The following is a 68,520-nucleotide window of genomic DNA, read 5'->3' on the forward strand; positions in this document are numbered from 1 at the left end:
AAACAAAATGCTTTGATTTAATTAAAGGAAGTAAAAATGAATAATCAAATTCATTTTAGTTTGCAAAGAGAAGAAATGAAATAAAATACTTTCAAAAAGAAATCATCAAAAATAGAGTTAAAACTTAGATGTCCTAGTAACTTGGTAAGCAAGAGTATGGTTATTGGCGGTTTCTAGCTTTCGCCTTCTGCATGATCGACTTGATGCAGTCCTCCATTTGATCTCTATATGGATCTCGAGCATCCTCAACATAATGTGAATCGGTACTCCATGTAATGCAATGAAGAATATCATCACCTATAATTTTACTATAAGGATTAGGAGCTCGTCCACTAAAGCAAAACACACTAGAACTAATAAGACAAACCTACCTCATCAGGTTTGGAGAAACTCTGCAGTTCTTCCTCAGTCAAGTTTTAAAAAAAAAAAAAAAAAAAAGGTCAAATCAGAAAATGTAACTGGGACTAGGGCTTATACTCACCTAGCTATAAGTTTAACACTAGTTTCTACCACTAGAAAATGAAGATTGGACTACTCACCTATAAGTTTAGTTTTTACCCGAACTATTTTACCGACATAAACATGGGGAAAGAAATCAAAAACCAAAAGTCCACAAAGCACACACAACATGGGAACCACCAAAACACCTAATAGTCTAAATTAAATGTTGAGGCAAGTTCTAAGACTAGCCAAAAAGAAGATCTAGAGTAGTCTTTGGCTTTGGATGTGTTAGCATTTAAAATGAAGCAAGCATCATTTGTGTGTGTTTAAAACATTCTAGGTTACAACTCTTTTGGACATACATAGAACTTTAGTATAAAAGCAACCTACCCAATGTCAAGTATAAACTAACCTCACGCAATTGAACTTTAACACCAATCCAACCACTACATCCACGTAACAAAATGAACTACCGATAAGGCAATGTAACTATCAACCCAAACATTTACCCAAGAGAATATCTCATAATGTAACTATCAACCCGAACTTATAGTACAACCACACAAAATTTAAGGAACAACGAGACTGAATTTTATCTATTCTAAAGATTAACAAGTACACTCAAAGGTCCGGACACAATCTAGTGATATTTTTCCTATTCTAAAGATTAACAAGTACACACTCAAAGGTCCGGACCTGATCTAGTGATATTTTTCATAGTTCATAGAAGTGAGGGAACACTTGATTACAACTACAACAAGGTGAAACAAATTCCACCAAACAAATGGCACAAACATTCCATTATAATGTATTTATTAACTTAAAGGTTTGTATACAATACATGGTAAAGAAAAAAAGTTCAAATCCCACTTTTGTGCAAAAATGGTAAAGAAAAAAGGTTGAGCTGTATAAGTCGGTAGCAGATTTAGTAGCAACTATGGAACATAGAACTTTGGAAGTAATATCTAATTACTTTAATTGACAACACTTAATCAAGGAAAATTTTCCACTAAAATGGCGCATAACAACAAATTTTCCACTAACAAAAGCTATGTTTTACTAAAGGGGGGAAACAAAGGAACATCGTAACAAAGGGGAAAAACAAAGGAACATCAAAACAACACCATTTGGGAAAGAATCAAAACCATCTATAATCAAACAATTACAAATTAGAAGAATACGAACCTGAAAAATTAAAGCATCAAACTTTTTCCTCTAGTAGAAATTTCAAGATCTAACCTAATAAATTAATTAAGAGCCAAAAGATAATTAAGCCAACCCGAATTTTTGAAGCTCAACCCAAAAGTTGGAAGCTTTTGAAGGAAACATAAAACCAAAATTAGGCTTTGCAATACACCCAAAATTTGAAGCTTCTCAAGCCAAAAAGAGATAGAAAAAACTTACTCACTCAAAAAAGAGAAAAAAAAGCCGTTCAATTTTGTTGCTTTGGTGGTTGGAGGAAAAGTTTGAGAAAAAAAAGTGTTTAGGGTTTTCAATTTTTAGTTTTGTTTGAGCAAAAATGAAAATACCCAGCTCTTTAAGAATGCCAAAGCAACAACACCATTCTCGCCACAATAAAGGGCCTGATATACCAAATACCTCTTTTTAGATTGGTACAACCTTATAACAACTGAGGTGCGGTAAATTATAAGTTAGCAACATTAGTAGCCCGAAAGTGGCGTCCCTAATTGATAAAGTCCCAATAAAAATTGCATTTATTTTTTTCTAAAAATTTAATTACATTAGTTGCCACGCATGAGGTGGCCGCGAATTGATAAATTCAAACTCATAACATGGTGTAATTTTGACATATAAGAACCGTTACAATTCATTTCCAACGTTTATTAATTTCTTTAGCGTTTGTTTGGTAAGCCATAAAATGTTGGTATTTTCCGCTTTCTAACATTTACTAACGTTACTAATTTTCCATTACTAACGGTTACGATGCTTACTAATTATTTACATTCCTAACGATTTAGTATCCGTTACTAATTATTTCTCATTTATTAAAAAAAATGGTTTTTCTTGCCCTTTTATATATTGCACCCGCACCCTTTTCAGTCTACAATGTATCAATTAAATTCTTCCATTCATCAATAACTTCGATCTAACAATTAAATTCTTTCTATTCATCCACAACGAAAAGTAATGAAGAACAACATAGATATTTCTAAACACCCCCAAACCAAGTAAAATAGCAAAGTTTACACTGAGGGGCATTTTATGCCAAGTTAGTTCCCTATTTGTTGATATTATTGCACTGGATTTGAAAGTGGTGGCACACTTCAAAGTATATACTTCTCCATTACTATATCCAACAAATGACTTTTACTTCCAAAGGGGCATGCCCAACATGAAGAAGTAACTTTCTTTGTTTCATTCGATTATGAAAAAGATGTTTCCACCCATAAGAAGAATTCCTTACTTTCTTCAAGTCCCCATAATAAATAAGACCATCTCAAAAAAATTATAAGTACCCTACATAGAAACAAGAGTCACAAAACAATATAGAGATCATAGATTTAACCAAACTTTGGGCGTTGACCACTAACTAACTAGTGCTTACGAGAAAACCTTATGCATCTCAAATAAAGAAGTCTATCTTCTAACCGTTTATGTAAATCCCCGAGATTACCTCTCGACTCTCACCATTGGTTGTGGATTATGGACAAGACTGCATTGTCACCAAATGACTTCCGGGCCAGCATTCCCTAGAGAAACACAAGAAATTTAATATATTTGCACATAAGAAAGAAAACTCCTTAAACTTAAAAAATCAAGTGTCACACTAGATTCATAGATATTCATGTAGCTCCAGTCAATCTCCTCCTTTGTGTACACCTCCCCGCTCCATTTTAAAATTGAGAACCCCGCAATTAAAAACAATAATCACAAGAATTTACTTTGGGCAATGCCAATCGAGAACAATATCATGTGCTAGTAAACATCTCCATGCTTTGAGTAACACTATTTTCCGATTGGTATACGCTTTGGGTGGTAAATTATTTAATTCTAAAAGCATTTGAAGGTGCATTTTGTGTTCGCATGCGACTAAAGGATAAAATATGAACAACAGAGAGCAAACTCGAAAGCACCATAAAACATGAAAAGCATGCTCCTTAGACTTTAATAGTTATGAAAGATCTGAAATAAATGGTACAACAAGACTTTTGATCCAGTTGAGATAAGTAAGCCAACATCACTAGAACATCTCGACAAGAAATTGATCCGGTTGTGATGATGCTTGCCGATAGACGTGTTTTTAAAAAGAAATTGATGGCTCTAACTTACGATTGTCAATAAAGTTTGAACCCGACTATACCCTCCAATTACATAAATTGATTCACCCAATCACAACTGCTCCAAGCCAGATACCCTTGGTTTATGCATCAATCACCATCCGTCCAAGAGCCAAAGCGAGGATCCAATACCTCGACCTCTCAAACATTTCTAGTTCCATCTAAAACCCCAAAGGCAATATCTGCAAGGTGCAAATTGTTCATCATATAATTGTCGATTCTCGTATATATTATATGGTCCCTAGACAAAAGCCTATGAAAATATTGTAAATGTGTGCATTTATATACTTGTAAACATAACAAGCACACACGTCATAGCCATGTTCCCCACTTTCACATTTGAACTTTAATCAATACAATCTGCCAAAGATACACTATCTTTGAATTACAATTGTCCAGGCAATTTGAAATTACGCCATTGTGCATAACGCAAACCAAGGTCATAATATAGCTATAACAAAAAGGACATGCAAACCAATACTTAACATATTGATCTAATTAAGGAACTTACATCTTTTCATTAAAAGCAGCCACGGAATGGCCTCCCCTGCTTGTCTTCATACTAGGAACACTTTCCCAAGAAATTGTCCGGGGATCAAACCTTTCAATTTGGTACCGCGACATGTTGTAGGCGTAAGAATAAAGCTCTATGTCTTTGTACTAAGATTGCATACTCTTTTCTATCTTTTGCACCACGAATAACTGCAAGAATAAAGGAAGGAAATTTATGGTGTCAATAGCAAATGAGAAATGGAATGTCCCATTCGGCAATTACAAAACATTTGAACAGTGTAGTGTTATTATAATATATAAAATCCTGACAACCACTGAAATTGAACGATGCAAACTACAGGAATGCTTATAGAAAAGAGTGTAAAAAGCTATGATCAAGTAAGGTACATAAAATGTCTCACTTGATTGATCTAGCTTGATTTACTGAAAACTCTCGATCCATTGGATTAGGTCCAACTAGCAATGGCCCAGAAGCAGGGGTTGTAGAATTGGCATAATGTAGCACTCCTAAGCCAATGATACTACTATTTGATTGTGTTGGATTTGCTACCATAAAGTAGTCCATAGTGTTGAGTTGATTGGCTGCGACAAGAATGGAATAAGACTTGCCAATATGTACATCTAAGGAGTCCAAAGTGATATGATTAGTGTAAGATCCCTCAGTTTCAACCAACACCATATGATGGTCCTGAATTCTGAAATTGAAACTCATCGAGGTACCCACATTCGATATTCTCAATCGGTACATTTTTCCTATGTGACAAAATCAAATCCATCAAAATGAGCAAATTGATCAAGTCATAGGAATTCATATTCTCAATCGGGTACATTTTGCTTAACACTCTTGAAGTTAGAATAACAAGAAGATTAAAAAGAAGAAAGAGTAAAAGTGTAAGAAATTACCTTGTAGTCATAGGAATACCAATCACCAATGAGAAGATCAAATTTGGCTTCTGGCTTGTTGAAGGGTACTAGGATGACGTTTCGGTTGTTGACCCTTAAAGGCCCAAAACCTCCAGCAGCCTTCTGGAAATTCAGTGTGAGAAAGTAGAAGAAGCAACCTATCTGGTCCTTGGTTTGGACGTTCAAACACTGTGACATGATTCACCTTAGGCTTTCTGTTATACTCCTTCAATTATATATAAATAATCTTTTAAGTGGGATTTCATTTTGAAAACAAGATACGCATTCAAACTCAAACCAACTAAGTCCTACCTCTGTAGCTTGACTGCGAAGAATGACGGGCAAGCTAGATGTCTCGTAAGCATATACTAGAGTCTCGTCTAAGTCCAGAACGAGCTGCAGGGCAAGGAGCACTCATAAGTATCTATACACTTTAAAAATTGGGTAGCTGTGAAGAACAAGGTGAACAAAAAAAATGTATTTGCACTCAATAATGTCTAAGGTGCATGAGCTCATTTAGACAGAGACAAAAACTACATGCCATACAGTAAAAACAAGTCCTGAGCAATTTAAACAAGATCGTACATTATGTAAGAAGCCCTTTGTCGAAACACACAAAACACTAGCGAAAGAGAGAGAGAGTAGTTTCCTGAAAAATATACTCTCATTAATCATCGTTCGCAGTCATCACATCTCTCTAGATCGATCTAAAAAATGGCGTTGGCATTCGATGAGTACGGTCGTCCGTTTATTATAGTAAGAGATCAAGAATGAACAAGACTAGATTCACGAGGAATCGATGCTCGAAAATCACACATCTCTCTTTGGTAAAGCTGTTGCTAGGATTCTACGTGCTTATCTTAGTCCTAAAGGCATGGATAAAAAAACGCTTCAAGAGAAGGAATGTCATGCAATTAAAGTTTCAAACTTTACCTAAAACTCAGACGTCTACAAGATAAACCTGTAAAAAGTTTTACATTGTCATGCAATTAAAACTGAAACAAATTAGAACTTGGGTTAAAAAAAAAAAAAAAGAGAAGGAATATATGTCACCTGCTAGCATTGTACTGAGAGACGAGAATACGACCACTACCCTTCAATGCCTACACTCAAGTTCATCAAATACATCTCGATATAGCAATTAAAAGCCGATATGCTGAATAAAACCAATAAAATCAGACAAGGCATGTTTACCTTTGCAAAGTGACCACACCGAAAGCTTTCTTGAAATGGATCGCTAGCCCAACATATTGTATACCGTCGCCTACCTTTGTACAGAAAGAGACTTCCAAGAGACCCCCTTCTTCCTCCTCCTTTATTCGGTTGAACCGCAATGCAAAGACTTTCACAAGTTTGCATTATGCGGAGTTAAAAAAGGGTTAGAATACTCACAAACCTGCAAAACAAACAAGCATATATATAATACATTCAACAATAGCAAAAAGCTTACACATATATATCCAAAATAGTTCAACAAGTTACAACCATAACCTTTATACAATATGCCCAAAAAGATTACCAAATTACAAGAACATTAACCATACTTAATGCTTATGTGAGCACATATGTCCAAAAAGATTACAAAATTACAACTAGAACATTAACCATACTTACTGTTTTACGTATATGTCCATATGTCCAAAAAAATTTGCTAAACAATATGTCCAAAAAGATTAGCACTAATCAACCATTCTTAATCATATTTCAACCGTCCATCAGCCCAAATCAACCACCCTCCAGCAACAAAACCATGAAGGGTTTTATTTCCATATTGGGGACCATCATAGACTAACGCATCACCCATAAGCACTTCATCAATATTAATCTTTTTCTCACCTCTAAGCACTTTTCTGCCATGACAAATATCTTTGTGAATAGGATCGGTCACCACAAACCCCTTGGCTACTTCATTACCTTCTCTGTCCAATAAGGTAACTCTAGGCTTGTCAGACAATCCTACATGAGCACTTGTTGCCTCAAACGGAGAAGCCAAGTTTTGACGAGAACTTGGAGATAGATGATGAGGTGAGTTTGAACCATTAGGTGCATTCATCGCAGACTGTGGGGGGACAATTCCCGGTGCAATGTGAGTCTGTGATAATAGAAAACACATGTATAAAGCAAAATACAAGTTATACGTATGCCTAATTATAGAAGTTACAAACTCACCATCAACAAGTTAGTTAAACTGGCTAGGGAAGCTTTAACCTCAGCCAACTCTTTCTCGATGCTGGGACTAGCACTAGCAGATGACGCCAATGCTTTGTCAAGTAAGTATTCACCAACCGCAGCATGTTCAACTTGTTTCGGTGAGATTTGAGAGCCAACAAAGACGAAAGTACGCCCTTTATTGTCCTTCCCAAAGATTTCAACTAATACATCACCGTCAAGGTCTATGATCTCGTCAATATCATTCTCTCCCCCTACTTGCTTGCCCAAGAGTTAGCTCTCTCCTTTCTTTAACAGCCTTCACTTGTTCCTGAAACAACAAGCACAACCAAATAAAGACACTCATGTATATATACATTTTGGGAGTAAAGATTCACCAAGCGATACATGATTAAATCCAAGAATTTTTACTATGGTCCTCAACACATTTAAATGTAACAAGTATAAATACTTACATATGCTACACGAGCACTCTCCAAAATAGATCCATCACGACGCTCGTGACCTGTTAGCCAATCGTCCTCTCTACGGACTTTGACATTAGGATTCTTTTGTTTCTACACAAAAGAATATCAAATGTTACTACAAACCACTTCCAATAATAAAGATATTGAGATAGGACGGTACCTTCTTGTAACGCATTTGGGCATATTTTTGTCGCCCAAGAGTATGACCAATGGTGTTCTTTTTCCTATTTGCTGCATTTATTGCATTCCTTCATCTGACTTCAGGTCTAAATTCACGGGTCACAAACTTCGCCCAAAATGTTGGATTCATACCATCGGGACATGCGCGGCAATAGCACTTCCTTGCTTAAGGCTTTCTTTATGATATACGTTTTTCGGTAGTTGCATTTTGCAGTCCTCCGAATTTACTGAAAAACTCCCTCGAAGATTTTTATAAGCCAAAGCCATGGGCACATCATATTCAAACTCACCCTATCAAGAATTATAATGGTTAGAAATTTATTTTTGGTAAAGTTTAAATGATAACATTATCAACAAGAATAGAATGTTACCGCCAAAGCGTCCCACACTGCATCCTTAAAGGTTTGTTTCACAAGCCTCCAATCCTTGTAATTCAGAGGGATGGTTACTCGAATAAAATGCCCCAAGCGAGTTGCCCATTTCGCCCCATAAGGACCAACAGCAGTGCCCTTACTAGACACCAAGACAAGCATTTTAGCCTTAACTGATGAAGGTGCACCAGATGATTCAGATGTTACCGGGGGTGTTGCTTCACCAGATTCGGGTGTTGCTTGACCTGATGGGGGTGGCTGCAAGGCACTAGGGCCTGAAGATTGACCACTTGATGCCATTAAACTATCCTGCAAATAGTGACAACTGAATGCATATAGTAGGTACTGCATATGTTAATCTTTAAGTGAAATGACTACACTTCAAAACGTAAAACAAATCGCATTCAACTTTGAGGCACAACCATCAAATTACAGCGTACAATTATCAAACTTGTAGCACAAAATCATATAATTCACGCAATATAAAACTAAACACAAATAGATGCATCCATGGCAAAAAGTTATATTAGACATTAAGTTAACGTCGTCTTTCTAGCAAGGGTTTCAAATTGGGTTGGTCTTCAAGAGTAGATTGGAAGTCAGTTGGTACATCTAGCTCATCCACTCGACAAGTCAATCGCCTTGGAGAATGTATAACCACCGACCAATCAGGATGTTTCAAATCTTGTGAATAAAACACTTGATATGCCTCTCGAGCAAGAATAGCTGGCTCATCCAAAAAGTTACTTGAACTTTTCAGTTTGTTGAGGTTGACCATCACCAAGCCCGAGTCTGGACAGATTTTACAGCCATTAGTCTTGTCCTCCACCCTCACCCAATCGCAATAAAAGACCACCTCTTGAAAGTCGATATAGTCTACCTCAATTATCTGTTTAATGACCCCGTACCACATCGTTGTCGCATCAATAGGATTCTTATCTTTCCTACTTGCGATTAAAAAGTAAGTAATCCCTCATAAAAACACCAATTGTCTTGGGTGGTAACAAAGATCATCATGAGACTTGGGAGAGAAAACAAAGCCATTGACGCTGTACTTCTTATATGTCTTAGCTTTAGTTGGCCCTTTGACTAAATGCCATAACATAGAATTCGTGGCATCGTCCCTCCAACAACTATAACAAAGACACAAGAAAAACAATTTAAAAACATCACTAGTAAGTGAACTATCTTAGTATTTCTAAATTATATTGTTTTTGTAAGAATTAATACCTTTTATATAACCAATCAATGAAATTTGTTTGTATCTCTACCTCTGTTTTTTGCAATCCCTTTTCCTTTAGCATCGTGAACCCAGTTACAACGAGTCACAATACTCAACGCATTTTATTCATTCAAGCTTTAATATAAGTATCTACATAATAACATAACATGTTCCATGCCTACATAGTCAAGAATTCAGACCTGTAAAAAATGTATCTCGTTCTTCTCGACTTCAAAGTCGAAAAAAGCACCCATCGGCGATATCTGTACAAATTGATGAGGGGATAATGACACATCCTTACCATCTAGCATAGGCCCTTCATCACTATACTCGCCATTTTCATCTAAAAAGACTTCTTGACTGTATTTGTGATTACCGGCTCGTGGATTGGACATGTACTCCATGGCATACCTAACGGATTCAGCAACAAGATAGGATTCTGCAATAGAGCCTTCAACATATCGTTTGTTGCTAGGAATGTCTTTACACTCTTTCATCGACCTAATGGAATGAAATATTCCAAACTTGCATATGTAAATTTTAAGTTCAAATACCGTCAAATAAAGTCAAAGACAATTGAAATAAAAGTGATTTACCGTTCGAATGGATACATCCACCTATCTTGGGTAGGTCCACAAAATAACGCCATCTCGCTAGATGCACCATAAGGTGGATGCTTATATCAAAAATGATGGTGGAAAGTGTTTCTCTAACACACACAATGCCCTCGGCAACCATGTACTTAGCTTCTTGAATATCTTTTTCTGATCAAGACCTTCGAGCAGAGTAAATTAAAGAATAAGCTTATCCGGTATATAGCTTTCTTTAAATCGCGGTGTTTTGGGAAGGCATGTTGAAGCAATACAGGTAACAAGTACTCTATGATGACATGATAGTCATGTGACTTCATTGTTAGCAAACCGGGTGGATTGAGACTAACAATGTTGCTCAAGTTAGAAGAAAAACCGAAGGAGCTTTAAAATACTTCAAAGTTTTTAAGAAATTCATTTTCTCATCATATATCAAAACAAAAAGAAGCATGTGGCTTAACCTTTTTTTCCGGTGTTCAAATCGGTTTGCATCCATCCCCGCCCAATCGTGTGTATGCCGAGAAGCTTCATATCCTCCCCGCAGCATTTACGGTATCTTTTGTTTTACTCAAGCAAAGGATCGTGTTTAGTAAATGTTCAGCAACATTCTTCTCGGTATGCATCACATCAATAACATGGCGGACTTAGGGTCTATCCAATTACCCCATACCAAAAAGATAGACTTCTTATACCATGCCGCGGTAACTTCATCACCATCACCAAAGATCATCGACATTCACATCAGCTCTTTTTAAGCTTGCCATCACTTTGTCTTTCCAAGTTACAAAGTTGATACGATCTAAATGTTGTAGAAGTTTTTCCCCTTTTAGCGGTTCTGGAGGAAGATTATCTTCTACTGTCTTGAGCCCCAAGTACTTCCCATCTCTAAACGGGTGATCACTTCTAAGAAACTGCCGATAGTTAGTATAAACAATTTTCTTGCTGACAGGTAGATGAAGAGATGGAGTGTTGTCACCACATCGTGGACAAGCTTTGTATCCATGGGTTACACAACCGATAAGTTCCCAAAAGCGAAGTCGTGAATCCCCACATCAACATAGCTCTCCGATTGTGAAATGTTCCTTTTTATACATGTCATAAGCGGGCACTCCATGATCCCACAACCGCTTCAACTCATCATACAAATTGGCTCGAGAAAACATCAATGTCTTGACTTCGGTGCCTTCGCCCGAGAATTAACAGAGACAACATTTGGAATTCTGCTTTCATACATAATGATGGTGGGAGATTATAAGGCACCGTGATAACGGGGCCAACAACTATAACCGATGGATTGAACTCCACGTGGATTAAATCCATCCGTTGCAATAGCAAGCCAAACATTGCGCTCCTCATCTGCAAACTCTTTATAATTCTCTATACATACTTTCCATTGCCCAGAATCAGCTGGATGCCTCATATAATCCCACGAAGATTCTGATCTAGCATGCCAAGTCATATCACGTGCTATCCATGGTATTGTATACAACCTCTGGAGTCTCGGAATGAGAGGAAAGTGTCTCAACACTTTGTTAGGCTCTTTTGAAACCTTCCCTCCTTTGCCCGCTATGACTTTATATCTAGGTTTTTTACAATGACGACACTGCTCCAATTCTTCATCAAGTTTCCAGTATAACATACAATTATTTTCGCACACATGAATGCACTTGGCCTTCATCCCTAAGTCTTTTAACATTTGCTTCATTACAGGATACTTCACTGGCAATGTGTTTTCTTTGGGTAACCATCTCCTCAACACGGACAACAATGCTGTCACACTATTTCCAGACCACCCAAATTGTTTTTTCAGATTATGAAGTTCAACAACTGCTGAAAGTGTCGTCTCGGGTCCCTCACAAGAAGGGTACAATTTTTCTATCGCTTTTCTTTTGTAGTCAAGATACCTTTTACCCAAGTCTGGTTCAGGAACAAATGGTGGTTCAATATCTCCTGTTTCAATACCATGGCCCATATAAGCATCAACAAAGTTCTCTATTCCAAGCCCTTCTTCCTCGATGTTTTTTTTTCTTCCATGTTTCCCACCAATCGATGCTCCATCGAAGTCTCCGGCGTCTTTCACCATGTAAAACCCATACACGGTATGAGAGATCTATACCGTTTAGGTTCAAATGATCTTCGACCACATCATATTCTAGTCGAAACCTATTCCTACAGTTTTACATGGGCAAGGACAAGCGCAGACCATGACTTTGTTTTGGCAAATGAAACAAAATCCCTAGCCCCATCTTCATAAAGTGTGGACCTCTTGTCTTTTTTAGTCCATCCAAGCTTTCTGATTTGCTCACTCATTCTACAATAAAACAAAACACTTTCTAACATGTTTATAGTTAAGAAATTTAAGACAAAATAAGCAAATAAGTTCCAATCATCCGACTATCAAACAGACACAAGTATTTTCATATGAAGAACACTACTAAGATAACTTTGATGTTCTCAAACAATCCCGAACTCAACAACTCAAGTTCCAATTATCTAGATTGGTCCACGAAATGGTCATACTAGTCAATGACCTGATTATACGATACCTACAATTTATGTCATATCATTGAAGAATAATCGGCAAAAAAAAAAAGAATAAAAAGATCAAGCAATACAATCAACAATCAACAATTTATGTCTATTCCAACCAGCCGGTTTAGTTGTCTTCTTTATAGCTGAATATTGTGTGCACCTCAATCAACAATACAAGTATGAACTGATGACGAATAGTATTATATTGTTTTATGTATAGCTATGTAGCCAGCTTACACTGGTGATATTAACGGAAATTGGTGATCGATAACAAAGTCTACTAAACATCTATCGTTAAACTCCTTTTGTGTACATGGTCCATTTTGTCTGTGTAGGTGTTGCTCGTGCTTGCACTATTGTTTGGCGGTTTGAGTAAATGACCTGAAAGGTATTCTCCAGATTTGAAATTGTGTGTTTGTGTGTGACTCTTGCTTTCACAAGCAAGTTTGTTTTTCTTGATGTTTACTTTCCTATATTGTCTTGCTTTATAGTGGTTAGTACACAATGGTTTGGTCTAACTTATTGATGGTGGTTAAGTACATTTGTGCTCTTTCTTTTTTCCTACCAAGAGTTTGAGTCCAACTGTATTACTGGAAATTAACAACAAAAATGGTGATACTTATTATACTGTTATCGTAAGACTCACTTTCTTTTATTTGTTTCTCATCATGTAGCTTCAATTCCCCATATTAAGTTCCTTTAAACTGTTTTAGAAGTAATTACTGAATGTTTCAAGGTAATTATTTGTCATTCCTTAAGTAAATTTTTTGCTGACTGTTTTGAAATTTATATACATATCCTTTCCTGCTGCATTTTGACCATTTTGAGCACCCATCCTTATAGAAGCATTTGATTCCACTCTGGGCAGATTTATTAATCAAAGTTTCATTCATAGGGCATTGAATCGGGAAACAATAATTGTAATATAATAAACAATAGGGCCACTCAACCTGGCCCTGGAGCCAATCTAGCTTCTCCCACTGCCTATGCGACCAACACTGACCTTATGATATCTGAAATGGATATCAAGCTGGAGAGGACGGGCCAATTCTCACTTCTTATAATTGCTCCTCTCCTTCTGGTTCCAGATGGACAGCGAGATCAGTGCCTAGGCCTCAGGGAAAAGATAGGCAATGGGACTCAGCAAGGATGGCCATAATAGGATCTTAATAACACTACTGTTGGCCATGCGTGAAATGGGCCGGGCGATTTCGTGTGCTATATGGAATTCCCCAAAAAACAATGTGGACCGAGACTACACTAAGGCACAAGGAAGAGAAAGTTAATGAGCAAGGAACGAAGGCCACCAGCCACTTATTCTTTTTTTCTGGAATTGCACCTCAATATCGATCTACCTCATGGGAAGCGCTGCATTAAGGCGATTCCCCATGCGCTAGGCCCATGCTTAGTTTTCAATTTCAGCAGAACAATGTCATTGTGACACCTCTTTGAGCAATGTGTCACTATCTTTGATTCAATTCGAGAGAGGGAGCCACTTTTGATATCATATCAATCTACCAACAATTTGCTCAACCTCGGCGAGTATGATCCATTCGTTACCACCCCAGCCCTAAGGCTTCGATTCTAAAAAGACTTGCAAAAGCAAGGTAAAAACGGATTTCAATACAAAAGGTTCTCCTTTTTGGTTGCGATGATTTATTTTGTTTTTGTTCAAAGCGAAGCGGCGGTGTTATTGTCCCTTCCTTCTCCTAAGCTTAGACATCGTTATGCGGATCATCGGGATCGATAATATCATATAATAAATTATTTGATCCGTGAACGCAACCGCTTACCCAATATTGGCGGGGAATGGACCAATTCCTTCAAAAAGGCATATTGATTGAGAATCTATGCAGAGATCGGGTCGTGAACCTTCTCTTCTATCAGTCCGAGGGAACTTAGTTAGGTCCCTCGGGATGCCTATCCGTAACAGGAAGTCGGGATTCGAGCCATGTATGTGGCATACAACTGGTTCTATCGATCTGAATAAAAATATCTTTGATTTGTTTGGTCTTCGAATCAAGCGGAAAATAATGGAGTGGGGAGCTCGGCGTGCAATTTATTAGAACTCATGAGATATGGTCAACAAAGGCCAAATTCTGAAGTCTTAAGCTAGAGCTAAGGCTGTAGTTCAAAATCTTAATCTTATTAAGCTTAAAAAGAAGAAAGGGCATCTGTCTGGTAGGCGATATTCGATGGCAAGGCTAGCGATGTAAGCACATCATTTCTCAAAGCGAGTGAGACAACTTAGCACCCATCCCTAAAAAGAAGAAAATGACTTCTATGTTGGTAGTAAATATACCTATAATATTAATGATATCATTATCATGGGAATATGCCTTAATTAAAAGCCTTTCCCTTACATAGGAAGGATGACGGAATACAAAGTAAGGGCTAGGTCGAAGCAAGGGCAAGATCTAAGATTCGTACTATAAGTCTTTCGAAAGTATTTGAAATAAAAAAGATGTCGAAGTGCAATTCTCTTCCGGTGGATTTCCCTAGCGAGTATAAACTTTTTAAGCTCTTACTTCTCTCCCCTAAGTAACCGCTTCAACAATTCCGAGAGGTAGTCTCGGAAGTAGATTCCTATAGTACCTTATATCTATTTTTCTTGGTCAAGTAGTTCAGGTCTATTGGGAGAGATCCCAGACTCGGCTCAAACCTTCTTATTGGATTGGATCTAGACCCCCGCCCTTTATGTTCGAATTAGTCAATCTCTTTTCCCCACTGCTTACTTTTTCATTTTGCAAGGTGAGCTACCCATTGTTCCCACGCCTATTAGTTTATGGTCATTTATGGCCTAGAACACGGTTTCTTCCTTCAATGCTAACATCTCAAGTGAGAGTCCTCAAACAACAGAAAAGTCAAAATGGCAAATAAATCTTTGTAGCATCTCTAGCCAACGGATTCAGAAGACAGAGCTACTACGGAGGGGCCCAGAGAATCATTAGATTCATGATTTCGTACAAATAGGTAGTTATTAAGTGCATCTTCTGTAGTGCCTGGGAATGACTAAGACAGCTTGAGTCCTTGAAATGAGCTCTGCCCACTGCCATTAATTATAACCGGGTTAGGTATGCCAGGTATTATCTTCTACTCTTATGCTCTTACCTAAGAAGGTGTTCTGTAAGATTTTCTTCTATCTTGCCTTCCTTCCCTAACTTGTAGTTGAATAAGGAATTCTTTCTTTTCTTATGATATAATGAGTATGGGTTTACTAAAAAGGAGAAGCCACTTAGACGAAAGAAAGAAGAAGCATACTTAAAAGGCAAGCGTCGGGTTATGCGTTCTTCTTAGAAGACTTAAATAGGCTATTCACTCTCCAAGACAAGGCAATTTACTCTGTCTAATGTCTTACGCCTTTATTATCACACCGGAAGTTTTTTCCAGCTTCACCTGGTTCCCATTAGAGAATCTTTGCCTTGGAAAGGCAACACTAGTAGCTTTTGTATTGGTGGTAGCCAACGAATGCCCCCGCCGATGGTCACTATTTCATATAGTTTCCATAGCAGCCGAACTTTATGATCTCATCGCTCCGGTTAAGACGCTTCCGGTAAGTTTATACGGTAGGACCATAAAGGAGGTCTTGGAGACGAAAAAAAGCCACGGTATGAAAACCATGGACAGATTTGAGCTCTTGTTGAATCCAACGGCCGATCAAGGTCGCGCTCCGGAGGATCTATACCTCTCCATCTAACGTCAACTCTAACGGTACTAACCTTTAGTTTAAAAGCGGATTTATCGTAATAGACCACTAAGCCATAGAGAAAGGGTTTAACGGGGCACCAAGCCCCAACCAAGACTCTAAAGGATAATCTGCCCGGGCAAAGATGGAGAATTTCTTATCACAATCTTGATCTTGCACCGCCATGAGGCCGGGCCGAAGACGTCTTGCAACAATCTCAACTAGATTGGAGACAGATCACATGACCCCGCCTTGACACAAAGTCTCAAACAGCAAACTAGACCCGGGAAATTCAAGAGTTTTGGGGAAAGAAAGACTCCCAACGATTCCAAGAGGGACTTAGACTCGCCAGCCACTCTACTATCGGCAATGACTACGGCATCACCAAGAAGAGCATAGGCCGGGAATCGACTTCGCCGGGAGAAAGCCGCTCCCAAGAGCCAAGCAAACCATGAAATGGTGGGATAGTGAGAAAAGAGGCCCCGAGGACTAGTACCCTAATAGCTTACCTGTAGTGAAGCAAACGAAGTTTCTTTATTGACAATACATTGACAAGAAAAGTACTCCCCTGTGCATTGCTCTCAAAGTAGTAAGTCATGGGTCGAGGCAAAAAGGAGATATGATCCTTGGTTACCGGTAAATAGTCCCACCACAGTGCTTCCAAAATCTACTTAGTTTTTTAAGTAAGGTCTCTCGAGCCTAACAAGTTGCTGAGTTTAGACTAGCCAAATCAACTCACAAGATCGGACATACAAGAATAGATTTACAGTTTAGACTCTAGGTAAGTAACAACATCAAAAAATATTGAATCACACTCAGTATAGTTTCAAAGCTATATTAGAGCAGTCGCATGGACAAGTTAGATCCTATTTGAGAGTCAAATATTTGTAAGCATGAAAGACAATTAACTTAAGGTGGTTCAAATTGTTAAACAAAGTATTTACCAAGCACCAAAAGGCATCTATGTAAATACGAAGGTGTACTTCTAGATAGACTTCGTTCCGTCGACTTGCATTACCGGGCACCGCCCGGTGAAGCCCGGAAACACGAAAGAGAACTACAAGACCGTTGCAAATTCAGAGGATGACTAGATTCGAGCATCACTGACCATGAACAAAGTGCAAAGGAGGGCCAACAAGTAAAAAATAAAAACAAAAAGATCAAAATCGAATGAGTCATTTTTTTAATCAATAGAATCAATGCTTATTCTAGTATGGGCAAACATAAAGAATACCAATGCTTACAATTCTAAATAATACTTCCTTAGGAAACATGTAGAATTCACTGAATACACAATTGACAAAAAAAATCATAAAAAAATATAACAATCTTAAAAAACTACCTGAGTGGGGCTCAATATGGAGCTCATGTGCACTAAATTAATTAGTATATTAAGAATGCCTTGGTATGTTGATATGGAGCAACCTAGCTGCTTATGGCGTTTGTTTGTTTGTGGTCCTTTCTTTGATTCTCAACTGTTGGCAGACACTTGGGAAACACCATATGACCATTTTTTAACACCAAACAGGGAAGGCAAGGTCTTTTAGTTCTGGTGTGACCTAGGCACGCTTTTTGTTATGAGTATAATTTTGAAAGGCTGACGCAACCACATTTAATTTACAGATTTCATGTTCTTTCTCGTTTCTTTTACAGATTTCATGTTCAATTGATCAAGATGAATATACTGGATAATCTATTAGCTTTCTAAAACAAGACAAAATATCTAAACATCGATCTAACACTAATTAAGTAAATCAAGTCACAACACATAAGCAAGAACACCACTTTTTTAAAAACAATTGATGAGTAAATTAGTTACCTTGAGCAGATCGAATGACAAAAGCAACGACAACTTGTTTAATCTCTGAGATACACTGAGAACATAGATTAATTTTTAATTAAAACTCCAAATCAATTATTGAAAGGGGAGGATAGAAGAGAGAGAAAGAGAGGACGACTTACCTGAATCGAAACCTTGGCCGGCGCAGCAACACCACTCCAATGTTTTCTCTTTTTTTCCTGTTGATTTCCTTTTCATTCACTTGTTATTGATTTCTCCTTTTTAGGGCATCATGAAAAAATCCCGCTTAAGTTTTCGTTATTTCCCGCTTAAGTTTTCGTTATATTTTTAGGGCAAAGTGATTTTTGTTTCTGACAATTTAATTATTTTCCCTTTTTGTTTATCTTCAGTAACGTATAACGAAGCGTGAGAAAATATACAAGAAACGTGACATGGTATTTACCAACGGATAATTTTATTTCTAACGGTTAATAAATGTTGGTCTATTAACTAACGGATGTATATGTGTTGGTAATGAAAATTCCCAATGGTTGCAAAATAGCCCAAATGGTGTAGTGAGTTGATGTTCCTGCCTGCAACTTCCACCCAAATTTTTTCTAGAATCTTTTGAGTTAAATCCATATCCACAAGCACACTAGCATATAGTAACCGAGGGTTCTTTTTGCAGTATTTTCATCGACATGTAGTGGTATTCCAAGCACACGTCCCATAGATAACAAAGTTTTGATCTCCCAATATTCAAGGCTGAGACCAAGAAAACGCACCCCAAACAAGAGCATTTGATTGAGTTTCCTTGTCAGTTGAGAAATTCAGAGTCCATTTACTTAGTCTTAAGCATTGTTCCTCGAACATCCAAGACCGTTGACCCCGTACCTTATTATAATCATCAAGATTTGTGAATCGAAACATCAATAACCTCTACCTAAATGGGTTACTTGCCATTCACCTTTAGGCCTCCATGAAGCTAGAGTCATCTCTCTAACTTTGTTGATGTTCATTGTAGTAAGATCGAGTCGTCCAACCGAGGAGAGTTTGCAAAACTCTAGACCTTTGTCGACCTCATCAGCTTGAATAGTAATAGTAGGGTACTCACCTTGTATACTGGGAACAGGCAGCGTCGATATGATGTGTCAATTTCCCTTCCATGCATAACTGAAGTTATATTAGCGTAAGATCACCTCGCCTTTGATGCAGCTGGAGCTGCAACTATTGCTATTCAAGATAGCATACGTGTTGTTATCCTAACAAGAAAATATAAATGAAAATTTGAAATATAAAGCAACACTAAATGAAATCGATAAAATTTTGAAAAATAGCAACTCGGAGATAAAGAGGTGGAGCGGGGGGGGGGGCATATTTATAGATTTTTGTTAAAATCTACAAATTAACAATTAATTTGTAGATTTTAACAAAAATCTATAAATATGCCCCCCCTCCCAGTACACAAAAAAAACACGGTCAACTGTGTACTTGGGGGGGGGGGGGGATCCTAATTGGCTCATCTAGTGGGGGGTAACACCAACTAACCCTAATAATAAAAGTTCGATAAAGAAACAAAAACACTAAACATACAATTCATCTATTTATATGGTTATATCTTTTAGCATATATAATATTAATTATTCACTAATACTCCTTGACTTTATGGACTTCCTGGATTTATTGACACTTTGCAGTGAAGGGTAAGGATTGGATATGATAATTTGGATTGTAAAACCATAGCAATATTAGTTTGTTTTTTATTTGTACTTAATACTTATGCTTCTTTAAGACTAAAGAGTTAATCAATAACCATTGGGCTTATGGATTTCCAAGAGGCCAAAAAAAAAAAAAAAAAAAAAAAAAATTTGTGATGGACTTGGATGGTTTTGAAGAAGATGCTAAGTTTTAAAAAACACTTGGTATAGCACTGGACCGTGTTTCCTGGAATTATTCCAAAGGGCAAAAAAAATTGTAATCGACTTGGATGGTTTTGAAGAAGATGCTAAGTTTTAAAAAACACTTGGTATAGCACTGGACTGTGTTTCGTGAAATTATCCGAACTTCACTTTATATATTGATTCTCAAAGTGTACTTGCATTCCTATATATGATTGCGATATAAATGTTATTGGTGGCGATTTCGAGGGGTTAGACATTCGCACAGTGTTTTGCTTTATATGCGAAACATTTACATCCATGGTGGCAAACATACAAGGGTAATAGAGAATATATAGATTTGCTACTGTGGGTTTGTTTTATATATGTATTTAACAAGTCTAATTTCTTCATCGTACTACAAAATAGTTGGTGTAGAGAATGAGCTAGTAATTGAGAGGTTCTCTTAGAGATAAAGTTACCTCTTAATTCCTCGTGCTAGTAGTGTTTAGTAGGAAGATGCGGGTTTGAGAGATCTACGCACAATAAACGCTGACGAAACAGAATGAAAGCATTTGGTGAAGCCACTTCTTTTTAAGATGTGGCCACCATGAAAAACACAAGGAACTTTTATAGGAGCAGGAGCTTCATATACTTATTTTTCTTTTTGAATTTGCAAGTCCTTGCGAGGTCCCTGTCTGACATAATACTCCTAAAATGGGTACAAAATCTTTGATAAATATGAAACATTATATAGAAATTAGAAAGGAGGCAAATACAAATGAACAAACAATATCATTTCGTCTTTTTTCTGTTGGTGTTGTGGTTCATCCTCTTGTCGTCCTCATTTTCTTTAACGACTACACAATTAAACACTAATATACAGCAGGTGCCAACTAGCAAAGTCGGTAAAATCTTTAGGTGATGATACCAGAAGTCTGGGCTCGAACCCCGCTAGTCTTTAAAATCATGAAATCGAAATGTTTTTATTGAATTTTTGTAAGAGGTAGTGGATGCTGAAATTACAAATTATTGTATATAGAACCATTTTGGGCTGGACCGTCGGATTCTGTGTGTTATCTAGACTCGGGTACGCAACAAACAAACCCCTGTGCTGACCGGCCGAGCTAGTTAGTTGCGTATATATAAGTAGCAGAAAAACATTTCGATAAATAAAAAAAAAACCGAACCCTAAAATCACTCTCTCTCTCTCTCTCTCTCTCTTATTAGTGACTGGAATGGCGATAAATAAAGGACGAGAAATGATAGAAACAATTCTAGCTCTATTTATAATATTAATTGCATGTGTTGAATTATGTGATGCAGCAACAGTTGTTGATGTATACAGATTAATTCAATACGATCTTTCTGGTGTTCCTTTCGGATCTCGTTTTTCTAGATTGAATCATCATGCTTCTTATTCTTATCCTTTATTATCTTCAACTGATCTTTCTCGTTCTGTTCTTATTATTCCTCTCCGTGAATTGAACATCACTTTTCTTAGAGGTATTTTTGTTTTTTTTTTTTGAGAATGAGTGAAGAGAGAATATATTTGTCTTTAAAAGTATAAAGATTCATTTTGTTTGCTAGATGTTAACTATATTATCCACTCTTAAGTGGCATTTATGAGCTTGAAATTAGAATATTTTGTGGTGATTTAGAATTGAGAGTAATTGAAGAGAATATACTTGTCTTGAAAGTGTAAATATTCAATTCTGATAGGAAGAATCTTGCGCTAAATGCCATTTTTTTTAATGTTTAAGTATTTAATCCAGCATGTTAGGAGAGAGAGATTATGAGAGTATTTTGTAATTTAAGATGAAGATTATTGTTCCAAGTGTCATGTAAAACTGAGGTTACTTTGTGATAGGGAACGGTTATATTTTTGCGATAAGTTTTAGTGTGATGGATTATGATAGAAACATTATTACATGGATTTCACGTGTTTCCCGATGTATGGTTTCCTTAATCAACGACCAAAGACGTTATGCTTTAATTGTTTAAACAGAAAGGAAAAAAAAACTGAAAACAAAAGAGTGAAATAGTTTGACATTACCTACCAAATTGGAGCAAGGCCAGTTTGAAAACTGTATTAAGTTTAAAGTAGATTGTAGAATAGTGTCATACTTTTGGAAGGAATCTGGGAAGAATCCTCCAATTCAAAATCTTGCCAAGGGAAATGGTATTGAATCTTGGGCCTAGCTATCAGATTGATCGTAAATGGTTTGAAACATATAATCAGCAGTCGGTTTTGGGAAGAAAAATTGAATTGAATTTTTACCTAGATTGGGGTTTGGATGAAATGCACATATTGTTTATTGATTGACAAGGCTTTTCTCAGTTAAATTTTGGTATGTACTTCTGCTATTGGTGTCTGTTTCTCACCATCTCTCTCCCACGTAACTTTCCTAAAATATCTATCTTTAGGGTTGAGGTTCCTCCCATAGTTCTCTTTTCATTAATGACAGTTCGGTGCAATTTTTTTTTTTTTTGCCATGGATAACCATTAACCATCGGAAAAGAAAGATCAATGCCAACCTTTGTCCATTCTGCTATTCATTAGACAATCAGCTTAGTGTACTTTTACTTCTTTCCAGATTTTTTTTTCCATCTGGTGCTGTTGTTTAAAATTGGTAATTTGGTCTTTTGGATTGGGCATGCCTCCGCTTCTATGCAGTTTCTTTTATTCATTTTCCATCACTTGGGTATCTGGCTAAGCAAAAAAGCCGAGGCATTTTGAGGATCAATCAAGTGCATGATATTCCTCACAAGTTTCTTGACTATTATGTTTTCTTTTAATGTCTTTACCCAAAGTAATTGTGTTACATTGAAGGCATCCCTTTGTGAGTTCTATGCGTTTTTTTTTTCTAGATTTGGTCATTTTTAGATGTTGATTCATTTATGGTTACTTGTTTGCCTCGTATTGGTCTTTCCTTGATACATCTTCCTACCTACATTCCTCGATTTGTTAAGTTTTTTTGTTTTTTAGCTCTACCTGTAGTTAGAGTCCCTTGCCAAAACCACATGTGTTTTCTTAACATGGTTTTAAGGCATATATGCATGCATCTTGTTTGAACTTTCTTACCGTTTTTGTCTGCATGACACCAGTTCTAACTTCTATAATATCGAATTGCAGAATGTATTACACAAAAGCGGGCATTTGGAGGCATATTACTTCTGCTCCCACAAGAGTTTAGTTCTGAGAGCAAAGACGACAGCAAAGAAGATGGTCAAATGTATGGAAATGATAGGATCTGAAAGTATACTGGCTGAGTTGGAACAATTACTTATTCACGCTAATCTACCTGTAAGTGTTATACCTCCTACACTTTTGCTCACAACACCTTATGTCCTTATCACTGTTTGTTATCTGATTACTTGTTTATGACCGTTTTATTACAATTCTACTGCAAATTATTATGTGTACTAATGTACTATTGTATTTAATAGTAACACTAATATAGATTCGAACGGGAAAAAACAACTAAATATAACACACACCATTAAGGCACATACTATGTTTGACACCAAACAACTGTCTAGTGTCTACTTCCAAAATACATGAGATTTTTCTCAACTTCTCTATTTTTTTTTGTTAGGCACATACTTAACACACACCGTTTAAGTATCTTTGTTAGGCACATACTTATTTATTTATTTTTTTGTTAGGTTTACTTTTAATTATCAAACCGAACCTTTTGACAGAATTGGCCCGCTTGTTTTTTTTTAACACAGTGAAATTAACTATCTGTTCTTAAATCAACAAAACGAGTTGTTCTTTCGTTTCTGCCTCTTACTTGTTATCATTTTTTGTTCTTTCTGTCCACAGTATCCTGTGTACTTTGCTTTTGAGGATGAGAAGATTGATGCTATATTAACTGATGTCAAGAGGAAGGATGCTGTTGGCCAGTCTCCTACTGCAACCACCGGCGGGTTAGTTGTCTTGTTAATATTTTACTTTGAAAAAAAAAAATCCTTAAATTAATTATGCTTGCCCTAAGTTATCAAAAATTAAGAAACTTGCTCGAATAAGTTTAATGGCTGGACCATGTTTGGTCTCTTCATAAGTATAACTTGAATATGTAGCTCCAAAGATAGGCTTAAAGTTTACGATATTTGAGGTCTACAAGTGATCGAGACGTGTGTGTGTTTGTGTTTCAGTGTTTACAGTTGCTATTTAAGGGTGGTAAAAGGTTCCCTTGTATGCTCTTATTTTATGAAATTTTATTCAAAAAGTGGGTTAGAGAGGGAAAAGTTTTGTTGTGTATGCGTCAATGGTTATTATCATTTATCAGGATAACCTAAGGGAATTTTCCGTACCCTATGTTTTCTCCATGTAGATCTTGAACCTGATAATTTTGCAACTTAATGGCTTTATTAATGAAAGAGCTATGAAAGCCTTAACAGATGGTCAGTAGTTTTGGATGATAGTCTTGGGAAATGTTTTCCTAAACTAACACAGGAAGTATTGTAGTCCAAAATCTTTAATGTTAAGATTAGTATGCATTGGCATGCTCAGGTTTTTTACAAAGGAGAGCTGCTAAAGTCTAAGAACTATAAAAGAGTCCAGTACAGAAAATATTAATTGGAATGCACCTGGAGATGTTGAGGTGGATCAGTGGATGCATACCACTTGTAAGAGGGATTTAGAAATGCATTCTAACGCTGCCCTCTTTACAAAAGTATTATGTTCTCGAGGAAGGGCACAACAGAGGTGGAGGCATGTACATTTTTTTTTTATTGGCAAAAAGAGATAGGCAACAAGAAGTGGAAGACCAATATAATAATCACCTCTAGGGATGTTGGACAGACCTTTGGTATTGTGCACTCCATGCTTTGATATAAATTGCCAACTTGTGGTATTTGATGCATTCCGTCCACTCATTCAGTCATTTGGGGTTCTGCGCAGCTTTTAGTTTACTCTATCTCCGCTTTTTATTTTGTGTTTTGTTTGTGTGTAACATAACAATATTGTTTTCATTTGCATCTTTGCTTGTGTAGGTATAAGCTTGTTGCAGCCGTTCCAGAGCCCAAGAAAATTGCGTCTGCCGCAATCACAAATATTCAGGTTAGTATTTCCTAACTCTAATTGGTTATTAATAGTATTCTGTAATTTGAAGTCCAAAGTTTTATTAGGATTAGTTGTATTCTATTTGTGCACCACCCAAAAGACGACTAATAAGGTTTTTAAATGTCTAAATGTTTTACTACGATGCTGTATTTAGTGTAAAACGATTGGCATTCAGCATGAGGATCACAATATTCGTAGTGCAAGATGACTAGTTTGGTAGTGAAGTGATGTGTAAGGCTGTTTTTTAATCAATGAATGGATTCAAATAGCCTACTTCTAAATGAAATATCCAAGGTTTCATTTGGTCTCTAGTTTTGGATTTAGGTAGTGTGAAAGATGCATTACTTTCGAATTTATAGTAGAAAATCATAAATTTCATGCTACTGGGGTAAGGGGTATGAGTGTAATGATGATGTCCTGGACATTCTTACCTTTGAAGGTCTTTAATTCTTTCTAAGCAGTTTTCCCGTATGATGGCTGATAGCATATTGGATGTCATGATTTTCTAAAGGTGTGTACCACTTGAAGATATGGGGGTGGGGATGGGTCAGGATGATCTTGGAAAGACTTTGAATAAGAAAAACCATGCCCTATTTGAATAAGAAAAACCATGCAAATGAGGGGAGAAGTTTCATCGTATATGTTCCAACCATAAGGAGGTTATCAATTGTTAATGTGGGATTCAGAAAAGCCTAGATGGGAGAAGTTAGGTTCTTAGGGGCACCATTAACTATATATGTCTTAATCCAACCATAAGGAAATTACAATTCTTACCAATGCCAAACTCGCCTATCAGTTTGCTCCTGCTCTGAGTCTGATCACTTCAATTCTGCCAAACTCACCTGTTTATTGCAGTTCTTTTGAATGCCAAAGTCCTAACTCCTAAGCTTCCTAACATATAGTTTGGATAAAGGTAATCATCCTGATAATTATTTAGTCTCCACCATATTACGCAATGGACACCACAGGATGTTGGAGCGTTGAATTTTGCAGGACAATAAGTTATATGTCGTTTATTCGAAAGTGTAATTACCTGTGTAGCAGATTTTAATTAACACACTAAACTGTTGTATTTTTGGGTTTCTAAGTTAATGACAACAAATTAACCCTTTCAAAATTGATAAACAAATGAAAATCTAGAATTTAGCCTCAAGAATGTCCTGTAGGCAAATAACTACCAAGTTTTTAGGTACTAATCCAATGTACCAAATTTAAAATAGAAGGTAGTGATTGCCAAAGTCTTGTTGATAGACAAGGGATACAGTCCATAGCTTGATTGAGAAGGAAGTACTAACTTTGCAATTGCCAAAATAGTAGAGTCACTTTTGTAGTAGTACATGTCAACAGGTCAAGATTTGGGAGGTTGGTCTCATGGTCTTGGGTTCGATTCCCATCTTCATGGTCTTAAAAAATTAATTAGGATATAAAAGTTCCAACTATAAAAAAAAGGTAGCTCCTCTATGTTCCAACTATAAAAACAAGGGTAGTTTCTCTATTTTTATTTTTATTTTTGATTGGCAAGCCTGTTGAGATCAGTAACTCGTTGATGCTGGCGTGATTCGAGCCCCAGACCTCTGGTATCATCACCTAAAGGTTTTACCGACTTTGCTAGTTGGCACCTACGGGTAGTTCCTCTATTAATCAGTGCATTAAGGAAAATAAAGATATGCTAAAGAAATTATTAAGATTTAATTTTTTAGTTTTCTTTTCTGTCTGCATCGGTGGTGGTGAAGGTGACAGAGTGGTCAAGTGCTGGCGGTGTTACTTGTGATGGGTAATTTGTTTAGGTTCTCATCTTTTACCAAAGGAGAGAAACACTTGTCTTCTTAAGAAAAGGAACAAAAACATTCCGCTTTTTACCAAAACTACAAACATGTGCTTGAGTGAAAGCCAGGGGCGGACCCAAGATGTGAGTTGAGGGGGGTCAAATCTGACATGAAACAAACAATCAATGGACAATATCAAGAATTTGTTTTCTCCTAACAACTTTTGTAATAAATCTTTTACAATGCTACTGTCTTTTAAAATTTGTAACTGAAACATTTCATGAGATATCGATGATCATTAACTTAACCAACAGTCTTTAGTAGTGAGAATTGGTTTTAATGGTTTAAAAGGTAAGAAAAGAAAGAAAAAGAAAATCTGAGCATTTGAACCAGTGAAAAGTTGAAGTTAAACATAATAAGTCAACCCCTAACTTTCACATGGGATGCTTATTGTTATTACAATCTTTGATTTGAATAACAGATGTTTAAAGAGATATAGAAGTAACGAACATCCCCTAGGACTAGATGATTACTGAATTACTTGGCTGTGATCACATTTTTTTAATGTCCTATAGGTTATCAAATATTAGAAGTCAGATCGGTCAATCTTCTATTTTGCCTCCAGATTTTAAACACCCACACCATGTGTAATATATACTTTAAAATGTTGAGGGTGGGATGCTTCGCATCCTGGGCCCAATGTAGGTCCACCCCTGGTGAGAGCGGTTTCTGGACAATAGTATATTACTCAAAACCTCATTTTAAGAATTCAGAGTAGCAAAATCAGATTTGGCCCATACAGGATTTTATGAAGTGCTTTCCACTTCAATGCTATTTGGTTCATGGGGGATATGTCTTTGCAAATATATCATACCATTTTTAATTTATTATTATTATTATTATTTGCATTATTTGCATTATAATTTTCACAACGAAAAAGTGAGAAACTGATGTTGTTTGTTTCATTAATATTGTATATTTGTTTGTTTCACTTTGATAAATAGATCTGTCATAAAGAGCTGTCTATTATGTCAGGGATGGTTGCCGGGACTGAGAACAGATGGTGATGCTAATCAGCTCCCTACCATCGCTATAGTTGCATCATATGACACATTTGGTGCTGCACCGGTAGGGAAATGATATCTCGTGGTTATACTCTTTTTCTTTGGGCTGTATGAACGTTTGGATGGCCTTGCTTTTTGTAGGCATTATCAGTGGGAAGCGATAGTAACGGAAGTGGAGTTGTGGCACTTCTAGAAATAGCAAGACTATTTTCTCGCCTCTATTCAAATCCAAAGACAAGAGGAAGATACAATTTACTGTTTGGTTTGACATCTGGTGGACCTTACAACTACAATGGAACAATGAAGGTTCTTAGCTCCTTGTAGTGGCTATTATGCTCACTCCAACCTTTGGTCGCTTGTCTTTTTTAGTTTTATTTTTATTTTTAATTTGTTTTTGTTTTTTCTTTTTTATACCATGACTTACTTGCATTTGTCATTTTCGACAGTGGCTTCGGAGTTTAGACCAACGTGTACGTGAGAGTATTGACTATGCTGTTTGCTTGAATAGCGTTGGATCTTGGAACGATGAGCTATGGATTCATGTATCTAAGCCCCCAGAAAATGCTTATATAAAACAAGTGTTTGAAGTAAGTTTAAGTACTGTATTCCTAAGAAAATTGTTACATTCATGTCAATATATGACTTGACAATTTTCTTCTTCTGCCAGAGTTTTTCAAGTGTAGCAGAGGAGTTGGGGGTCAAAGTCAGTTTGAAGCATAAAAAGATCAATATTTCAAATCCACGAGTGAGTCCATTTGCGTCAACATTTTCTTCATTTATGAAACAAAAACAAATAAGTGGCAACCATTCTTTCACTGAGCCGAAAAAAGTCATAATAATAGTCTCAGATTGTATTTTCTGCCACTGTTCTTAACTCTTAAGTTAGCACAATAAATGTCAAAACTATTTTTGGAAGACTGATTTATAATCAATGGAGAGGCAAGGGGTACAAACAGGTATTTCTGAAATTGAATGTGACAAAATTTGAATCCAAATCCCATAACAGTGCTTAAGGTCCAAGTCTGAATTCAAAACCTAGTTGATTCTTTGCAGATATCCGAGTTGACAATACAGTGGTTACAAGGTTAAAAATGCATTTAGGCTTAAGCCTCAAGGCGTGCCCTAAGCCTTTTATGGGTTTAGCGCTTTGAGGCTTAAGCCTCACATGTTTATACACTTATTTTTTACTTTTTCTCCACTGTTTTACAATGTTTTCCCTACTTAACCCCTCATAACTTCATTAAAGAGTAAAGACTCCCTAGTATGTTATGTTTTGATCATCAAAACACCTCATTCTTTTAGAAATCACAAACATCCATCATCAAATCTTATTTTTCCTCGTTCACTTTCTCTTTATTATTATTATTATTGAGGCTTAAGCTGTAAGCCTCACAGAGACAGAGTGCCTTGAGCCTCTGGTGTGTGTGTTTTTTTGAAACACTGGTTGGTTAATAACTTAATATCCGATCCCCCTGATAGCTTCAACAAAGGTGATAATATCCTTTTTCTGATATGAGTGTGCAACAAAAAAAATAATCTAAATCTTGATATGAGTGTTTGATGATAATTTATTATCTATTTGCGTTTTCAGATTCAAAATAGTATTTAATTCTATAGTAATTAGCACGTAATATATCCAAATAATTATATATTTATCATAGTTAATTAAATAATTAGTTATACGACGTATCAAACCAGATGTTTTTGAAGGGCAAAATACCAGTATTGGAGTTCCCTTTGGTATCTAAATAAACTTATGTCTGCTTGCCACTGGCACACATCTCCCAAATATCTCTCATATACTCCAGAATAATTTGAGGAGGGAGAATCCAGTATTCAATAAGAATATAAATATAGGAATGATATCTGAACTCGTATCAACATTCCGGAATGCCAGAATTCTGTCTTATCCAATTTTGAGAATCCATGTCGAATTTGGATATCCAGTAACACCCCCAGAAAGAATACATGTTAGTTTCGGGAAAATCCACTCTGTAAATTTGATTTCACTTTCTTGCATTGATATTAAAATTTATTAGCTGAAATTGTAATTATAAAGTCGCCAGGGTGCAACAAATAAACTAAAAATTGAACAAATATCTAGCAAAATCTTAGACCCCAGTATGGCAGTATGTTTGCATCACCCCTGGGGAACCTTCGCTACGCCTTTGACAGCAGCTTTCACTAATATTGGCACTTTGAGTGCCTTGGTGGGACTGGTACCTTTTAGTTCCAAGGCTACACTTTTACGTGCCTTTGCTTTGACAACATACTATATATATATATACATTTTTTGAAAGTGGTATACTATATATATACATTTTTTTTTCCCTTTCTTTCTAAACTGTCACGAAGTACTCCTAGATATGCATGTGGTGCTTCACTTGACCTCTAGCATTAGCTCAACTGTATGGAAAATGTTTTAAGCTGTTGTTCCTGCTGTAGGTAGCTTGGGAACATGAGCAGTTTTCAAGGGTGAGAGTTACAGCCCTCACTCTCTCCGGATTATCTGTTGCACCTGGATTACTAGAGAGCACGGGAGGTCTGCTTGACAGCAGGTACTACTTGTTTAAAGGTTTAATAAATTTGAACATTTCGCTGAACTTTCTTTTCTATTTATTGGCTGTTCATTAAGGGCTTGGGTTTTCTAGGAAATTCGTGGATCAAAAAGCAATTCACCGAAGTGTCAAGTTGGTTGCTGAGAGTCTTGGGGTAATACTTTACTCAAACCCTGACATGTTGCCTAACATAGAATTAATTGCAGACTCTATTTGATTTGTTTATTTCTGTTTTCTGTTTGGTTATATATTGGCATTGTGGCAAGTGTAGTACAACGAGATACCAAGAGTGGGTAGGAAGGCTTCTGTGGAAAACAAAAACATTCCAACTATGTTGACACCTCTTAGCCCTCTTATTAACTTTTTATTCTACCACATACAATACATTGCTCCATTAGCAAGACACTAGGTAAGCAAGCATGTTGCAATGCATTTCCCTAAAAAAACAAACTCGTGAAACTTAACTCGTGTAGAAATGAGCTACCCCTGGCCCAGATCAAAAGAACTCCTTGGCATTGAGTTTTATTAACTATTGGTGGCATATCGTTCTCCTCCGTTTGATTGTTATTAGAAATTATGTATAAATCATGGTAGCGCCTATCATCGACCCTAGAGGATCACATGCCAACTAGATGTAAAACCTTTGGATGAGTATACCAGAGGTCTGGGCTTTGATGCCCGCCAGTATTACTGAGTCACTGATCTCATTAAGGTTTGCCAAAAAACAAAAACTAGAGTTTGGACTGATTAACATTTTTTGGCTAATCAAATTTGAGTGTATGGATAGCTCTTTATACGAATAGAATGGTTGTTTCTATGCGATCAAAATGAAATCTTGCTTGAGCATATTACAGCACTTGCTTGGGAATTGAGGTTTCTAATTTCTTTGACTGACAGGAACTTTTAAGTACAGACTTGTATAAACACATGCTTCTTGAAGAGACTAGTAGTTTGGGGGTTATCAGTATTGAGCTAGGTTACATTGACACGGGCACACGTGTCGGTGTCCGACACGGATACGGGGTGTCGGATACGGCGAGCTCTAAGAGATTGACACGGGGACACGGCAAATAATTAATTATTTTTTCAGTTTTCTAGCTTTACCCCTCCAGAACTTAGGCCAATTAGCTTTACCCCCCAGTTCTTTCATCTAGAGGTTTACCCCCCTAAGATCACACCACATCCAAGTCAACTGTTATCTTTTTGGTCAATGTATGTAAAAAGACTTCATTGCCCTTTGCCCTTTTAATAGTTTTCTAGTTTTACCCCCCCAGAACTTAGGCCGATTAGCTTTATCCCCCCAGTTCTTTCATCTAGAGGTTTACCCCCCAGAACTTGGGTCAATTAGTTTTACCCCCCTAGTTCTTTCATTTAGAGGTTTACCCCCCCCCCCCCCCAAGACCACAACATAATATCCAAGTCAATTGAGTTTGACCGTAATGTTTTTCTAGGTATAATTACATAAATACCCTGTGACTTTGACAAATACAGAATTGGAATTCAAATCGTCTATGACACATGTCATGATCTTGTGAACTCTATCCGACAGCCATACACCACTCTAAGGGTGTGGATGTCATTTGATAAGGATTGGTATATAACAAAATATATAATTTATTTATTTATTTTTTATTGTATAAAATATTATATAAAATCATAAACTAATAATATAAAATTGTAATAACAAAATAATAATAATAAATGATAAATATATATATTTATACTAGTTTTTATAGTGGTAAAATGAATTATTCAAAGCAAATAAAATTTTAATTTTCGGATCAGATATTATCCAATATCCGATTTGGATATCCGAAATCGGATTTGGATAATTTTTTTAATATTTGTCGGATTCGGATATGGATTCGGATATCGGTATAAATTTTCGGATTCAGATTCGGATGCAACCATATCCAAATCCAACCTATCCGTTTTGCACCCCTAGATAGTAGTGATGGTGTATAGTCGTCGGATATAGTTCACAAGACCGTGACGACATGTGTTCTAGATGATTTGAATTCCAATTTTGTATTTGCCAAAATCACAGGGTATTTATGTAATTATACCTAGAAAAGGGTATTAAAGTCTTTTCATTTGTCTTGACCAAAAACATTACAGTCAAACTCAATTGACTTGGATGTGTTGTGGTCTTGAGGGGGGGGTAAACCTCTAAATGAAAGAACTAGGGGGGTAAAACTAATTGGCCTAAGTTATGGGGGTAAACCTCTAGATAAAAGAACTGGGGGGGGATAAAGCTAATTGGCCCAAGTTTTGGAGGGGTAAAGCTATAAAACTATTAAAAGGGCAAAAGGCAATGAAGTCTTTTTACATGCATTGACCAAAAAAATAACAGTTGACTTGGATGTGGTGTGATCTTGGGGGGGGGGTTAAGCTACAAAACTGTTATTTTTTTAATAATTATAATTTAGAAGTTTTTTTTTTTTTCAGAAAAACAAGAATAAATTGGGGAGAAAAGTCTTACATACAAAACAAATATTAAAAATATTAAATTGCTTAATGTGATATAGAAATACAAAATGAGCTTACAAAGTTCAGGAATACACAATGTTAGAAACTGGACTGTTTTTTTGGCCTAATTTGGTTTTAAAAGGTCTGCCCATAATATAAGAAAGACTTAAGTCAAACAATTTAAGTTACAAGCCCAAGTAAAAAGCCCACTAGGGCTTAGAAAAAACCAATCGTGCTTGTTTCTCTTTCCCCATCTCCTCCTGCGATTGGTGGCTGCTCTCTCCTGGTCTCTCTCTCCCATCTGCTGCTCGGTAACCATCAGGTACGTTATTAGACAACCATCTCTTGCTCTCTCTCCCATCTCCTTTCCCGCTCTTTCTCTCTCCCCATCTATTGTCGTATCTCGATGTTTTAAGCCGTGTAGACACACATATCCGTGTCGACACACATTTTTTTCGGAATATGCCGTGTCCATGTAACCTAGGTATTGAGGAGTTTTTTATTTTTCGATATTGGTGGATCATATTCAGTTGAAGTTTCTCAGAACAATACATTTTAATAGGAAGACAGCCTATGATGCACGGCATTTTTGTCATAATACCGGGTTGACACCGGTACGATACCGATGCGGGTACGGAATACATCACCGATACGGCTAAGTTAACCAAAATCTTAAAAAAAAAAGGCAGACGGAGGAAAGAAGAAGAGGAAGAAGATTAGAAGATGTTGTTCTCAAGAAGAAGAGATCTTGATCTGTTGCTTTTCCTTACCTTTTCTGTTTTTTTCAATGGTGGAGAGATCTAGACTGAGCTGATAATGGTGGAGAGAGACTATTTTACCTTTCATGTGGTCTACCAAAAAGACAGCCTGTACATACGTGCTTCACACATCAATCTTCTTAATAAACACGTGACCACATAATGGTATATGAGCCACTTGTTTTAGTCAACCCGTTGAAGCCCATTACAAAGAACTAAAGCCTGTACAACAAAATTGGCCCATTACAATAGCGATTTTCAGGCCCCTTTTAAATGTCTTTCTATAAAAACAGATGGTCCGTTATTAAAAAAGAACATCTAATTGCTTTATTTTTTATTGTAAAATAATATTAATAACATAAAATAGCCGTACCCACTGCCGTACACATATCCTAAAATTTAAAAAATCCCGTATCGATATTTGTACCCGTATCCGTGCATCATAGAAGACAGCTCGTCTCGGAAGTGGGGTATTGAAGTGAAACTCTAGTTAGGAAGATAATAAGGACAACTGAGGTTTTGGAGTTGGATTTTAGGCTGCTAACGACAATCTCACAAACTCAATACAGACAAGAAAAATGTTTAAAATTGAATGTAGTGGCTCTAACAAGTAACAAATTAGAGTAAATATATTTGAGTTGGTTCGATAATGGGCAAAGTTGAAAGGGGCATAGAATGGTGGCTTTAGATCAGATTTCATATATAGAAGGGTGACACTCAAATTACATGATATTACTCCATGTCTTTATATATAATAAAAGTATATAACTATATCTGAGAAAATATTGAAAAGGCCAGGGGACACAAATGTGTTCCATGTGACATTTTTACTCTTCCAGGGTTTGCTGATTAGCATTCCTCTTTCTATTAATTTTACAATTCATAGATGTAACATGTTTGTCATCTTATTTGTATATTGATAGACAGTGAAATTCACAGTTTAGCTACATATGTATTGTCCTCTGTATCTTGTAACCGCTTTACCTCAGTGTGTGAAATAATATTAGTTGGCCCAATACTTACTTTCCATTCTGGTTGCAGAGGCATATTTATGGTCACTCAGGAAAGAACATTGAGATCTTTGCAGATGATAGTAGTTTGGCTGTCAATCCTTCTTACATTAGCTCATGGTTGAACCTATTGTCCCAAACACCAAGAGTGGCACCATTTCTGACAAACAATGACCCTTTTATCTTGGCTTTGAAAAAGGTTTGTCTCATTTTGTACACTTTTCTAAATTAATTTAAGAATGTGTATTTTGGTTCCTTGTTCGGGTGTTTGATTGTTGCATGCTGAACACATACCCAAAAACATTGAGACTTTACATAAATTGAGCCTGAATTTTGAGAATGTAATCTAAATTTTCACTTGGCAACTTAATATTCATGAAACTTCAGGTCCCTGCCTTGCTAATAATTTTGGTGACCTCAAGCAAAAAACCGAAGTTGATAATTGTGGCACAATTTTTTTATCGGAATATTCACACTAGAATTACAGAAAAAACATGTCAATGGGTGTCAAACACAGATATTTTCGTGTCCAATTCATTGTTTAATTTTATTCTCTGCTACAAGAAAAAGACAATAGCCTTTTGATTGATTATAATATTTTTGTCTCTGGCAGGAATTAGGGGATCATACTGCTGAGGTGAATGTTCAGCAAGATGTGCTTGACGGGATTTTCACTTTCTACGATTCTACAACAGCCAAACTTACGATATATCAGGTTACTTTCTTACACATGCTATACTAGTTAGTCATTAACTTGTAATCTGCATTTACCCATCAAAGTGATTTAGGACATCGGCATAATCCTGGTGGTTGGGTACTTTTGTCTGGTACCAACTGTGGTGGTCCTTAGGCTCTTAGCTGAACCCACATGATTGGGCAAAATAAAGTACAAGTAAATATGGTGCTGACATAACGTGAAGGAACCGGGAATTATATGTTTGTGGGTGCAGTAGTTAAATTCAAATCCTTGTCATTCTTCATATATACGTAGCTGTTTACTAGTACAACAATGGAATTCCAAAAACTTTTGTATGCTGTCTCCTCTTCCAGCACCACTCCTGGTTCTGTCACTTAACTAGGAATTGAAAATATCATTGCTGTCACTTCACATCACTAGGAATATTAAAATATTCTGTCCAGTAACCATTGTCTTCTCATTACCATTAAAGTTGAAGGACCTTAACCATTCTCGCAACAAAGGGAGAAGGTTTTCATTTTTGAACCACATCATCTCAAATTTAAACAGCCTAGGACCCCCGCCTCCTTTACTTCACAATCCAAGAAAATTGGAGAATAATCTGAGAAGGGTCTAGAGATCATGTGCAAGGTTTCCTTTTGATGCAACTTCTCCCATTCCGGTGCCACCAACATTCTATCAAGCCTACTCGCGGCCAGATTTATCAAACCTCGAGTTTGTGTAAACCTGTCGCCGTTCATAGGAATATCAATTAGGCAGTTCCTAAAGTGTGAGAACTCTCATACATCTACCTTCTTCCGTATTACCCTTTCTTTCCCATGCGAATCGTATCACATTGAAATTGCCTCCAACACACCATGCTTTGCCATTCCACCACCTAGTGTATCACACCTCTTTTTTCTGCATCAAAAGAGAAGGCCTTGAATTTGTAAAGAGTGAACATGTCAAGAGGTGGAGATGCCATGTGACATTTCTTTCCTGCCCAAAACCTTTCTCGCTGCCCAAAACCATTTCTCACCGCCCATGTTTCAATCTTTCCCTGGTGAAAAAAGGGATGGAGTGGCACAGGGAGGATTGAAGTAGATAAGAAACAACAAAGTCATTACCCTGGCCTCTCTTGAGAGAGAGAGCTTGTCGCTGTTCCATAGGTTTGAGTATCTGGGTGTATTGTGCAGTGTGCATACAGGACTCTAGGGTTAAATTAACGTAAGGAATTAGTGTAGCGGCTCTCTAAACATATAGATAGAGCTGTTTAAAGAACGCTGCTCTAATCCTATATTCTTTTGTTATTGCAGGTTGTCAGTGTGGCCTTCGATCTGCTATTGCTTCTAGTTGTTGGATCTTATCTGATCATACTCTTTAGTGGTCTTGTCATCACAACAAGGGTAACTATCCCATCCATATATAGTAAATATAGATTAAGAAAGTTGTGATTAAAACAAATGTATAACCAGAGAATGTATTGCTTGGTTTTGCACAGGGTGTTGATGATCTCATCGGCATATTCCGACGACCTCCCTCACGGAAACAGAAAACTGCTTAAGAAAGCAGATGATTTTGCAGAATATTTCTGTAGGCAGAAAACTTAATGTTGTACAAGCTTTACTTTTCTAGGTCGCCTGCACAGATCAGTTGGCACATCAATGTTAAACCAAGTTGAGTTATTTAGGGGAGAGAAAACTAAATGTACGAGCCTTACTTTTGTAGGTCGCCTGCACAGATCAGTTTTGACTTTTGACTATAATTTGATTTTTGAATCAAAACTTACGTTCCTAATCTTCGTACAAGCTGAAAGACCCTTGGTAATAACAAAAGGAAATTCAGTGTCAACCATCGTTTGAACTTTGAACTAGCCCCAGCAAAGCCGATATGATGTTTTCTAGGGATAAATACTTCAGTTGTTGACCAAATGACGTCAAGGTTGTCTGAACTCTGAAGGCGCCCTAAATATGTTCAAGGTTTAGGTCATATTGCAATGCGAGCAAATAAATTTGTTGATTTGAGCAGAAAACAAGCTGAACTCTTTAGAAAAGAGAACACACTAATAAAATATCACACCTAAGAATATTGAAATTGTCACAGTATTTCCAAAAATATTACGAGTTTTCTCTATTTCAAGGTTTATGAACTATTTTTTGGGTAAAGAAGGTTTATGAACTGTGGAAGGAAAAGAAAGTAGCAACATGCTTTCATATTTGGAACAAGGATCACAGGATCCAATGTCTTTCAGAACCTTTTGGCATACCTGATACCGCACATCTAGTGTATTTTTTTTTTTGTAAAATGCATTCTATTTATTCACTTACCTAAACGTACGAAAAGTACAAGTAGCAGCCGAGTCATTTAACAAAAGACTATTTACAGAATTAGGTGGCCTATCACACCAAATAGAGGTAACACCCACTTGCATATTTGAAAGTGTATCGGGCAAGTTTTCTCAGTAACCATGGGATTCGACCACCAAGTTTGATCTGATGCCTGATTAGATCCCAATTTTGCGAAAAAATCAGCCACAAAATTTCCTTCCCGATATGTCCAGTAGAGTTTAGAAGTGGAATTTTCTGCAAGCAAGTCTTGTATATCCAAAACAATGGCTTTGATGTCCATAGGAATTTGTTGTGCTTCATTCTTCACAAGATTGTAGATAACCTGAGAATCAGTTTCAAATTCAACATTGCCCAATTCCATCTGCTTAGCCAACTGCAAACTAGTCCTCAATGCAAGAGCTTCAGCTCTTAAAGTAGAAGCTTGCCTTAGTGGAGTAGCAAAACCCATAATGAATTGCCCAAATACATCTCTAAGAACACCTCCAGCGCCTGCGGGTCCCGGGTATTCAAGTGAAGAGCCATCAATGTTGAATTTAAAGTAATTAGGACTTGGTGATTTCCAACACATAGGAACTGAAGATAACTGTATTGGAGCCACTGATCTCAACTTCTTAGTAGTATACACTTCTAACAACTCAGTAGTATTGTGAATCAAAGAAAGACCATTTAATTATATTAGACGGCTAAATACCCTAACACTTGCCTACCAAAAAAAAAGTTGTGACCCTTGTTCTTGTTATTAAAAATCATATTATTTATAGAAATCAGCCAAATGACATAAGTTGGTTGGACTGTTGGACACTAATGCTCAGTTAACAAAACTAAAGCACCACCACCAGAGACCAACAATGAACAATGAGCCGAAACTGCACAATATTGTTGTATCTCACTTACTTCTCCCACTCTTTTCACCCTCTCCTCTCTCTAGGTCTAGTCCTCCCTTTATTATAAAAAAAACCTTCCTCTTCTCTCTTCTCTCTCCTTCTCTTTTCTCTTTATACCACCCTCCCCTTTCATTTCAGTCATCCATCTGTCCCTTTATCTCTCGGCCTTATTTTCTCCACGTATAGGTTCCCGTATAGTACTTATGAGTCCGCGATCCGATCCTGTACACCGCACCTCCGCGGCGTATGTTACTTCGGGTTCATCCCACCACTGATCTCCTATACCCTGGATCCTACCACCACAAATGCCCCCTCTCGAGTCCGCGATCACCGTGCGATCGGGAGGTTGAGAGTCCCAACTCTCACCCTTTTCTTTAGGCCGCAGCATACCCCTTCATCTGTATCACTAGCCACACATGTTCGACACGTGCATGAGGTCAGCATCTCTTCGTTTTCTATGCGCCCACGTGTCGCCTTTCTGTAGGTTCTTTTCAGTGCTCCCTCGATTTTAGCACCTCATAATTACTGTTTTGCCCCTCCCCTTTCACTCAATCTCTTACTCTTCCTCTCGCGTTTCTTCTTCCTCTTCCCTCACCCTCTTGTTTTTATCCCTCAGATTGGTGGTGCTGTTGCTCCTTGTTGCTCTTCCCACCGCCAGCGTTCCGGTGCTTGAGATCCTGACTGATTTTTCACTCCTTCAGGTTAGTATTTTTCTCTCTTTTTCTCTTTCTTGCAATGTCTTTAAAATGTTTCTTCTTCTCTCCACCATTTTCGAACTGTGTGTTATCTTCTTCTGCCACCCGTTCTGATGTCAGATTCCCATTCCGGCTACTCTTCCTCCTCCCCTTCTAATACGGTGACATCTCCCCTACCCATTGATCCATCTGAGGCCCCCTCCACCTCAGGGCAACACTTTGCTCTTCCGCCGTCACCGCCTCGAAGTCGTAGACCAAATTTAGAGGCGGTCAAGGCCGCCTACGACATCCCTACTGACGTCATTCTAGAACACATGCCTGACCTAACTTACTTCCCTCACTTAGTCCCCTATCGGTCGGGGTGTCTGGTGGCCACAGTTGGGCAGATCATCATTGGACTCCGTTTCCCCTTATCTTTTCTGGATGTCGAGGTATGCAACCACTTCAACATCCCTCCTTGAAAAGGCATTGACAACTTCTGGAGAGTCATGCATGCCGCGAACCATTACAATAAGTCCGGGGTACCCAAGATATCATGGCACGATATAATTACTCATTATTACATAAAAAAGAGCACCAAAGATGTCAGTGTAAGTTATCATTCTTTTTGTGTCCACCCTAGGAAACAATCCTTTGTCCTTCGTGTCACCACCTCGGACAAGATGTAGCATTTTTATCCGCTGTATGTCTCTAGGAATTCTTATCTGCGGATCTCCCACCCGAACTAAATCTTAACCATTTGGCCTTCTTGTCCAGTGGTGAGTCCTCTTTCCTTCTCTCCCTTGATGTTCACTGTCTGTTTTATGAAGGGAAACGTTGTTATTTATTTGTGCAGGTTGGAGGCCAGATTCGAAGTCTCACATTTATGCTGGCGAGACTTCCACCATTTTCAAAAAACTCCGCGAACTAGGATCATCCCAATCCGTGGTACTCAACATTGACCCTTCTTCTGGCACTCTGCTTCTATCTGACCCCCAACTTCAAACAATCGGCGGATACAGTGCTCCCTTTTACCGCCCCCCACCCCCTAAGGAAAGAAAACCCCGTGCCTCTCCTCCCCTTGTGAAATGGCGTAAATCCAAGAAAGGCAACCCGACAAAGCCCACTGTCCGCAGACCCAACCCCCCATCTCCCACCTCCCCGGTTGCTCCCGCCGCTCAACCTTCTTACAAATCCATCTTTACCTGGGAAGACCAATATCTATCTCCTCACTCTCACTCTGCAGACTCTTCCCACACTGATATGGACATTTCCAAGAGGAAGCTGTTTGACAGTGACTCTGATGATGAGGATGTGATAGAGATCCCCTCCACCACCCAAATTGCCCCTCCACCCGAGCCTCCCCACAAACGACTATGAACCTTAGTGCCTGAGGACCCAACTCCCACGGCCGCCACTGCTGCGACCGTCAACCCTGCACTTCCTCCTTGCCAAACTCGTCGTCCTGGCAAGGAACCGGTAACCGCCCACGATAAGGGGTCCGCAGACACTCCTGACACCTTCTGCCCTACCTTCAAAGTTCGCAGTTGCACCGTCAATATTAGCGACTCGATCGGTTTTGGAAAACCCCGCCGTGGCATCTGCTTTGTTCTATGGCTCCCATCTCCCAAAAGATCTTGCTTACACGGAAGGGGTGGGGTCCTTTGAACAACATCGACCTCTTTCTATACCAACTGGGAGAAAGTAATTCCACCATTTGCTTGTATACTTACTTTCCCTTCTTTCTTGTCTTCTCACTCCTCCATCATTCTCAGGTAAGCCCGGACATTTCTTATATGATCCGCGGCCTGTTCGGGGAAAAATCCAAGGTGGAATCATTGGAGAAGGAGGCTGCTGAGCTTGAAGGGCTGAGAGACACTTGCACTCGCCTCTAATGAAAAATGGAGGCCGCTGAAATGGGCAAACTCAAGGTGTTGGATGAGCTCCAGGTTGCTGAGACTGCACACCAGCAATATATGGACGGAGTTAATGAGCGCCTGAGCAATCAGCGTGATGTACTCCTCCAACAACATAGCGAGGCCACGACCATCCTCTCTCATCAACATCAGGGTAGCACTGCAGAACTCCTCAAACTACACCAAGATGACATGGACAAACTCTAGGAGCACTTCAAGATCTTAGCAGACAAACGGGTGGCCAAGAAGATCAAAGAAGAGTACCCCCGCCTTACTCAAGAGGGGCGCCTACTTCTAGAGGAGCCTGCCCCTGCGAATGAGTCTGCGGTTGCTCTAATTCCCCCAGCTCCTATATCCGACGGTGTCACCCTTGTTTATGATGGTTCTGCTGCCCTAATAATCGGGGCCATTGAAGCCGCGGCAGATGCCGTCATTGAGGAGGTCGTAGATGTAGTGGTTAATGAAAATGGCTGATCGTTTCACTTTGTATCTCTTTGTTTTATTCTATGAGGTTTTTTGGTATGCTACTTTGTATCTTGTTACTCTATGTTTGAGAGGTGTCAAGTATTTTACCCTTGAACTATTTATTCATATTTCCGCTCTGACTGTCTCTTTGATGGGAGTTAAATTTATTCGAGTAGCTTAGTGTGTATTGTTTGCTCTTTTAGCAAGGGTCATTGTATTGCCTTTACTTGCACAGATTCTTGTTGCCCACTATTTTTGCATTAATAACTTAGATGTATCTCTGGACAGTTGGATTCCTGTGCCCCCTGATTCCTTCCTCCGTCTCTTTCTCACTCTCCCTATATGGACTAGTTCTGTTCGTTAGCTCCGGGGACACCCCCATTTGTCCCCTCCCCCTCTTGAGGGTAGTTCAATTTGCTCTTAAATGTAATTTGGAACTCTACTCCGTGAAGGGATCGATTCCCCCACTGTCTCTAGTTAATTTGGACCTCCTGTCCGCAAAGGAGGCAACTCATCTTGCCCCGGTTCGATTCGGACCTCACGTCCGCGAAAGGGGCAACTCATCTTGCCCCAAGCTCGATTTGGACCTCGCATCCACAAAGGGGCAACTCATCTTGCCCCCAGATTGATTCGGACCTCACATTTGCAAAAGGCTCATCCCCCTCGTTGTCTTCGGTCGGCCGTTGAGCCTTTCGTTACTAGCAATATTACTCTCTCAAAAGTGCCATTGTATTATATATTTACAAACAGCTCAAGTCTCTTGCGTTAGACCCCCATTACATTCAAGTGTAAAATTTCTTCAACATTCTCACATTCCATGGTCTCTCTACCAATTTCCCTTCCACGGTTCGTAGCTTGTAGGTGTCGGTCCCTCCAGTATCCACCACAGTATAGGGCCCCTCCCAATTTGAACCCAACTTTCCATCATTCACCCTCTTGGTGCTAGGAGTCACTCTGTGGAGCACGAAATCTCCCACTTGAAATTGCCACAGTTTCACTTTCTTGTTATATTATCTCTGCAGGTGTCTATGATACTCTTCCAACCTGATTCGCACGGATTCCCTTCTCTCCTCTACCAGATTCAAATCCCTTGACAGTATGCCCCAGTTCAAACCCTCTTCAACATCCCTTGTCCGGGTTGTGGATGCCACCATTTCCGACAGAATTACTGCCTCGATGTCGTAAGCTAGTGAGAATGGCGTCTCTCTGGTGGTTGTCCACGGTGTGGTTCGGTAAGCCCATAGTACATGATTCAACTCATCGGCCCAATCCCCTTTCTTATCTTCCAGCTTTCTCTTGAGATTGTTCAATATGGTTTTATTGGAAGATTCAACCTGTTCGTTGTCCTCTAGATTGTATGGGGACAAGAACCCCTGTTTCACATGGTATGCCTGCAAGAAATCTTTCACCTTGGACCTTATGAATTGAGTTCCATTATCCATGATGATGGCATATGACAGCCCAAATCTACATATGATATTTTCCCATAAGAACTTGATCACCTGCTTTTCCTTTATCTGCTGCAATGGCACGACCTCTATCCACTTGGTGAAGTAATCGGTGGCCGCTAGCATGAATCTCCTCTTGCCACTGGCCATGGGTAGCGACCCTACTATATTCATGGCCCACATGACGAATGGCCAAGGACTAGATACGTTATGTAGCGGTTCGATGGGTGCGAATATCAATTGAGAGAACCTCTGGCATTTCCCACATTTCTTAGCAAACTCTATTGCCCCTCTTTTCATATGGGGCCAAAAATATCCCTGAGTCAACATCCGGTGTGCTGTGGTTCTTCCCGCTAAATGGCTCCCGCAATCTCCCCCATGTAGTTCTGCCAATACCTCTTGTGCCAACCTCGGCTCGAGACATTTTAGTAATGGCCCATCAAAATTCTTTCGATACAACTCTCCACCCAACAAAGTGTATCTCTGTGAAGTCTGTTCCAACCTTCTCCTCTCTTTCTTATCGGTCACCTCTCCCTCGGCCAAAAGTGTTTGATAGGATCCATCCACCCCCCGTCCTCTTCTGCGGTATGAAACACCTCTTCCGGCTCCTCAGTACTCGGTTTTACCAACCTCCCTACTTTGATAGTTCTTTCTTCGGATCCCGGTATTGCCGCGGCTACATAGGCCAGGGCGTTTGCATGTCGGTTCTCACTACGACCCAAATGTACGAACCTGATCTTTGTGAATTTCGCAGCCCTTCTGTGTAAGACTTCCAAATATTTTGCCATTCATGGACATCGCGCGGCAAAATCACCGTTTGCTTTGCACACCACTAAGTTCGAGTTTGAATACATTGTCAATTCTTTCACCCCCAAATCCTTAGCCATTCTCAAACCCGCTATCACAACCTCATATTCAGATTCATTATTAGATGCCGCAAATCCCAGTTTCATAGTTTGCTCTATTCTATTGTTTTCCGGTGTAACTAATACGGCACTTATCCTACTGCATGCATTTGTCGCCGATCCATCCGCGAACACTCTCCATCCGTTCTTCTCATCCCAGGGATCTAGAAAGTCCTGCTCCAAATCTCGTTCGGGTTACATGACCATCTCTTCCCCCCAAGTGAGATCCTCCACTGTGACTTCCGCTAAAAACTCCGCCACCACCTATGCCTTCTCCGCTGTCCTGATCTGATATTGGATTTCATAAAAACTTAACATCACTGCCCATTTTAGCATTCTCTCGGACTTCTCTGCCTTCAGTGCTTGCTTGAAGGGCAGGTTCATCACCACCACCACCGAATGTGCTTCGAAGCTTCGAAGTAAGGTTTCAACTTTAGGGCCGAGAATATCAGCGCTAAAACGTACTTCTCTACTTTACTGTACCGGGTCTCTACATCTAGCAAGGTTTTGCTCTGGAAATATACTGGCTTTTCCATCTTATCAATAACCCAAACGAGGACTGAGCTAACCGCGTACTCCGTAACCCCCAGATAGATATACAATTTCTCCCCTTGTTCTGGGCGCAACAACAAAGGAGCCTTGCCCAAATAACTCTTCAGTTCCATAAATGCCTTCTCACATTTCGGTGTCCACACGAAATCCAGGGTGTTTCTTAGCAAACGATACAATGGTCTACACTTATCAGACGATTTCGAAATGAATATATTTAATGCCGCAACCCTTCCCGCTAACCGTTGTACTCCCTTAACATTTTGAGGGGATGGCATTTCCACCAAGGACCTTATTTGCTCAGGGTTAGCCTCAATCCCTCGATGAGTAACAATGTAACTCAGAAACTTTCCTGTAGTCACTCCAAATGTGCACTTCTCTGGATTGAGCTTTAAATTATGTGTCCGCAGTATGCCGAATGTCTCCCTCAGGTCCTCTAAGTGCTCTTCCTCTGACATTTTTCACCATGTCATCTATGTATATTTCAATTCCCTTTCGAATCTTGCTCTCGGACATTTTTTCTCCTAATCGCTAGAAGGTGGCCCCGACGTTCTTCAACCCAAATGACATCCTTGGATAACAATATGTACCACCCTCCACCATAAAGGATGTCGTTTCCGGATCCGGCCCGTACATCGCGACCTGATTGTATCCCATAGAAGCATCCATAAACGAAAATATTTTGAATCCCACCGTTCTATCCACTAACATATCCATCGTGGCATGGGGTAACTATCTTTATGACACTCTAGGTTGACGTCTGTGAAATCGACACACATACGAACCGTGCCATTTATCTTGGGTACCGCAATGACGTTAGACAGCCAGTTTGTAAACTCCACCTCTCTGATTATTCCTGCCCCTTTTGTCACACCCCAAATTTCCAGACAATATTTAAAACAATTATATTCAATTATCTGGAAACCCGGGGTGAAACAAAACCCAAAACCCTGTTATCAAATACGATATATACAAAATTGAAATCAAGAGAAAACTAAAAGGAACAATCCTTAAATCACATTATTAAACTACAAAGAAACTAACCAACTCTATTACATCTGTCTCAAAAAAAAATCGTACCCTTCATAAAATCTTGAACCAGAAGACTCCAAGAGCAACTCCAAATCACGTGTCCTTATCCACTGCATTCCACCATCTATGTTCCCAAGAACACACCCACGTTGTAAAACAAAGCAAACATGGGTCAGCAAATTGAATTTGCTGGTATGAGTAGACTAACAACAAAATATATATAATAATATTTCAAATTAATAAATATAACATTACCAACCATTTCAACTTGGAAGACCATATAGTTCCGTTTTCCAAAACGGTGTGTAGTTTCTTCCCAAGTAAGATTTCACCCCCAATATACAAATTCCAAGAATCTCATATAACAGTATTCATCATTCCCACTTTCCAAAATAATTCACAACATAAATACCACTTACATTCCATTTATTTAATGCACATATGATAACCTAATTAAATATGAGTTTGGTATACCTTACCTTTAAGCCAACACTTCGTCTTAGGGTAGGATATTTACGTCCCTGCAGAAAAGATTAATAGATCCTACCCTCCTGCAAAACAGAGTTAGACATCACAATAAAATGATTTATCTTAGCCAGTCAAATTTCCATTCATAACCAAACCTCATTTAAGACATTTAAGTCTAATTGATATAATCTGGTTCGTCCCGCATATTCGAGGAATACCACTTATCATAATACCTATATCAAGGGTAGTCATTCATATGACATCATTACGTCATAAAGTTTTTTGCGTGCATAACCATAGATCTCAGACTATCACAAGTCATTAATATTTTCGTAATAACATATCAAGTTATAGTCATTTCGCAGTCACATAGAAATCACAATCATTTGCTAATATTATTTACAATCACACTTCATATCCATAACCTCACACAATTCATATACTTTTACTTAAAAACCACTCGTCTACTTATAAGAACGGAGAAATATCAAACCCAAGGAGTACATTCATCCCTTGTGAGTATCAACTCATACAACCCGCGTATATATTTCTCATAAGAAATCATATACATCATAAACAATAACTCCATCACACGTAAAATCAATATTTTACTTTGCTTATTAATTATCTTGTTGACTTATTTATTCAAAACACAGCCCAACCTTTAGTTCCTACTCTACGATTTGCACTACACACATTTGCCAAATCACACATATCCGTGTGCCTCACTCACACCGAGTACCACTACAAGACATATGTCCCAAGCGGATATTGCCTCCATGAAATATACTTTCATCTTGTAAACTTGTAACTTGTGAGTCACATCCATCTCTGGGCTTCCATACACATAATCATAGAGCCTCCTTTGGGCATAACAAAATATCGGGTCATTCATGGCACATTCAATGAATACCTTGGGTCATTCTCGCCACATTCAAGGAATACCCATCATAATACTAACAGGTCATTCATGGCACATTCAATGAATACCTTAGGTCATTCCCGCCACATTCAAGGAATACCTATCATAATACTAACAAGTCATTCATGGCACATTCAATGAATACCTTGGGTCATTCCCGCCACATTCAAGGAATACCCACCATAACACTAACAGGTCATTCATGGCACATTCAATGAATACCTTGGGTCATTCCCGCCACATTCAAGGAATACCCACCTACATTCCCGTACATTCAAGGAATATAGCCAACCCAAGGTGAATGCCTTAGTTCCTCTTTAAGGCGGCTTTTCACATGACATCATTAGTCATAAACATTTCTTTTCATCAAAAAGGTGTGGAGAGATCTAAAGATGTGGGCAACACATTTAATTTTCACCGGACACTTTTACCCCGGATTTTAACACTCAAGAGTTCTCATTTATTATAATATTTTCATTACAAAACAAACACCGTCTCAAACAATAGGATCATTACTAAAGATTCTAAACACAATAACCAATCAACTCACCTCATTATCCATTATATAAATCATAAATATCAAAAGGTTCAATCAGGAATAACGCATTAGTTAATCACATACACAATTAAGTACTAACATTGTACACATGTAGTTATCACAAAAACTAATATATAATATATAATATATAATATAGTGTAGTGGCTGCACTTTTGTTCAAAGCTGCCTACGTATCCAAATCTTTTAAGATTGGAATCAAGCCTTCATAGTTCTTATTAGCCACATAGTCAAAATCAAAATCCATCAATGCCAATATATATAATTACATAAAACCACGTCAAATCTTTATTAGATAATTACAAACATGTTTATACAAGTTTCAACAACATCCTATTATTGGATTTGTCCACAAAATTCAATATGTCAAAAGTCTAAAAGTCAACATTCAAAAAGTTAACAGTCAACAGTCAAAGCCAACAGTCAAAGTCGACAGTCAACATATCATTTTCATGGTCAACAGACTCATGGTCAGCTATGGTTCATAGTTAAGGTCATGGCAACATTATTGAATTGAATTTCTTATATTCTTTCCACGTAAAGAGAAGTACCTTGTTCGTATTTCATTATTCACTCGTTATTAATTTTTATGATGTCTAAGTGTCATAACGTTTATATATCATAAAAGACTGAAATATCGCATAGTAGTTAATACACGTACACATGTATAAATAGGAAGGTCTTAGCCTAAAGCCAAACATGTTAATAGCCCTAGACCTATCCTAATAGACCAAATCATCATCCGAGTTAAAAGTCAACTCTGGTCAACTAGTCAAAGTCAACTCTGGTCAACATTCAAAGATCAAGAAATTTCCACATATGATCTCCTATCTTTATTAGAAAAATCTAAAATATTTTAACGTCTGCGACCCTAAGTTACAATCCCAAAATAATGAAATATTATTTTTAATGTATTTCTCAATATCTTTGTCCATGCTTTTGTTTTGACTATTTTACCCCCAGTTGTTTAGTAGATTGACAATATTACCCTTAAGTTTTAAGCAAAATGCACAACGTGAGTGCATCCATCTAGTTATTCTATAAAGCTTGCACATGTGGTCCAATATATAAGTAATCAACTGTAGCACATATGGTCCAATATATAAGTGGCTCATTTTGCACAGTAGCATTAATCCAACAATAGCCATTATTTGCACACTTAAAGTATTACCATGCATACGAGCCTGATCCTACTTAACTAAAATAAGAAACCGGCCTCTAACTTCAAAAGAATTTACTTGATCAAGAACTGGCCCAATAACTTAAAGTAGAAACTGGCCCATAAAGTTAAAACTTAATCTGTCTCAAAACTTAATAGTGACTCAGACTATACAAACTAAACTAGTTCAAAGAAAAACCCATATATACATCTGTCTAGGGCAGGGATCGAGTCGGGTTCGGGTCGGATATGGCTATATCCGAATCCGAATCCGAATAGTTTCATAATATCCGAACCCGACAGGATAACACTAAAAATTAAAAAAAAATCCAAAAAATATATCCGAATCTGAACCCGAATATGACAGACCCGACCCCGACCCGAATAAGTAAACGGATATAAAAATCGACCCGAACCCGAACTATTTAGGTTTGGGTCGGGTCAGATTCGGGTCAAACCCGACCCGATTCCCTGCCCTACATCTGTCCCATCAAACTAAGTAAAGGGATCCAAATAAAAAAAACAGAATCGGCCCATACCAAGTAATAACCCATAAAAAGTTAAAACTAACCAAAACAAAGGCATGCCCAAAAGTTATCTAAAGCCCACTTATAACAAATCAATTTCGGCCCAAAGAAACAAAACTAAACAAATTTAGGCCCAAGCCCAACCGACCAACAGGTCGTCTTCCTCGCTCACCAGCAGCTCCCTCCACCACGAGTCTCCGCTCGTCCGGCACTCCAAACTCACCGAAATAATTTGGTTCTGAACCTCATGAAAAACCCCATCTTTAGATACCATCAAAACCCGATTCCCCCACTCCTTAAAATTCGTGGTCGGCACCATTAACAAGGCTTGGAAGCTTCAACAGCACCATTAACAGCCCTCACACACACACACACTACACTACCCCATCACCAACAATCCATTCCAGTACTCAACCAAAACCACAACAACAAAGTTCAAATAATCTAAGCTACTGGGCGATTTCTCTGGCCCCCATTAATGCCCTTCCAAATCTCCAACAGCCCCCGACATCAACCAAACATCAACAATCCACAATCAACCAAATGAATACTATATATACAAGTTCAAACATAATTTACAGGACAATTCTTGCCTTTGGGGCTTTAGCCGCCATTAACAACCTCCAGAGTTCGAACAGTTCCAACAGTTTCAATGCAAATAAACTTCCAGAGTTTTTACTAATTAAGCAAATTAATATAAATGGCATCTAACTCGTTTAACAAATTCGACATGATGAAAAGGTATCGACAGTAAGCATAACAAAAATATACTGAATGGAAACAAAACTCTGACAGTACCCGTAGTTTCGGTGAAATAGATTTAAAAATATAACTACTCACCTCTGTTGTGTTTACGAGTGATGTAAATGACTATAAATTTGAGAACAAAAATGCCACGTAACAATCGTCATAAAACAATCACAATAATATTCGCCATTCTCTCATTTTTCCACTCTGTGTAAAACTCTCTCTCTCTCTCTCTCTCTCTCTCTCTCCCTGTTTTAAAACTCTCCGTGTAAACTCCTGTGTAAACACCATTTTTTTCAAAAACCCCTTCAAATAGGGAATGGGGTTTATCCTCTTTATCCTATCTCTTTCTAATCTTTATCCTTTTTATTTTTATCTGATCTCTTATTATTATTATTTTTTTTATTATTTATTGTACTAGGAAAATATTAAATAAAAACACGGGGTGTTATACCTTTCAACCTTGCAACCTCCCCCTGAATCCCCTCAGCATACTTTGGTCTCACGCTCTTCATCTTCTGTCTCACAGGCTTTACGTCATCCTTCATGTGTAGACGGTGACATGCGAAGCCTGGATCCAATCCTGTGATATCCTAAATTACCCACGCAAAAACATCCTTATTCTCTGACAAGCACTGTACCAGTTTACTCTTCCACTCATACGACAAATTGGACCCTACTGATGTAAATTTCTCTTCCTCCCCCACCCCCAAATTCACTATTTTGATCTCATCGAGAGTCTTCGGACCCATCGACAACTCCGCCTCCTCCTCCATGGCGACACACTGTAATTACTATGTTTGCCTCTTCCTAGAGTTAGATGACTCTCCTTCTATTCTGCGGACCATGCCCTTCACCGTACCCTGATGACTATTCTTAGCTGCCACTTGATCACCGTGGACTTTATACATCCCTGTTGGGGTGGGGAACCGAATTACCTGATAGTATGTGGATGATACCGCCTTCATCTCATGGATCCAATGCCTCCCCAGAATTGCATTGTATTAGGAGTTGGAATCTACCACCATAAATCGAGTGAACATTGTCACCAGCCCCGTCGTCACAGGTAACAAAAGTTCTCCCATAGGCTCCGTCATACTTCTATTGAATCCATACAAGTTGGTCCGCAGAGATCTAAGTTGTCTTGGATCAATCCTCATTTCGTCCAAGGCTCCTCTGAATAATAAGTCCACTACACTACTACAATCAATTAATACCCTCTTGACCATATAATTGTCCATCGCCACAGTAATGACCAATGCGTCTTCATGGGGGGAGTCGACAGCTTTGAGGTCCGCGCTTGTGAATACAATCTGATCCCCTCCCTCCGCTGACCATGAATTAGGTCGTGACACTCCCGTTACTTCATTGATTTGCTGGATACTCGTGGTTCTTCTTATCTTCTCTCTATGGGCGTTATGACTTAGAACCTCTCCGCTGAAAATCACATTAATGGTTCCCAATATCCTACCCTGAGCCGGTACCTGCTCCTCATTCGGGGCACCCGCTATAAACTCTCTCATCATTCCCTTCTCGACCAACCTTTGAATCAACCATTTCAATGCATAGCATTCATTACTCTCATGATTTCGTACTTGGTGATATGCACAATACGGCTTGCTTGACATCTCGATCGGTGTGCTTCACGGTCCTTCATATCCCTGAAGATTTTTTATCAACGACAAGATCTCACTTAGTGGCCTATTCAATGGCGTCTGTTCCGATTTGCGGTATGGCTTTCTCTCCTTATTCTCCCTTCAAACTCCCTCCCTATTCCTTTCCGGCCGCGATGACTATCCGCGGTACACCCCATTTCCTCTATCTGACGCCTCCGTCTTTTAGTGATCCCCACTTTTTTCTAAAGATAACACTGCCTTCCCTGATCTTCTGGAATCCTTCTGCATTGTGTCCTTATACCTTATGTATTTTTCCACTCGTGGATACAACTCGTGCAAGGTTGCGATCTCATTCTTAGCCATGGACTGATGTACTCCCATTCCTGGTCACAGACCTCTTTCAAATGCTATTACCGCTGCCCTTTCGTCCATGTTCTCTACCTTCAATGTCTCGGCTTTGAATCGGCACAGATTCTGTGGATCTTTTCCTAATGTTGAACAAATTAAAGCTGTAATATCCACCACTTACCTTTTATGATGTATGAAATAGTCTATAAACTCGTGCTCCAACTCCTGAAAACTATTTATACTCCTCGATGGCAATCGGTAGTACCAGTCCGACGCCCCTCCTTTAAGGCTAGTTGGGAACATCATGCACCGCAGCCCATCATACCGAGCTTCTTGCTAGAGAGGCATCTATTGTCGAAAATGATGAATGTGATCCACTAGGTCCCCTTTGCCATCATACCTTTCGAACCTGGGTTGATTGAACTGCTTCAGCACCTCTGAAGCCCATATAGCATCTGCTAACGGGTTACGGTTTAGGCCAGCCACCACCTGGCTAGCTGCTCCCATTTGGACTTTTGCCTGTTGAAGGTTCGCCTCCCGATCATTGTTTTTCATCTTTTGAACTTACTCCATCATAAGGCCGGTCACCGAGTTCTCAACGAGGTATGGACCCTCTTCTTCACTATCAAATTCCTCGCTTGCTTCCATTCTCACTTCATCCTCTGCCATTTCTCTTTCCTTTATGAGTGCGTCATTCTCTTCTCTCAATCTCGCGATCTCTTCTTGCATAAGTCGTGTCTCTTCTGAGGTTGAACCCGCGGCTGTCTCCTTTGCTTGATCTCCCCCTTCATTGCTTACTACCTCCGCTTCAGGCTCTTGCACCACCACCTTTCTCAGTTTGCCTATCCCTCTCTTCACTATTGTTGCCATCTTTACGTTGCTTTGATCTCTCTCTCCCCACAGACGGTGCCAAATGTTGTATCTCACTTACTTCCCCCACTCTTTTCACCCTCTCCTCTCTCTAGGTCTAGCTCTCCCTTGATTATGAAAAAACCCTCCTCTTCTCTTTCCCTCTTTATACCACCCTCCTTTTCATCTCAGTCATCCATCTATCCCTCTATCTCTCAGCCTTCTTTTCTCCACGTGTAGGGTTCCCGTACAATACTTATGAGTCCGCGGTCCGATCCTATACACCGCACCTCCGCAGCGTATGTTACTGCGGGTTCATCCCACCACTGATCTCCCATACCCCGGATCCTACCACCACAATAGTTAAGACTTAATTAACTGGAGATTGATGCTCAGTTCGAACTAATAAGGTAGTTTAATTAGGCACTCATAAAATTGGATTGGGCAACCCACCCCCCCACCCCAAAAAAAGAAATTTTACAAGTTTGTCATATTACAAGTTTGTCATCAAATCCTAATCCCAACAACCAATTCAATTGGTCTCGCCATAACGAAACCCTCGGGTAGTTTGAGTGTACATTCAAATGGTACCCCCTTATCATTTGAGTGTACACTCAAACAATACCACAATGTCGTTCCACTGTACATGCACGCGGTCCCATAGAGTCGTTTGAGAATTGGCTCTTTGGGTTCTCCATGGAACGGTCTGCGAGTGCCGTTTGAGTGTACACTCAAACGGTACCATCATATTGTTTGAGTGTACACTCAAATGACTTGCTCATATCGTTTGAGTATACACTCAAACGGCTTGCCCATGTCGTTTGAGATAGAGCTCTCGGGTTCTTCCATGGAACGGTCTGATCATGTCGTTTGGTATCAGATGCAAGCGATACTATTGGGTCGTTTGGGGCTTCTATTGGGAGTCGTTTGGACTAAAATAATTGAGAAGTTCTAAACCAAGGAAATTCCTGATTAACCAATGATTAGCCCAATTAACCAATAAAAACTGATTACATAAACACCAATTGCACTTTTCTTATACATAAACACCAAACACTTTTCTTATAATACAAATCATTAATCGATCATAATTGTACAATAATTTATTTAAACAATGATCTGCAAAATTGAATTAGTAATGATCAATAATCAACACATCCCAATTGAATTAGCAAAATTCAAATCCGATTTAAAAAATCGAGTCAGGAACAACACAATTAGATGCACCAACACAATTACAAGCACTCTTTATCTGTTATGACATAATATCTATATAACAAAGTTAAAATATATAATCAAACATGCCAAAATCTAAAATAATAATTTGTTTTATATCTAAACTTGTTATTTTTCATTTTTTTTTTCAATTGTGAATCATAAACTAGTTTGGGGTTTAGGGTTTACAAATTTCGTACCAACATATTTCACTCAATTATTCAAAATAATAATTTGTTTATATCTAAACTTGTTATTTTTCATTTTCTTTTTCAAATTGTGAATCATAAACTAGTTTGGGGTTTGGGGTTTAGGGTTTAGAGTTTACAAATTTCGTACCAATATATTTCACTCAATTATTTGAAATAATAATTTGTTTTATATCTAAACTTGTTATTTTTCCATTTTCTTTTTTCAATTGTGGATTATAAACTAGTTTGGAGGTTTAGGGTATACAAATTTTGTACCGACATAAAAAAAATTTAATTTTAAACATATTTCACTAAATTATCCAAATCTAAAATAATAATTTGTTTTATATCTAAACTTGTTATTTTCAAATTTTTTTTAATTGTGAATAATAAACTAGTTTAGGGTTTAGGGTTTACAAACATATTTCACTCAATTATTCAAAATATATCAAAATTTCAAATATTTTTACATAAAATACTCAAGTTTCTCATTTTTTCATACTCAATCAAAACTCAATCAAATACTTAAGTTTATCATTTACTCCTTACTATTTTCATACTCAATCAAAACCCAATCAAAATCCTAAATAGAACACGAAGATGAAGAAGAAGCATTTGATGTAATGCTTGAGGTGCAACAACAAATTAGAGAAGGAGAAAATAGAAGAAATGTTGAAGGTGATCAAGAACAACCAATAGAAAGTGAAGAAGTGGCAAAAAATGTTGAAGGTGAAGGTGAAGAAGTTGAAGAAATAGAAGATGCAACTAGTCGAGCAAATGAGATGCCGAGAAATCGTCGACGATAAAGACAACCAAAACTAAATAATAAGGTAACACTTGATTAAAATGAATAAAAAACACTTGATTGATTGAATGAATGAATGAATCTACAAGAGAGCATTGATTAGAATGAATGCAAAACACTTGATTGATTGAATGAATGCAAAACACTTGAATGAATGAATCAATCAACAACATTTAGAACCCGAGCCCAAACGACACCTCTGGGTCGTTTGGGGACTCTAGCAACCGACATGGCTAGGTCGTTTGGACCCTTTATGGAACTACATGATTGGGTCGTTTAGGGACCCTATTGGCCGATGTGGCTGGGTTGTTTGGACTAAATTTAGTGAGAAGTTCATTTTTTTGTGACTTTGAAATCCCTCATTATATCACACAAATTGTTTTAGAATCTTGTTTTATTCTATATGTATGATCCTTTGCCGCGATCCAAGAACCGATCCTCTGCAAACTCGAATGACGTGGATTGTCAACCGATTTTAAGTGATACAACATAAATATTTACTACGGAAGAGGTATGATGAAGTAGGCATTGATTTTATTTTTTATTTTTATTTTCTAAATATAATTTTATTAGTGTATTAATAATAGTTGTTATTTTTTATATGTTTAGGTTTTTCATACACGTAGAGAGGCCATTGGTTGGGTAACCGCTAGAGGAACACAAATTAATGTGGTTGTGGTAATTGAAAATTTGTAATATACTAAGGGAAAACCGAGTAGCAAGATTGAATTTGGCTTGCGAGTTCTCGGGTGTGTATCGGTCATACAAGAAGGAAGGCGAAGGGAAGGGCTAATAAGAGAAAATCGGGAACTAAGAAATCGGGATGTTCATTTAAGTTAAAAGGTATTTCCCAATGCGGCCCTGTCGAGATTGCGTGAGTTTTTAGCAAAAGAACATTATTTTGAGGAGTTGAGAGAGGATGAGAATACCAAGGAGATAACGGGGTTGTTATGGGCCCATCAAGAAGGTGTTAAGTTGGCTCAGACTTTTCCAACAGTTTTCATGTTAGACGTTACCTACAAAACTAACAGGTATCGATGGCCTTTCGTACAGTTTGTTGGGGTGAGCTCAACGTGGAAGTCTTTCACCGTGTGTCAGGTGTTGCTTCAGTCTGAAACAACAGTCAACTATGAGTGGGCCCTACATTAGTTTAGTGGCTTGCTTGGTGACAAAAGCCCATCAGTGATCGTGTCTGACAGGGACTTGGCCCTGATGAGTGCCACTGATAAAGTTTTCCCTAACGCACACAAGCATCTATGTAGATGGCATATCGCTTCGTGCGTCCTTTCAAAATGTTATGATATTTTTACAAGCACAGAACTTGTAGAGAAGGCCTAATTCTCGTGGAACATTGTAGTCAAATCGAAGACAGAGGTTATTTTCAATCGTAGATGGGATGCTTTGGAAAAATATTATAGGGTTGAGTACTCCAATTTTGTTAGTTATCTGCGAGAGACTTGGTTTCCTCACAGGGATCGATTCGTATATTGTTGGACTAACCAACACATTCACTTTGGGAGTACAACGACCAATAGAGTTAAAGGGTCTCATGCTCAGGTGAAGCGTGTACTTGGAAATGCAAACTGTCATGATTTTTTGAATATGTTTAGCTTAATCCACCCGGTTCTAGAGATGCAGATGTCCGAGATTATAGCTACCTTCAAGAGGAGTATGATTGTAACTCAGCACCACCACCAGATTCCTTTGTTTCGTGAACTCAGAGGCCTTGTCTCACGCAAATGTTTGGACTTGCTATTTGAAGAAATAGATACCCGCGTAAAACATGTTAAAGATGGAGAGATCAGGTGTTGGTGCTATTTGTGCATGAGCCATGGACTGCCATGTGCTCATGAATTAATTGAGTTTGAAAAGCAAGAAAGGCCCATCCCTTTGATTGATATCGACCCCTTTTGGAAAATATTGTCTGTTTCTCCCAATGTGTCAGTGGGTGTTGGTCCCAATGTTAGCCTTCGATGGACTTGTTCATGAAAAAGTTTGCAATGGTTTCTAAAGAAGAGCAGATGGTTATAATTAGGAAGCTTCTGGAGATTACCATACCAGAAAGTACATGTCTAGTACCGCCTCGTGAGGAAGCAAAAACCAAAGATCGGCTGAAAGGTAGATGCAAGAGAAAGCTTCCAATTGGAGATGAGAACTTTCAAAGCGAGATCCATCTCATTTTGAACATTCTCAACGTGACCATGAGGAGTAGGTCTCGTTACAGCAAAAAACTACGCTCCATCCAAAACACCCACACTACACCAAGAAATAAGCCTTCTCCAAAAACACCAACCCAAAACACCCACACCACACCAAGAAAGAAGCCTTCTCCAAAAACAATCACCCAAAACACCTACACCACACCAAGAAATAAGCCTTCTCCAGAAACACCAACCCAAAACACCCACACCACACCAAGAAAGAAGTCTTCTCCAAAAACAATCACCCAAAACACCCACACCACACCAAGAAAAAAGTCTTCTCCAAAAACACCAACCCAAACACCCACACCACACTAAGAAAGAAGTCTTCTCCAAAATCACAAAAAATAACAACACCACGAAATGTGAAAGATGGGTTAGACTTTGGAAAGATGAGGGGTCCTAAGGATTACGGGTTAGATATTCCTAAAGAAATGCACAAATACATTGTTAGAGTCAATGACCCTATTGGCGATAGCAACTGCAGTTATAGAGCTTTGTGCATTATATTAAGAAAAAGTCAAGAAGATTGGCCGCAGATGAGAAAGGACTTGTACCAAGAGCTTATTGACCACCTCCCCCTTTATTGTACTTTGTACAGTCAAAATGAGGTTGTTTATGTGAAGAAGGTTACACACCCTTAAATAAGTGGATGAGCATGCCCTTTGTTGGATACCTATTTGCTTTAAGATTTAATGTTGTCCTTCTGCATTTAGGACGTCATCAGTGTTTTCTTATCATGTCGTTGAGAACCCAAACAAATCCTGAGAAAGTGAAAAAATTATTGGGTAGCGCACATTGTTAGTGGAAATCATTTTGTCAATCTTGAACTTGTTGAAGATTGTTCGGTTCCTCCAGTAATGCGTCAATGGCTTAGAGCTCGATATGATATTGCTAAAAGTTGGAATTTGACATTCACAGCAAGGCAATTGCAATTTATGGCATTGAACATTCCCAATCAAATATGGGAAGACGAGCCCATTGAAAACCCAACAATACATGTTATTGACTAAGTTGTTCAATGTTGTCGATATGATATTTTGATGTAATTTGGAACAAGTGTAATTTGATTTTATTTTGATGTTATTTGTAAATTCATTTTGACATGTTATTTTGATGTAATTTGGAACAAGTGTAATTTGATTTTATTTTGATGTTATTTGTAAATTCATTTTGTTTGGGCTTTTGATTTGATTTGGAAAAGTGTAATTTGATTTTATTTTGATGTTATTTGGAAGTAATGTTTGGGCTTTTATTTGATTTGGAAATAAGTTGTAAGTTAATGTTGTCAATATGATATTTTGATGTAATTTGGAATAAGTATAATTTGATTTTATTTGATTTTACCCCAAACGACATGGTGAAGTCGTTTAGGCTTCAAACCAAATGGTCTGAACTGGTAATTTGACCTTTGAACCAAACGGTCTGAGGGTGTCGTTTAAGACAGAGCTTTCTGTTTTTTCATGGAACGATCTGAATGGGTTGTTTGGGAATTCAAAGGAATGATATGGCTGGGTCGTTTGAGCATTCAAGGGGTCGACATGGCTGAGTCATTTGGACAAAAAAAAATTTAGAATTTCATTTTGTTTTTACAACACTTTCATATCCAAAAAACAAACAAATTCTATTTTCAAAACATCAAATTCATATACCAAACATCAAATTCATTTCAAAACATAAATTCCACAAACCATTTCATATATTCAAATTTATAAAATTCATTTCAAAATATAAAATTCCACTTCAAACCATCAAATTCATATACATCAATTTCATTTCCACATCCACTTTCATTTCCAATACACCAAATTCATTATCAAATTGGATTCCAACACATTAAATTCATTTCTACATCAAATTCAATTCGAATACATCAAATTCCACTCAAAATACATCAAATTCAAAAATACATAAATTATATCAAAATCGGAAGTCCCATTCAAAAATCAATTATGATAACTATACTGCCCACCAATGTACTTGCACCTAGTCAAGTTGTATGCCACCTCGAACGAGACCCTTGCTTCTTCGGGAATATTATTCCTACCCAATTACATACCTCTCTCTAGCAAGTGACTCGTTTCATCGATGGCGTTGTTTTTCGAAATAAAAATACAAAACAATTATTAATTACCATTTTAAAAGAGTGTAACCAAAACACAATTACAAAATCACAATACTCACAATCGGTGCACAAGTAGGAAGTATCTGCAGGGAGAAATGGATAAGAAGCCGCTCAGGATTTACCAATCGAATGTGAGAATACCTCACATACCACTCCATGTAGTTTGGATGACACTCCCATGGATAAGTACAGATGTGTCCTCGACTGTTGGGTTGGATCACGTGATTCTGCCACGACTCCCAATATACAGGCCCAACAGTTATCAATGTCCATTTCACTTCATACCCGCGCCCGACTACAGTCCTGGTCGTGTAATTTGGTGTTGGAGGAGTTGCGGGTATAAATTGCACATAACCCAACTGACACATGACCCTTGCAACAGTGTAAATTTCCACAACGTCAAAAAAGCATATCATTCCCTCAAAAGACAATGTCATCAATTGGGCGTATAACTCTGACATTATTGTATGGACGCCAACCAACCTTAAAAAAAATAAAATGTGTCATCAATCACATACTCAAATAATCAATTACTAAAAAAAAGTTGAAACAAACTGAAATACTTACATTGAACACCGTCATATCATCAATTATCGCTCGATAATATTGCAATGCATGACATGGGTTCTCATAGTGCAGAATGCTAACTGTGTGTCTAAGAACACGCGACTCAGGCAACTTATACTCAAAGTTTGGGATTTGCCTAAATACCAAGAAGTACTCATAGATCCACACCTAGATATATACACACAGTTAACATACTAATAGAATAATATAATTAACATTAAAAAGAATCTGCAAAATATTTAAGTTTTACCTATAGAAGAGTCAGGAAGCCTGAAACACCTTTCACCTTCGCACACGTGGCAGTCCCAAGTCCTCTATACAAAAAGGCCAAAATTGCTGCACCCCACGCATACTCGCCGATCTCACTGAATTTCAGCAACAGCCTCAAATAATAAACAGGCACTCCAGTCCCTGACTTGTCGGTGAAGATGGTACATCCAAAGAAAAATAGTAGATAAGCTCTTACAGCCCGCTGTACCTCCACCAAAGTCGACACATTCCCCTTTACATTCCCATCTTTATCCTTATCGCTAACATTCCCAGCAAACTGGCTTAGTAGGAATTCTAGCCTTACTTTTGAAATGACCGGCTCGCGTCCATCTCCACCTTAATCACAGGCAGCGAGACACCCAGAGCACAGTGTAGGAGACTCTCCAATTGTTCAAGGGTCAACTCCGTGTTCCCTCGCACTGCTCTGCCTCTAATTGCGATGCCTAGGATTTGTGAGAGATCATCCAAAGTCACAGTTATCTCCCCAAAGGGCAAATGGAAGGTGTTGGTCTCTGGATGCCACCTCTCCACAAGCGTAGAGACAAACGGTGGATTGTGATGTTTGTAATACCCAAATACCAGATCATAAAACCTAGTCCTTTTAAGCTCATTTTCAAATTTGGGAGATCTTTTGAACTTATTATGGAGATCCTATTGGCTTAACTTGGATAGATGCGGAACACACTTCAACACTCCGCGCTTCGCCTGAAACAACAAAGATTCAATGAGGAGAAGCAAAAGGTTTTGTAAAGACAAAGGAAAATCAAGATACTAAGTCTATGATAATACATTCTTTTCCCAAACATCATGAGCCACATGCACCGGATAGTCATACAGAAGCTCTGACTCAGTAGAGCCACCACCATATACACCTCGTGTGTACTCTAAATCATCCTTGAATTTTCTCACATAGTCTACCACTGGAGGTGCTTCGACTTTGATCGGTGCTTCAACTTCCATAAATTCTTCCAAATCATCATCCTCCTCATCATTGTCACCCTCTTCATCACCCTCCTCATCACCATACTCTTCCCCATCATCTCCATCCTCACCTGAGTCATCCCCATCATTTTCAACTACACTCTTCCCACGATCCATTACTACATTTACATCTACATCTAAATCTTTATCTACATCATCTAAATCTTTATCTACATTAATATCACTCTCACTCTCAGTATCTACATTACTTGGAACAATCTCTTTGTGGTCCCCTCTACGTACTGAGGCCGAGGTGCCCGTTCCCCTTTTTCTCTTTTCTCTCCTTCTCCATCACCTACATTATTAGGATCAACATCATCTACTTTTCTAGCACCATCATCATCCCCATCATTTTCAACTACACTCTTCCCACGATCCATTACTACATTTATATTTACATATAAATCTTTATCTACATCATCTAAATCTTTATCCACATTAATAATATCACCCTCACTCTCAGTTTCACTATCACTTTTAGTATCTACATTACTTGGAACAACCTTTTTGTAGTCCCCTCTACGCACTGAAGCCAAGGTGCCCGCTCCCTTTTTTCTCTTCTTCTCTCCTTCTACATCACCTACATTAGTAGGATCAACATCATTTGTTTTTCTATCACCTCTACGGATTGAAGTCAATGTTTTCAACCCACTATCTCTCTTCTTCTCAGGCTCAGGCATGTTACCGCGACCCGAAGAGGAACCACCGCCACCAAACAACTTCTGTACACCCTTGAATGTAGATTTAGCTACATTCTTGACATTCTTTGATCGAAGACCCATTGATATAAAGAAAAATAAAACAAGTATTAGTAACCATAATAAGTTTAATCAAATCTAAATCATATTCTAATTTTTAACACTACTATTATAGTTCCAAAATCTCCAAACTTCCAAAACTTCTAAAAATTCCAACAAAGATTACTTCGCAACGAAACAAATGTCATAATTAGTATACTACTAAGATTATTAAAACAAAAATCAAGCATCATTAAATTCAAACAATTTCCAATAGATAATGGAATCGAACTAGATAAATTGCTATGTTTAATACAAATGAACCTAGTCTTAAAACAATGCTTGAACAATGCAACATGTATACTTCCATAAAACTCATTTATCGACAAATTAAGTAACTGAAGATTCTAAAACTAGCCAACAAAATTACTACATTCTTGAATAACAGAAACACTCAAACCCTACAATCACTACAAACACTCAACTCTAAGTCATTCTAAATGATAAACTTGAATACTCAACTCCTTACAAACACATTCAAATGACCCCATTAGGTCGTTTGGGCCATATACAAAACGAACTCTCTGGGTTATTTGGGGCATCTTCAAACTACCTCACTGGGTCGTTTGGGGTTTTTTCAAACAAAAACACTAATTCGTTTTGGTACTTCCAAACAACCTTGCACTCACTAGAATAACAACAAAACATTTCGAGTAATCAAAATAACAATAACAACCATACTCATTATTCAACAATATACACAAAAAATTGAGAAACTAGAGTTGAATCAAAAAGAAAATAAATTAAATTGTGCACTCACCAAAATTGTTATTCGAAACTAGAGAAATGATTGTTTGCACCAACGAAACTATTCTTGTTTGCAATACACAACGACACTCCTTCAATAAACTCAAAATCTCTTGAGTGTTCAACCAAACTCTAAACTCTCAATCCCCACAATGCGCCCAAACACAATGTCCATAATGAGTGTTAACAATAATGTCCACAATCAATTCAAACACAAACTCAAATTTTGTTTTGGGTTTTGTTTTGGGTGTTTTTTGGTGAGAAATCGAGAGAGAGATGACCGGTTAGAGCAGTTTGTAGCCAGTATGCGTTGAAGGGGGTGTATTGGGCTTTGATGTTGGGCTTCATTGTTGGATTTGGGCTGGAGGTTGTCCGATCAAATTCCAGTGGTGCCCATTACATGACTCACTAATAATGGTGGTCATTCTCTTTGACTTTGTCCAGAATCCAATAGTGCACGATTTCATTACTGCCTCTTGAGCGAGCTATTTAGAATACTCAGTTATTTAAGGTGACGGTATTGACACCCCATAAAATGGGACTAACACCCCTTTTGGATGATAGATGTCATATATCATCCATTTTCTCTCTATATATGGGATGATATATGGTCCTATATTGGGCACCACCAAAATTGGATTGGGCAGCCTCCAGCCTAAGCCCAAATCATGAAGCCCAACAAAAAGCCCAGTACACCCCCCCACTTCCATCGCAAAACCGGAAAAATCTTCTCTAGCCAGTCATCTCTCTCGCGCAGTCGGCCAAAAAACTGCTTCGAACCCTAACCAAAAACGAATTAGAATCGCCCAATCCAAAAACCATTCCAATTCTCGCCCAATCCAATTAGAATCGGTACAATTGTAATTGAGAATCATCCAATCAAATTGAGAATCGCCCAATCCAATTCTCGCCCAATCTAATTGTAAGTTTTCTATGTTGTCGATAACCTTGGTTCAGTTGATTTATATGTTGTCGAAATGGTTCCGTAGAGAGAATGCTTGTTGAGTTTTTAGCTTACTCAGCTCTTTCTTCTTTTACTGTCTTTAACAACCAACTTCATATATTCTTTTCTTGATATCTAAGTTTTCTTGTTTCTTGAATCCATGGCCAGTGAAGCTACTACTATTGTTGTTCCTAATCAAACTACTACTGTTGAGGTGAATGATCCCCAATCTTCTTTGTTTTTGATATAATCATATTTGTTTTTGTGTTTTGTGTGTTTCTTTTTTAGATTAGTATGTTTGGAACTAAAAGTTAATTATCTGTTAAGTTCTTGGTACACTAATTGGCTGTTTATTTAAAACCAGTTCATATTTGGCTTGTTTTTTTTGGCATATGATTTGCTGATTCATTAATATATATAAACTGACATGTTCTTTTGCCAAGGAAGTTTTGAGGGAATTAGTTTAAGATCTATTTTACTTTTATTCTTGATGTTCATGTGTTCTTCAGTTTTAAGATTGTTTAGGACATCATTTTTTCGTGGTTCGAATATTATCCGAAAACATTATTGAGCCCCCTACCATGTTGAGATTGAGATCTGGTCTAACTATTAGTGAAATATCAATATTTGTTGGATCAAATATTCGGGGAACTCGTACAAAATCGCTTAAGCAAAATATAGACTATCTGAGTATCAAAGTAAAGGAGCGATTTGAGGACCTCAAGATATTTGCTTCATGTTCGCATCATTGTTAACTGACTAGTACTTAGGGGGAGGGTTCAAGAGTTCAATTCAATATGAAACTTTTAATAATAGCTTTCTTGAAATTTATCTATCTAAAATTTGCTTTAGATATAATTAGCGAGTTCACATATTGCTACTAGAAATGGACAGGAGTGCAATTTCCTGAAACAAATAAATTCTCAGTTCAATGAAACAGTTCATATATTGCTCTCGACTCTGGTCCTGATACACAATATCCATTACAATATGACCTTGTTTGTCTGTCATGTGGGATAACTAATGCCATCCAACAGAGTAAGCTTACTAGAAATGGAAGTTCAGTGTTACAACATCTGCATCTAATGCTCCTATGTACTTTTATGTTATCACGAAGATGGCTTTACTGTACTACGAGCAATTGCACTTTTTAGGTGACTAATGTACGTATTAAGTTGTGTAACATAGGATTCATGCCATTTATGCTCTGTTGAACAGTATGTTAGGTGATTGGGAAACATGTTGTGTTAAACTTAGTGAAGAACTGGACATAAGAATGTTGAGTTGGATGGATTGGTGGACTCGAAAGGATGAAAGTAGAAAGACATTGGCTTAACAAGTTAATAGTAAGTGGAGTAGTGGACCTGTCCCAACCATGGGAAGTCCATGAGTTGGGTTCATAGCCTAAAAGAAACAGTAAAGTGAATTTTATCTATAAAAATAAGAAATCAGGTTAATAATTTTATCTATAAATCTATAAAATTTGCTTTAGATACAATTTTATCTATGGTATTGGATTTCGTAAGAAAATCTAATGATGATTTGGAGTTTAAAAGAGGTGAGTATGGGGGTGGCCCGTATGACTCAAAGTTGTTGTATGACTATATGCGGCCCGTGCACTCAAAGTTGTTGTATGACTACTCGCGATGTTTGGGAGAGAAGGGTAATATTTTGTTTTTCTGTAGTACTTTGATTTTCTTTTACAAAATCTTTTGTTTCTGCTTATATATATCTAATGTGTGCTCAGTTGTTTCAGGAGGATCGCAGAGCATTGAAATGTGTTTCACACTTAGTGAAGTTATCCCAATGGGATTTCAAGTATAAATTTCAAAGGTCTTCGAGATTTGCTCAACAGTTGAGAAGAACTGGGTTGTTTGATCTCGTGGAAGGTTATCACGAGCATATGGATCCACCATTAATCTCTGCATTTGTGGAGAGATGGCATCCGGAGACCAACACCTTCCATATGCCAGTTGGGCAGATGACTGTGACTTTGGATGATGTTGTCCAAATCTGTAGAGTCACAGTTAGAGGAAGAGCGGTGCAAGGGGACAGTGAGCTGAACTTACAAGAATTGATAAATCTCTTACATCGTGCTCTGGGTCTGGACATTGATTTGATTAAGGCGGAGATGGAAGCTAGCAAGTTCACTTCAAAAGTAAGGCTAGAATTCATCCGGAAGTATTTTGAGAACAAGGTTCATGATAGCCCCATATGTGACGCTGCTGGGAAGGTGGTGGAGAAGGCCTCAAGTTTCCAGGAAGTCCAACGGGCTGTCAGAGCTTTTATCCTGTTTTTCTTTGGATGTGCCATTTTTACTGATAAGTCTGGGGCTGGAGTGCCTATATGTTATCTGAGGCCGTTGTTGAAATTCAGTGAGATAGAAGAGTTCGCATGGGGTGCAGCAATTTTGACATTTTTGTATAGAGGTCTTGGGGTTGCCTCATGTGCGAAGGTGAAAGGTTACAGGCTATATGACTCTTCTACAGGTAAGACTTGAGTATTTTAGAGTTTATTTTTTTTAATGTTAATTTTATTACTCTATCAATATGTTGACTATTTGTGTATATCTAGGCGTGGATCTATGAGTATTTTCCGGTACTCAGAGCAGTCCCAAACTTTGACTATAGCTTGTCTCAGCCGCGTGCTCATAGACACACAATAGTCGCTCCACACTATTACGATACAATGCATGCATTGAAGTATTATCGAGCGATACTTGATGATTTGAATTATATCAATATAAGTATTTAAGTTTGTTTATATTATTTTTTTAGTAATTGATCATTGGAGTTGTTAATGACACATTTGATTTTGTTTCAGGTTGATTGATATCTCTACAAAAATGTTAGAGATACAAACCCGATCGATGACATTGCATTTTTTGAGGGATTGCCATGTTTTTTCAACATTGTCGAGCTTTACGCTGTCGCAAGGGTGGTGCGTCAGTTGGGTTACGTGTAGCTTGTACCTGTAGATACTCCAACACCAAATTGGTGAACAAGAACTGTGGCAGGACTCGGGTATGAGGTGAACTGAACCAATATTGGGCCACTTTACTGGGAGTCATGGCAGAATCACGTTATCCAACCCTGCAATCGAGGACCTATCTCGTCTTATCCATGGGAGTGTCATCAAAACTACATGACTTGGTATGCGAGGAATTCTCATGTAGTTTTGGTGGGCCTTGAGTGTTTTCCTATTCATCCCTCCTTGGAGACACTGCCTAACTGTTCACCGATTGTAAGTATTGTGATTTTTAATTGAGTTTCTCTAACTGTGATTTTTTGCATTCGATTGGTAACTTATCTTGATTTCTTTTTTCGACAAAATGACGTCATCGATGAAACTAGTCGTTTGCTAGAGAGAGGTCTGCAATTGGCTGGGAATAATATTCCAGAGGAAGCAAGGTCCTCCTTCGAACGGGCGTACAACTTGACTAGGTGCAAGTACAGTGGTGAGCGTTATAGTTCATGATTTGTTTCAGTTTAGGGTTTGTAACTTTGTAATTTGTAACTTTGGAATGAATGGATGGATTATTTGATTTTGAATGAATGATGGATGTTCGGAATTTGTTTTTATTTGATTTTGAATGAATGATGGATGTTTTGTGTTTGTTGTTAAGTGGAATTTGTTGTTATTTGATGTTAAGTGGAATTTGATGTTAGTTTGTATGAATATGAAAGTATTGTAATAACGAAATGAATTTTAAAATTTTTTTTTGTCCAAACGACCCAGCCACATCGTTTGAATCGTTTGGTATAAAGGCCAAACGACCTCGTCAGATCGTTTGAATTAAAGCTTAAACGACCCAGCCACATCGTTTGGTATAAAGGTCAAACGACTTGAGCATTTCATTTCGGTCATTATTGACAACATACAAACATTATTTCCAAATCACTCGATTACCATCCGAATCAACTTAGTCGATCACTTGATTTCTAAATCAAATCAAATAAAAGCCCTAACATTAAAATAAAATCAAATTACACTTGTTCCAAATTACATCAAAATATCATATTGACAACATACAAACAACTTAGTTGATCAGTCGATTTCCAAATCAAATAAAATAAAAGCCCTAACATTAAAATAAAATCAAATTACACTTGTTCCAAATTACATCAAAATATCATATCGACAACATACAAACAACTTAGTCGATCACTCGATTTCCAAATCAAATAAAATAAAAGTCCTAACATTAAAATCAAATTACACTTATTCCAAATTACATCAAAATATCATATCGTCAACATACAAACAACTTAGTCGATAACATGTACAGTTGGGTCTTCAACGTGCTCGTTTTCCCATATTAGATTGGGAATATTCAATACCATAAATTGCAATTACCTTGTTGTCAAGGCCAAATTCCAACTTTCAGCAATATCATATCGAGCTCTAAGCCATTGGCGCATTACTGGAGGAACCGGACAATCTTCAACAAGTTCAACATTGATAAAATAATTTCCACCAACATGTGCGCTACCTAACAATTTTTTCACTCTCTCAGAATTTGCTTGGATTCTCAGCAGCATGATAAAGAAGCACTGACGAGCTCCTAAATGCAGGAGGACAACATTAAATCTTGAAGCAAATAGGTATCTAGCAAAGGGAATGCTCATCCACTTATTTAAAGGTGCGTAACTTTCTTAATGTAGGATTTCTTTCATTGCATAAAAAACCTCACTTTGATTGTACAAAGTACAATAAATGGGGAGGTTGTCAGTAAGCTCTTCGTACAAGTCCCTTCTCATCTGCGGCCATTCTTCTTGACTTCTTCCTAATGCAATGCAGAAAGCTCTATAACCACAGTTGCCATTGCCAACAGGGTCATGGACTCTAACAATGTATTTATGCA

At 38.0% G+C, this 68,520-nt stretch overlaps 2 protein-coding genes and 2 long non-coding RNA genes across 4 annotated transcripts; 1 reads left to right on the forward strand and 3 right to left on the reverse strand.

The window, feature by feature from the left end:
• Positions 1–6,792: 6,792 nt before the first annotated feature.
• LOC147489346 (uncharacterized) lies at positions 6,793–7,471 on the reverse strand. The gene is made up of 2 exons (XM_086575101.1): positions 7,326–7,471; positions 6,793–7,248 (listed from the first exon to the last, which is right to left on the reverse strand). Exons 1-2 carry the CDS (start codon positions 7,326–7,328, stop codon positions 6,850–6,852), a joined length of 402 nt encoding a protein of 133 aa, XP_086431227.1. The 5' UTR covers positions 7,329–7,471; the 3' UTR covers positions 6,793–6,849.
• Positions 7,472–7,604: 133 nt separating this feature from the next.
• Positions 7,605–8,044, reverse strand: LOC147489347 (uncharacterized). Its single transcript, XR_015201868.1, has 3 exons — positions 7,953–8,044; positions 7,781–7,882; positions 7,605–7,635 (listed from the first exon to the last, which is right to left on the reverse strand). It is a non-coding gene; the product is annotated as an uncharacterized LOC147489347 (long non-coding RNA).
• Positions 8,045–8,353: 309 nt separating this feature from the next.
• LOC147489348 (uncharacterized) lies at positions 8,354–18,724 on the reverse strand. The gene is made up of 3 exons (XR_015203314.1): positions 18,335–18,724; positions 18,192–18,246; positions 8,354–8,652 (listed from the first exon to the last, which is right to left on the reverse strand). It is a non-coding gene; the product is annotated as an uncharacterized LOC147489348 (long non-coding RNA).
• A 2,471-nt stretch (positions 18,725–21,195) lies between these two features.
• LOC147489349 (uncharacterized) lies at positions 21,196–37,200 on the forward strand. The gene is given in 15 exon segments (XM_086575052.1): positions 21,196–21,535; positions 23,166–23,281; positions 23,283–23,336; positions 23,859–23,962; positions 25,031–25,097; positions 27,902–27,994; positions 28,072–28,236; positions 28,377–28,517; positions 28,598–28,675; positions 30,376–30,488; positions 30,582–30,642; positions 34,757–34,924; positions 35,339–35,440; positions 36,718–36,807; positions 36,903–37,200. Coding segments are annotated over 15 exon segments (1,683 nt in total). The 5' UTR covers positions 21,196–21,267; the 3' UTR covers positions 36,966–37,200.
• Positions 37,201–68,520: the final 31,320 nt, after the last annotated feature.

The sequence above is a fragment of the Coptis chinensis genome, chromosome 7, assembly GCF_015680905.1.
Source record: "Coptis chinensis isolate HL-2020 chromosome 7, ASM1568090v1, whole genome shotgun sequence".
Taxonomy (NCBI): domain Eukaryota; kingdom Viridiplantae; phylum Streptophyta; class Magnoliopsida; order Ranunculales; family Ranunculaceae; genus Coptis; species Coptis chinensis.